Source organism: Trichomycterus rosablanca, chromosome 19, assembly GCF_030014385.1.
Source record: "Trichomycterus rosablanca isolate fTriRos1 chromosome 19, fTriRos1.hap1, whole genome shotgun sequence".
NCBI lineage: Eukaryota > Metazoa > Chordata > Actinopteri > Siluriformes > Trichomycteridae > Trichomycterus > Trichomycterus rosablanca.
Window position 1 is genome coordinate 13,007,788 of NC_086006.1, and position 72,089 is coordinate 13,079,876.

General features: G+C 39.9%; 1 protein-coding gene across 1 annotated transcript; it reads left to right on the plus strand.

Moving 5' to 3' along the window:
• The first annotated feature begins 8,933 nt into the window (after window positions 1-8,933).
• On the plus strand, window positions 8,934-47,872 carry edem2 (ER degradation enhancer, mannosidase alpha-like 2). The gene is made up of 11 exons (XM_063015266.1): window positions 8,934-9,031; window positions 29,089-29,199; window positions 38,116-38,155; window positions 38,263-38,368; window positions 39,055-39,180; window positions 43,921-44,132; window positions 44,495-44,636; window positions 44,755-44,879; window positions 45,048-45,192; window positions 46,724-46,845; window positions 47,332-47,872. The coding sequence occupies exons 1-11, from the start codon at window positions 8,937-8,939 to the stop codon at window positions 47,779-47,781; spliced, it is 1,674 nt and encodes a 557-aa protein (XP_062871336.1). The 5' UTR covers window positions 8,934-8,936; the 3' UTR covers window positions 47,782-47,872.
• The last annotated feature ends 24,217 nt before the right edge of the window (window positions 47,873-72,089 follow it).

Here is a 72,089-nt window from a genome sequence, read left to right on the forward strand (position 1 = left end):
GTTGATTTGATAGCAGAATGTCTCTCTAAATTTGAAATATATGCCTCTGACTAAGCCTTTGGTGGATCCTCCTTTTAGCATGATTCTTTTACCAGTTACCAACTCACCTTATTATTCACTTGCTTATTATGCTTTAAAAACACTAGCTTCAATATTCTATAAACTCATAAACGTATTTTACCAACTTTTTTGTAGTGTGTTGCAGGCATTAAATTCTAAAAGTATTTATATTTACAAAAAAAATGAAGTTGATAAGTGAAAACACTAAATCTTTTCTTTCTACTTTTGTTACTAATATAAATAATTAAGAGAACTAACAAATCACAGATTCTTCTAACTGTATTTTACAAAATGTCCTAACTTTTCTGGACATGGGGTTTGTATTTGCTTATTTGGTTATAATTTTCATCAATTATAGCAGCCCAAACAGGCAGAAAAAGTCCCGCAATAGACATGCCGCTGGCAGTTTAAGTGCTTTGGTCCGAAATGGTGTACGCTTTTGGCCACTTGGAAAAAATATTCCACACCAACAGAATGTACCGGTTTTCTCTTTCTATTTTGTAAAAGGGCCCAAGGGAGTCTACAGCCTCCGGACTGGAGCAATGCGTGGGACAGATCAGTGGAACCCTTCTTTGGCGTGCAAGTGTCGCAGCAATGCACAAACAGTTCGACATCTCAACTACACGGTCAGTACAAATACTGGCGCAAAAGGCGAAGGGTTTTGTTTATCCCAAAGTGCCCCATGGCCTTCAGGCCATGCACAAAGTTGAACACTCAAGCTTCTGGGGACCAACAGCTGCCATACCTTGGCATCTGGGACTGGGCTAGCCCATCTTACCACCTTGCTCCACTAAACAATCACGCTGGGACCAGTATGCCTTCACAGTAGGGGTGTGCTATATCGTATCGTTCACGATAATACCGGTATAATTTTACAAACGATACAAAAAGTACCATATCGTAATAATAGCGATATTCTGCGTACTTTACGTCACACAGCTACGCAAATGATGTACGTTCGTTACGTGGGTCATTTGGGTACAGTAACGAGTATGGCGGAACGCGGCTCTGCGGTGGAGGAGCTTGTTCCAAAAACTCCATGTCCACCATAAATTAATCTTTGGCAACCCAAACCCCAACCACCGATTGCCGGTGTTAAGGAGAATTCAGTTCCCCCTGTTTCCCCTTTAACGCGCATGTGCAAAAATCATGACGTTTTTTTCAGTTGCTTCGTTGAGCGTCGGTTTATTTGGAATATGTGTTTATAGCGGTATGTTCTTTTCAAATTTCATGTTGTATGTTAGGTAGTTTGTGATTAAATACATACTTTAAAGTACTGAGTGAACTACTGTCAGAGGTTTTATTGCTCCACCGCAAGTCAGAGGTTTTCACACTGCTGTCTTCAGCCTTGCTGTCAAACAACTAGAATTAACGTGTCAGATTTATTTGTAAATATATCCTAATACAGGACATGCTCTTATTGACACACTAGTTTGTTTCTTCTCGTTTTGTCACACAAGATAAAGTTTTGGTGCAGATACAAATAAACTATATTGTACAGGACAATAAGCAGTCTGTGTTATTATTTAAGGTTACTCATCTCAGCTGCACTACCATTTACTTTCAAAAATAGTTTCATTCATGGTGATCTCTCTTGTTCATTTAAACTTCACAAACTGCATCCATGTGATTTTAAAATTAACAAACAGTATGTAGAACAAGTTTAACCTATAGATCAGTCCATTACACTAACAACACATCGGGGGAACACATTTAACTGGAGACCTGGGGAATATGGTTCCCCACATGTATATCACTGTGTGTGTAATTATAAAACACTACAGTGATGCTGGTGATGTATTTAACTGTTGTCATTATGTAGAACAAGTTTAACCTATAGACCAGTCCAATACACTAACAACACAGTGGGGGAACAGATTTACCTGGAGGCCTGGGGAATATGGTTCCCCACATGTATATCACTGTGTGTGTAATTATAAAACACTACAGTGATGCTGGTGATGTATTTACCTGTTGTCATTATGTAGAACAAGTTTAACCTATAGATCAATCCATTATACTAACAACACAGTGGGGGAACAGATTTACCTGGAGACCTGGGGAATATGGTTCCCCACATGTATATCACTGTGTGTGTAATTATAAAACACTACAGTGATGCTGATGATGTATTTAACTGTTGTCATTATGTAGAACAAGTTTAACCTATAGACCAGTCCATTACACTAACAACACAGTTGGGGAACAGATTTACCTGGAGACCTGGGGAATATGGTTCCCTACATGTATATCACTGTGTGTGTAATTATAAAACACTACAGTGATGCTGGTGATGTATTTAACTGTTGTCATTATGTAGAACAAGTTTAACCTATAGACCAGTCCATTACACTAACAACACAGGGGGGAACAGATTTACCTGGAGACCATATGGTTCCCCACATGTATATTACTGTGTGATGATTCTTTTTTTTTTAATTTGCAAACTACAGGCACACACATTTTAAGAACAAAATATCTGTATTAGAAATTAGTGTTAAACTAAATTATGCATACATTACAATTATGCAAATATATAATAAAGAAATCCACCTCAATGCAAAGTAAAACTTAAATACTTGAAAAACTAACATATTTATAGCTTAATAAAAATATATTTTTTTAAAAACTAAATAAAATAAAATCTGAGATGTGCAAATTTATTTGGGGATGGTGCCCTGAGATTGACTAGCATCACATCCATAGTGCACTCCTGCCATACGTCCAGTTTCCCCAGGAACAGTTCTGGATCCTCCACGGCCATGACCAGGTTAAAGCAGTTACTAAACAGAAATGAATGATTAATTTACTATCTACTTTTTAAATAAACTAAAAGAGCAACATAAAATAAAATACAGCAACAAGCAAACTTTTTAGAAATAACGTCCCAGTTAACCTTGGTCTAATCTTCAGTACATGCCGGACAATTAAGATCTTCCTCTACTGGTGGGTTGCCAACACATGACTGGTGGTACCATCTGTCACATCCATCACAGGCAATCTCAATGATCACACAGTCCTTCAATTGATCAATAAAAAGTCACACAATAGTTTTATGGTTACATTAGACTTCTCAATTACAAGTGTAGCTATAATAGATAGATCACTTTATTAATCCCAGAGGGAAAGTCAAGGACATATATAATAGCATGGTGCAATGAAAAAGCCAATAAAATTAAGGCATTATTACTATTTCTTTGGTACCTCCAGTCATGTGTTGGCAACCCACCAGTAGAGGAAGATCTTAATTGTCCGGCATGTACTGAAGATTAGACCCAGGTTAACTGGGACGTTATTTCTAAAAAGTTTGCTTGTTGCTGTATTTTATTTTATGTTGCTCTTTTAGTTTATTTAAAAAGTAGATAGTAAATTAATCATTCATTTCTGTTTGGTAACTGCTTTAACCTGGTCATGGCCGTGGAGGATCCAGAACTGTTCCTGGGGAAACTGGATGTATGGCAGGAGTGCACTATGGATGTGATGCTAGTCAATCTCAGGGCACCATCCCCAAATAAATTTGCACATCTCAGATTTTATTTTATTTAGTTTAAAAAAAAAATATTTTTATTAAGCTATAAATATGTTAGTTTTTCAAGTATTTAAGTTTTACTTTGCATTGAGGTGGATTTCAATATTATATATTTGCATAATTGTAATATATGCATAATTTAGTTTAACACTAATTTTTAATACAGATATTTTGTTCTTAAAATGTGTGTGTGCCTGTAGTTTGCAATTAAAAAAAAAAAAGAATCATCACACAGTAATGTGGGGAACCATATGGTCTCCAGGTAAATCTGTTCCCCCCTGTGTTGTTAGTGTAATGGACTGGTCTATAGGTTAAACTTGTTTTACATATTGACAACAGTTAAATACATCACCAGCATCACTGTAGTGTTTTATAATTACACACACAGTGATATACATGTGGGGAACCATATTCCCCAGGTAAATCTGTTCCCACACTGTGTTGTTAGTGTATTGGACAGGTCTATAGGTTAAACTTGTTCTACATAATGACAACAGTTAAATACATCACCAGCATCACTGTAGTGTTTTATAATTACACACACAGTGATATACATGTGGGGAACCATATTCCCCAGGTCTCCAGGTAAATCTGTTCCCCCACTGTGTTGTTAGTGTATTGGACTGGTCTATAGGTTAAACTTGTTCTACATAATGACAACAGTTAAATACATCACCAGCATCACTGTAGTGTTTTATAATTACACACACAGTGATATACATGTGGGGAACCATATTCCCCAGGTCTCCAGGTAAATCTGTTCCCCCACTGTGTTGTTAGTGTAATGGACTGATCTATAGGTTAAACTTGTTCTACATACTGTTTGTTAATTTTAAAATCACATGAATGCAGTTTGTGAAGTTTAAATGAACAAGAGAGATCACCATGAATGAAACTATTTTTGAAAGTAAATGGTAGTGCAGCTGAGATGAGTAACCTTAAATAATAACACAGACTGCTTATTGTCCTGTACAATATAGTTTATTTGTATCTGCACCAAAACTTTATCTTGTGTGACAAAACGAGAAGAAACAAACTAGTGTGTCAATAAGAGCATGTCCTGTATTAGGATATATTTACAAATAAATCTGACACGTTAATTCTAGTTGTTTGACAGCAAGGCTGAAGACAGCAGTGTGAAAACCTCTGACTTGCGGTGGAGCAATAAAACCTCTGACAGTACTTTAAAGTATGTATTTAATCACAAACTACCTAACATACAACATGAAATTTGAAAAGAACATACCGCTATAAACACATATTCCAAATAAAGCGACGCTCAACGAAGCCACTGAAAAAACCGTCATGATTTTTGCACATGCGCGTTAAAGGGGAAACAGGGGGAAGCTTTTTTGCGGAAGTATTTCTGCACGCAGGTTTACACAGGGACGCAATTCAACAGAGCACCTCCACCAAACAGTGCAGGAATACTCTCAACATTAATGTCAACCACCAACACAGATGTAGTACTACTATTACTTAGTACTAATACTACTACTGTACTTAGTAGTAATTGTGGCGCGCTACGAGTAAAGGCCCACCGGGCTCTGCGTGTTCCAGTGTTGCCAGGTTGGGCGGTTATGCGCCAAACAATTTAATAGCAGTTAAATAACACTTCTATTTTAAAGAAAATATTCCGTTTTAAAAAGCTCCAGCATTGTAGAAGGTTATTAAAAGTAAAGTAAATTTTCAATGCTGATTTGGCTTAAGTGTTGGTCAGTCTGTATCATATTGTTGAAAGAAAATTATTTTTCCATGCATTCACACTGGCATGTTCTGGGGTTCAATTGAGTGCCATCATTACACACAAGTTGGCAGCCAAATGCCACTACATTATGTTACATTATTTTTACTGGAAAGACAAAATAAAGAAAAGTGTGTGTAATTCTTACATACTTCTTAAATTTTTTTACGTGTTAACTTATATTAATTCTAAATAAAACCTGAACATTATTTTTTTTTTGCAATAGTGTTTTCTCGAAATAAATAAAATATTTTTCAGTGTTTTGTTATATCGCCAAAAATATCGTTATCGCAAAAATAACCTGAAATATCGTGATATTATTTTAGGGCCATATCGCCCACCCCTACTTCACAGTCAGCCCATGAGGAGTCACAGCCGACCATTCAGGCACTGTTTGGGCCGTACCAGGTCTCGTAGTACAACTCCGGGTGAGACAACTATATATACACCAACCAGGGATAACATTATGACCACTGACAGGTGAAGTGAATAACACTGATTATCTCTTGGTCACGGCACCTGTTAGTGGGTGGGATATATCAGGCAGCAAGTGAACATTTTATTCTTAAAGTTGATGTGTTAGAAGCAGGAAAAATGGGCAAGCATAAGGATTTGAGCGAGTTTGACAAGGGCCAAATTGTAATAGCTAGACGACTGGGTACCTGGGGAACACATAGCACCAGGATGCACTATGGGAAGAAGGCAAGCCAGCTGAGGCAGTGTGATGCTTTGGGCCATCCATGTGGATGATACATTGACACGTACCACCTACCTAAGCATTGTTGCAGACCATGTTCACCCTTTCATGGAATTGGTATTCCCTGAATGCTGTGGCCTCTTTCAGCAGGATAATGCACCCTGCAACAAAGATGGTTCAGGAATGGTTTGAGGAGCACAACAAAGAGTTTGAGGTGTTGACTTAGCCTCCAAATTCCCCAGATCTCAATTCAATCAAGCATCTGTGGGATGTGCTGGACAAACAAGTCCGATCTATGGAGGCCCCACCTCGCAACTTACAGGGGGGTATTCCAGAAAGCGGGTTTAACAAACCTCAAACTTAAACCTTAACTCCGAGTTGACTTATCTCACCGTGTCATAGCCGGAGTTTTCGGTTCCAGAAAAGCGGATCAATGTTAGATTACTCAACTCTGAGTAGATTTAACCCTTCAGAAGCGCGTTCACGGTTACCTATAAACAGGCATTCTCAATGGAGTGGCGATAAATGGATTCACCATGGATGTGAATGAAACAAAAAGTAGCCCGTCACATTTTACACGAATAGAACTATTAAATTAAATGTTTGCGTATTCAGATCCTGAAAATGTTTTAGACGTAATAGTAAAAAAGACGTCGCAAATGGTAAAAAATGCTTACAGAGTTAATGCGTGAGTTTAAATTAATAAAAAAAAATTAACCATTATTCAACATTTAGCAGAAGGATAGGGCAAAATTGTTTAATATGTCAGTTGTAATATTTGTCTCGATTTTACACGTTTTTTCTTTCATTTATTCAATCTAGGTGTAATCCAAGTGGAATCAGATGTACATTGCAGCAGATAAAAATGAAACACAAAACTGTCTATGTTCAAGGCATGTTTATTACATGTAAATCATTAGTTTGCAGTGCATAAACTGTGGAATATTAAGAACTGCATTGGTACAGTCTGAACACTTTTTATTGCCATCTCTTCAGTGATTGGTGGAGTGGTTTTGAGCCTCCTGCAATTGTTAGTGATCTAAATGTCCCTATAGATCCTAATAAATATAAATAATGTTCTTTAATACAAAAAAAAAAAAAAACACTGTTGAAAGACGATAAAGAAGCCATCTCCGCTGCCTCAGAGTGGGATGATATTGGGAGGCCTACAGAGGAACAGTATATGTTGAACATAGAGCATGGCATTTCATTTGATCTACCATGGTAATGTGTGTGACTGTCCTCTAACAGAATGTGATGGGCAGTTCCGAATCAAATGAGGGACCATCCACCTCCAAAGCTCAGCTTAGAACAGTAAAAATGTCTTACCAAATATCTGAAATATTTAGAACACATTAAGCTATGTTTGATCATAACATGCTATTTTTGTCTCTTTCTTTCAAGTTGGGTGTAAATAAAATGGACTATACAAGGTCTATCTGGAGAAACAAACTGCAAAGTGTGATCCTCAGGTGGAGCATATAAAACAGACAAGGCTAGAAATTCAGTTGCTTGAATTTAAGATGGGTGTCGGTGCTAAGGGTGTATAAATATAAATGTTCTCACTAAAGAATAAGGACAAGGAAATGAACTTGTTGCATTGTTTTATTTTCAGTGATCATGCCCAGAGCCTGACCATTTGGCTTCAATATTTGTAATGTGGGTAGCATCACATAAGATCTTAATGAAAGCATCTCCATAAGATGGAGAACAGTAGGTTGCAGAACATGTATTAAATGTTACACTGTTTTATTTGACATTTGTTCATTTTTTAAGATAATGGTCACAACCTATACATGGAGGGATATTCTGTCTGCTGTTCAAATAATAAAAGACAACATTTTAATAAAATAAAATCCACATCTGTCAGCTACCCACCCACACACAACTGTAACATATATGCATATGATAATATGTGTAAAAAATAATACTTGAACAGACCCATAACAGGGCAGTTGCAACATTCATTGATATGTAGTAAAATCATGTTTTAAGTAACAACCATGTTTGGGGTTAATTACTACAATCAATTTAAACCACAAATGATTTTAGCTTACTAAACTGTGTGTTTAAGGTATTCTATATCAATCCATAACATTCCATCCATAATGTTATAATTAATGTTGTAACAAGCCTTTTTATTAATATTGTGATTATTGTGATTAATAATGTTGCAGCTGCCCCTTGTGGCAACCGTCCCCACTCTCCCCGAATTGACTGAGAATAAATCCATCCGGAAATGACTAAACTAAGTTTAATGACTCGTTCCCGACTAAGATCTCTTCGAATAATTTGCGCGTCGGTATCCACTGGATCCTGGATTAAAGGACACGCCGGGTTTGCATGAGAAAAGTGTGTGTAACCCCGGGTTAGGTTTAAGTTAACCTGCCAGCGAGCAGGTAACTGACACAGGCTCTCTTTAATCTCGGTTTCTGGAACGGAAAACCCCGAGTTTTCCTTAATTCTGAGTTAACTTACCCGGTTTAATCACTTAACCCGCTTTCTGGAATACCCCCCAGGAGTTAAAAGATCTGCTGCTAACATCTTGGTGCCAGATACCACAGCACACCCTTAGGGGTCCAGTGGAGTCCATGCCTTGACGGGTGGGTCAGGGCTGTTTTGGCAGCAAAAGGGGGACCAACACAATATTAGGAAGGTGGTCGTTATGCCTGACGGTATATATACTGTTTTTGTTTTTTTTGTTTGTTTGTTTTTTTACTATTTTGAAGTGATGCTGGTGTATGCAGTATATACTGTAACAGCAGGCGGCAGGGGATAGATAGTATGTTGTTCCGAATACGTAGAACATGCGCATGCGTGGTTAGTGTACTTCCTGTATCTGTCGAAGGAATTGCTTGGATGTAGTTGCTTATTTCGTTGCCTTTTTACCTACGCATTGTAGCTTAATGTTTTCTTTCCTTTTCAAAATTATTTTTAGTTTAATACACCTGTCTCCAATCATCAGCAATGACTTTAGTGAGCAGGAAATGTCTCATTACAGGTGCGTAATTAAAGTGTTGCTACTTAGCTAAAGAAACACCAATGTATTTGCAACAAAGCCAGTTAAAAGAACGCTGGTAACTGCCATAAATCAACAAAATATGCATATTGTAGAAGAGTCGAAATATGCTTTTGTACCAGTATCGGTGCATATATCTAATTTCCATTTGATATTCGGCATTTCTAAACGTGATTGTTTATGTCTACACTGTAATATAATCGAAACGAGACTGACGTCGCCTTCTGATTCGCAGCTGCTTATTTGAATGATCTGGCTAATGTGTTAACTACGTTTTAAAAATACAATGGTTGCAACTCTATGTTAATGTTATTTCTTTTAACAAAAAGGTTGGTTTGAATTATTGTAATTAGATATAGATTGTTTGGACACACCCGTGAATCATCAGTTCCATTGTCACAGATGTTTAAAAGCAAGCACATACATGCAACACACATTTTAACTTCACATCACCAAGCACAATGGGCTTGTTAAGTCTGACGTCACACGTGACGTTCGGACCATTTCCGGGTCCAAACGCAAACAACTATGATATGATAAGATAAGATAAGGCTGAACCTCTGAACCTTTTTATATATATTGTAAAAGCAATATTGCACTAATTGTAATTTTCTATGTTTATTGTCATAAATATTTCCTGTTTGGTTAAATAATACTTATTTGAAGTGGAGACTTGGTATTTTGACTATTGATAATTTTTCCTGGTAATCAATGTATGCTGTTATTCATTAGTCCTCTTTGGTTAGCCCTTAAGAGGGCAGAATTGTATTGGCTCTATATACGGAAAATATATATAAAATATACGGAAAGAAAGAGGACGCGGAGCAATAGATTTTTTACCGTAGTTTTGTTTGTTATACGCCAATTGCGAACATATTGAGTTTTTATTTTGTTTTTATAAGAAACTTGGATTAATGGATAAGCCAATTTAAGAAGAAAGTTAAAATAAATAATGTTTGTGGAAAACTTATGGAACTCTGTGTCGCTGTCATTGGAAATTGGGTTTACAAACACGAGTCATAAACTTCTAGTCCTTCTCAATAGCGATCTGGACGAGAAAAGGTCTTTTATATATATATATATATATATATATATATATATATATATATATATATATATATAGACAAGATGTGCAGTACACTAGTTCATGTCATTATTTAATTTCATGTCAACTCATCAAGAGGTAAGCGGTCATATTTTTAATTCATTACATGAAAACTGACATTTCTGACTCTTTGGTTTTACTTTTAATCAGTATAGCTTATAGCTTATAAAAATCAAAAATCCAGGATATCACATGTAAATTATATGAACATATTACATGTAAATTAAAAACAGCTTGAAACACGTGTAATGAATATACAATTTGACAGTTTACATTAAATTATGAACAAAAATATTACTTCATGATATCTAATTGCAAGAAAAGCGGTAGAAAGACAGTTGGGTAGTTTTTTTCCGACTCGGACACAGCACTGTGGTATATTGAAAATACGAGGGGTCTCAGCCAACTTGGACCCGGATGTGACGTTTCATAAGGTCGACACGTCACGACTTAACAAGCGGATAGCAAGTGTCAGATAACGTGGTGTGAAGCATGCCACCACTGGACTGGAAACAGTGGAGATGTGTCGTGATGAATCACCCTTTTCTAGCTGGCAGTCTGATAGACGAGTCTGGGTTTAGCAAATGTCAGGAAAGCACAGTGCCAAAAGTGGCCACGCTGTTAGTTGATTAATACATGAAGCTAAAGTAAAAGACAAACTAGCATATTCTGCACAGATACAGCATGGGCTAAATAAACAGTAAAATACTTATCAAACCTACAGTTTAACAGATGGTTGCATCATAGTGGTGTAAAAGGACAAGTTGCAGTCTGAACCAGTTCTCAGGAAGGTAGACATACAAACATTAAATAACTGAAAAAATAAATAAATGAATCAATGTTTTAAATTTCTGGCAGTAACAGGGTTAATCTACAAAAAACTGAAGATAGAGTTTTGCCTACCCTGGAGTTGGACATCTGCACTAAATCAAAAACACCCTGACAAGGGACATTTTGTAGAGACAAGTTATGCCCTTTGATTTAGATCTTTTTGGATGATGATTTAAAATCCAGGAGAATAATGACCCAAACACATTAAAACTTTAGATAAGTGTAGATGTAAATTGTAGATGGTTTTGTGTTGAAAAACACTGAATTAATTTTAATTATAGGTTAAAATTATAGGTGATTTTTGTAGTTTATTGTGTTTTAAATTGGATAGAAATGGATATACTCGTTATTTTTACACACCAATCTACACTTATTAAGCATCAAATTATTCAATCATCAGTTATTATTTGTTCAATTACATTAAAATTATTTAAAAATCATAAACTGAAATCTCTCATTCACAAAAAGCATTCAGCAAGTACAGCTAACTGCAAGTCTTTTTTATGTCTACAAGCTTTGCACAGCAGGATTTGCACGCAGGTTGATATTTCTTCTGGTGTGAAGTATTTTTTCCACAGTATTATTTACAGTAGATGGCCCTGCATTAAGAAATGTTCTTTTTGAATTGACAGTATTGTCACAAAGTTTTGCACAAAGTTGCAAGCCACCATCACTACCACCCATCTGTTGTATCTAATGAATCTTTTCTAGATAATTGATCAGGTCAACTCACTCATTTTATAATTAAGAGGTTTATTGAAAAGTTGCAAAGAAATCGGCTCTCCCCAGGCTCTCAGGCTGCAGCGTTCTGAGTCATCACCCCTAGCGGGAAGTTGAAGCACAGACCCCGTATTGTGCGTTCAATCAGTTTTTATACTTTTGGCAAAATGCCCTTTGCTCGCGAAGTGACACATACCTCTGGTCTCTGACTGATCTAATCAATTTTCCTGATTTTCGCTGAGCTGTCGTTTTGCCAAACTTTTTGGGGTGTGTGTGTGTTCAGCTGAGTGCATCAGTTTCAGAGAGCAGGATGTGCCGACAACAGAGAAGTTTTTAAGCTCTTACAACCCTTTATATGGAGTTGTTCTGTATCAAGTGTTGTTACAGTGTATTTTATTAAGCACAATTCCCCCTTTGGATGCAATCTATTGCATCCACACCAATTGTTTTAGGTGAAGAGCCAGAACTCAAAATGTTATACAATCACTAAGCAATACCTGAGGCCAAGGTTCGAGGCACAATCATAGGCCTATATGTAATAATATTGTGTGCAATGCCTAAATCCCTAAATTTAAATGAAGTTGGTAACATCTTTCTAATAGCAATTATAAAAAGTGACTTCATAGTGAAAAAACAAGCCGCAGTTTCAGTCTTTTTTTTTCTTTTTTTTTTTTCTCTCTGATGCAGGGTTATTACAATCAGTCCTTCTGTTTAGTTATTATCTTCTTCAGGTTGCCCATCCCGGTTTCGTCTTCCCAGGATTCTCCAACCCTAGGCTTAGGTCCCCATTGATGCAACACCTGGAAGTCATTTCGTCATCAGCTTATGCGACTGTGCCTGCCTTAGGTTGTCCTGGATTCAGTCAGGATCTTACCCGTCTTTGGCTAACCAGTCCTCTCTAGCTGGAAATTGATGGACGAATGATTTTGCTGATACCCTTGCATCATGTTGCTGGTAGTTTTACTGGCTTGTAATTATTATTTGAAGCATCGTTGCAGCGGAAATAATATAAAATTCATATCAAACACACATTCCAGTGTAACTTAAACCAAATCATACTAAACTATGCTACATGTGCCTATGTGTATGTAATTACTTCTACTTTATCATAATTCTATCAAGTGGACCTATATGTACAGGGGTTGGACAAAATAACTGAAACACCTGGTTTTAGACCACAATAATTTATTAGTATGGTGTAGGGCCTCCTTTTGCGGCCAATACAGCGTCAATTCGTCTTGGAAATGACATATACAAGTCCTGCACAGTGGTCAGAGGGATTTTAAGCCATTCTTCTTGCAGGATAGTGGCCAGGTCACTACGTGATGCTGGTGGAGGAAAACGTTTCCTGACTCGCTTCTCCAAAACACCCCAAAGTGGCTCAATAATATTTAGATCTGGTGACTGTGCAGGCCATGGGAGATGTTCAACTTCACTTTCATGTTCATCAAACCAATCTTTCACCAGTCTTGCTGTGTGTATTGGTGCATTGTCATCCTGATACACGGCACCGCCATTGGATGCACATGGTCCTCCAGAATGGTTCGGTAGTCCTTGGCAGTGACGCGCCCATCTAGCACAAGTATTGGGCCAAGGGAATGCCATGATATGGCAGCCCAAACCATCAGTGATCCACCCCCATGCTTCACTCTGGGCATGCAACAGTCTGGGTGGTACGCTTCTTTGGGGCTTCTCCACACCGTAACTCTCCCGGATGTGGGGAAAACAGTAAAGGTGGACTCATCAGAGAACAATACATGTTTCACATTGTCCACAGCCCAAGATTTGCGCTCCTTGCACCATTGAAACGACGTTTGGCATTGGCACGAGTGACCAAAGGTTTGGCTATAGCAGCCCGGCCGTGTATATTGACCCTGTGGAGCTCCCGACGGACAGTTCTGGTGGAAACAGGAGAGTTGAGGTGCACATTTAATTCTGCCGTGATTTGGGCAGCCGTGGTTTTATGTTTTTTGGATACAATCCGGGTTAGCACCCGAACATCCCTTTCAGACAGCTTCCTCTTGCGTCCACAGTTAATCCTGTTGGATGTGCTTTGTCCTTCTTGGTGGTATGCTGACATTACCCTGGATACCGTGGCTCTTGATACATCACAAAGACTTGCTGTCTTGGTCACAGATGCGCCAGCAAGACGTGCACCAACAATTTGTCCTCTTTTGAACTCTGGTATGTCACCCATAATGTTGTGTGCATTGCAATATTTTGAGCAAAACTGTGCTCTTACCCTGCTAATTGAACCTTCACACTCTGCTCTTACTGGTGCAATGTGCAATTAATGAAGATTGGCCACCAGACTGGTCCAATTTAGCCATGAAACCTCCCACACTAAAATGACAGGTGTTTCAGTTTCATTGTCCAACCCCTGTATATGTATTGTTGTTATGCAAGCTAAATGTATGGAATAACACACAACAAATTGTTAAGCTCAGACATTCAATAATTTCAGTCATTCTTGAATTTGGCGGTTCCTTGTCCCCCTTTAGATGGTATCAGTCCTCCTTACTTGTTCTAACCTGCAATCATAACACAGTACAGTACACACAAGAAACACACAGACATACAACACTCAAGCCCAGTACTCCTCATCTTCTTTCTTGTCATCTGGACTGTTGGGTCCAGTTTTGTCAGACTGAACAAGAAGGATGGTTTCCTTAGCATTCCCTTCTCCACCTGCACCTTTTTGAATCCCAGTATTTATGAATTTTACCATCAGTGCCTTGATACATGGCACACAACAACAACCACAAACTATTGGTAATGCCAATCCTACACACACTGCCATGGCCAATTGAGTAATTACACCCTTCCAGGACCCAAATAATTGTTCTATCCATTTTGTGAATGGGTTATCTATTCCAGAGTTCTCCTTCCATTCCTTGGATAGGGTCTTCTACCCCTCCAAGGCTCTGGACACAGTTCCGTCTGGTGCAGTGTTGTTAGGTATAAAGGTACAACAGGTGGCCCCAATCATGTGGCAGACACCTCCTTTGTCTGCTAGTAGCATATCCAATGCCATTCTATTTTGGATAGTCATTAATGAGGTTTTGTCCAATTGATCCCTAAGTCCTTCCACTGCTTGAACAGTGAAGTTTACAAAACGTTGTTGGTTGTAGTAAAGATAATTTATCCAATCTACATTCTTATTGATAGTTGTCCACCAAAAGAATACACTTTCAAACCCTGCTGCAATTTGATGTATGGCCTTAAACTCGTCTGGAACTCCTCTAGGAACGCCAATACCGTCAATCCAGACTGTTTTATTAAAAGAACCGCCAGGCTTCACTTCTCTAGTCACACGATGGTTTGCCATCACTTCAGCAGGATTGTTCACACCTCTTTGTCTGAAAGTCTTTATCAAATACACCAAGGTACAATGTCCCGTCCAATCACCCCCTTTTAGCATTCTCCTAATTTTCATATCTCCACACAACCATAATAAATCCACTCTAGCATATGATTGGTTTGTGAAGTCATCCTTATTAAATTCAATATCATTTATGGTTAACGTTTCCTGACACCAACCCTCAGGAAAGGTTCCTCTGTCCATGCCACCACTAGAGTTTGATGAAAAACAGGTGTATTTGCTCTTGTATACTCTAATATTAGTAGGTGTGGGTTGCGAGGTTACTGGATGTGCATTAGACACTTCACTACAATCGCCTTTTGGATCATTGAACAGATTGATTAGGCATGCCCAATTCTGATTGTCATTAGCTTGCACTGGATGAGTGGCTAAATTTGGTTTGGCTGCTGCGCAAACAAAGCAGTTATCTGTCTTTACTGAAGATACTGCGTACCTGACCCATTCCAGCCAGGTGTTTGTGTCATCATAACCTGTTTCTATGGCCAATTGGTCCCTCCATGTCATCTCTGATTTGACTATTACCATCACCTTTTCCCTTCCTCTCACTTTCACTTCTCTTTATACCATCTTTTCTCTTCCCTATTTGCACATGCTTTCTATTCTAACTTACTTTTAACTCTTTTAGTTGTCTTTTACTAAAACCACCGTTGTTCTTAACACCCACTCTTCTCTACCCACATTGCAACATGTAAAACAGCATTTTTTCCATAGTTTCCAAAATAAATATAACACTAATGTGTGTACTAGTGCTGGACAATAATTCGATATTGATATATATATATAACGCGATAGAAAATGTTTCAATAACGGTGATATGATTTTTAAACAAATTCGATCGATATGCATACGTCAGTGCGTGATGACGTACGCCACAGGCACGAGGCCAGTGATCAGCGTTACCGCTCAGCACTCCGCTACAACACGGTGGATATCAGCGGCAAAATGAGTTCAACAGCTGTGAGTGAACAAGCATCCACAGTTAAAAAGAAGCAGTAGAAATAGTTGATAAGAGAGGAAAGACTAGACTCTTTTTTCTGTATTCTTTTAGCACAACATCTGCTGCAGAAAATTCTGCAGCAACTCTTAAGCACTTTTTATATTCCTTATCCTGGTTGAGCACTTCTGTTCGAAAATGTTTACATACAAATAATAATCAGTCCATGTTGTGGATTAAAGTTAGTTAAGACCAGAGGTGGAAAGTAACGAATTACATTTACTCGCGTTACTGTAATTGAGTGTACTTTCTTGTTTTTGTTTTTTGTTTTTTCTTTTTGTGTACTTATACTTTTTAAAGTAGATTTCACAGCCTGTAATTTTACTTTTACTTAAGTATGTTTTGTATTACGAATTGTAATTCGCTACATTTTAAATAAGATCCGTTACTGAGTAAAATAATAAACGCTAAAGAAATCGCGGCTGGGAAACTGCTGCAGTGAATTCTGCGATGGGGAATCTCGATTCCTTTTAAAGAGCCGTATATATATATAACGACTCCCAGAAGCACGAATCGATTCCTTTATTTCAGGTTAAAGGGCCGTTCAATAGATTCAAATAATTCTACGACACATCACTAGTGGTTATACAGTTTAAAAAAGTTTTATGGGACTAAAATGACACATTACACATCCCTAAATGTTTTAAATGTTGTATCAACATGTTTCTTCTATTATATTTAAATTAAAAACAACTATTGTGAGATTTATATCCACTTGTCCTGTTTGCATTACACAGAAGAGACCCCCCTCCTGTTAATAAAGTAACTAAGTGACGTTTACTCTGAGTACATTTTAAATGAGTTACCTTTTACTTGAGTAGATTTTTAGACTAGTAATTTTACTCGTACTTAAGTAAAAATTCATTAAAGTAATAGTACTTTTACTTGAGTACAATATTTTAGTACTCTTTCCACCTCTGGTTAAGACATATGTTAATATATTATATTATATATTGTCAAAGCTTATGTTTATTTGAGAATGATGTGTTTTTGTCTGTATACAAATGCTGAATACAAGTAAAAGGTGAAAGCTAATTTATTTGTATTATTATTAATATTATTATTATTTCTAAAATATTATGTAGTTTTAAAGGGTGAGATTTTATAGACTTTGCAAATAAATTTTTCAGAGGTTCGCAGGTACAGCCTTTCAATGTTGGTGTTCCTGGCAGTTTTTCTGACATTTGTATTATTCATATCGATATCGGAATTATATCGTATCGACCGAAATTAGGAGTTATATCGTGATATAAATTTTAGCCATATCGTCCAGCCCTAGTGTGTACATATAATCTCAATTTTAACATGTAATTGTTTTTCAACAAACTTCCCCTTACTTTTACCCATTGTACTGCTTAAGTTCACCTGGACAGTTTATTTAAAAATTTTATGTGTAACATAACAAAACATTTCCGTGCAAGCAGCAGCACTGAGAGACACTACGAATTGTTACAAATCCCTTTTCTCTAAACAGGAGGTAAGGCTGAAGATTACCTTCACCAGGCGTCCCTGAATCTGCATGCATATCCGTAGGTCTGCCAGTCGAGCTGCCCCAGCGCAATGTAACACAGGATTTAATACACAAAGCAGCATATTACTAAACTTTAAGTAATATTAAACGTAAAATCGTATTCCTGCTATTATAATCCCCCCTGTTTTTCATATTTAACACTCAAATCTTGATAATAAAACATTTGTGATAGTGAGTATTGCCCCAAAATAAACCTAAATGAGATCAGTGTGGAGACCCCGCATATGCGGAGACCGACCCCCCTTAACATCCTCCACCAAATGTGGGCAACTGGAACAAAATAAAAAATAAATAAAGACGTTTCTCGGCTGATTTTGTTAAAGCATCCATCACTTGTGAACAGAATGCAGAATAGAAGACAAAGTGACAGCAACCAAGCATTAAATCTGCATTTTTGCCTGTGTCCAATTAGAATTTTGTCCATTAAATATTTTTGATCCCATGTCTTTGCAGGGTCGTCCAGACAGAATTTCAAAAGGCCTAAAGGCTATTTTTGATGTTTATCTCATGCTCATCTGTATGAGAATTATTGAAAGGGCCTTATTTTTAGCGCTTAGTCAATTTGTTCTTTTACGGTGCCAATTTCCCTCTCCACAGCTCCTCCAATAGCTGGGTGATAAACACAATGTTGTCTCAGTTCAAAAGATTATTAAAGACAGGATGCCCTTGTTGCATTTGGCAGTTTTTTTCCTAGATTTGCATAGATTGTTTTATTATGTCCCCCCTGTTTGACACATGGATATACACATGGGTCAATTTGGTATGGTATAGTATTTTAGGAAGGCATGGTTCGCCCACTGGACATCTCCAAACATCAGGAGACACACAGTCAGAACCATCTAAACGTCTTATCCTGTTGGAAAGCACAGAATTTAACGTTAGTTAAATCAAAGTCTGGTGTTGGCTAGACCTGTAAACAAATAATGTCGTCAGTGAGCAGTGAAAGGTGTACAACGGCTTTGTCAGCAGTGTCAGCTCTGGCATTGTCCTGTAAAATTGGAACAAAACTTTTAGAATATGCATAATTTACAACCGGCTCCCTGTTTGGGCAGCAGAATTGCACCCACAAGTTGTGCAACAAGGTATGGTGGGCGATTTTCAAATTTAAATTAGTCAAAAAAACCCTCTCCCACCAAATACAACCAAATTGTTCAATTCCATATGTGAAAGGTTACTTCATAAACATGTAAGCAGTTTTGCTTTCAGTTAGTCTAGAAGCTGTTATTACAGCATGTAGTTCAACAGCTTAAGCAAATAAAATGAATAGGAGGGACAATTATATAAAAGTATCATGTGCTAAAATTTTTACTAAGCCCACTTGTTTCCTGTCTGTTGCAGCATCTCTGGATGCAAATCCCTTCACAAACACTTCCAATTCAGCATTCCTATCAGGCCTCGGAAAAATATAATTAGATAAAGTAATACAGTCATGATGTTCACCATCTCCTGCAATTAGTAAAAAGTGGTAGGATTAAGCACATTACAGCATTTGATAATAATGTTCATTTTTAGGAGTACACTGTAGTATTTATTTAATCATTAAGTTGATATGTGAGATGTTTTCCTTTCAGTTATAAAACATAATTTGGCACTGACAGGGTTAGATAAGCGTAACCCCAAGATCACATAGTATAACTACGGATATTTCTGTAGTAGACAAAGACAAAAAGAAAATCCTGCAGAAACAGGATCAAGTTAATACAAAAATCAAGCTATCAAATGATCACCATAAAAAAATAAAAAAAGGACAAATACCATAGTCATCTTTTGTCAAAGTCAATGTTTAAGTCAGTCAAAACCCAAGTCAGATATATTTTGTATGTCTCCACAAAGACTTTTCAGCTTCAGGTTTCTTTTGAATATGACTATGGGCTTTTAGGTTCTGTCTGTGAGCAATGTCAAATAATAGTCTCAGAAAAAAAAATATATGGCACCATATATATATATATATATTTTTTTTTTTTTTTTTTTTTTTTTTTTTTTAAACTTTCTTTTCTTTTTCCTTTTTTTCTATTTTTTTTTCCATGTAAACAAACTTTATTGAAAGGAATGATGCAGAGAACAAACCAGATGGTCCCAGATCAGTGCTTGAACCCCCAGTGAGCAGCCTAAGCCTACAGTGGCAAGGAAAAACTCCCTCAGAGCTTAGAGGAAGAAACCTTGAGAGGAACCGAGGCTCAGTAGGGGAAGCCTTTCCTCCTCTGGCTGGCACTGTGAGATGAAACAGCTGGAACAACTGGGCGCTTGGTCCTGGCTTGTAGATAAAATTATATTAACAACCTCAGCTAGATCGTCGTCTCCATTGCAATGCCTTGGTGAGGAGCTGGCCTGATGTCTTCATAATTCTTAAGCCATGAAGTTCTGTTCTGCCCACTAGTGAAAATAATTTACTCTTCCAGATGTACAGAAGTGCCACAGATTAGAACAATGCTGAGTAGGTACATGTCACAGATACATTGGTGCTGAGGTAACTAATTATGCTCTGCTTTAGAATCCTGGTATGGGAGGAGCTCAACATCTAGAAGCTCAGCTCACACAATCACAGTATTCATTCTGTAATCCAACACTTAAGGTGTTGAAGTGAGAATCCTGGTATGGGAGGAGCTTAACATCTATAAAGATGAAGCTCAGCTCACCACAATCACAGTATGCTTGTCTTTGCTCTTCATCTAGGGTTAATCTTTTAATTTATTAGCGGCATCAAATTCCATCTGTACCTTTTCCATGTTTTGTTTTGCAATTTTCACCAATTTCAAACGTGCACTGGTATCTGGGCTGGATTCACCATCAGTTGGGTATAAGTCACACTTTGTCCACTCATCAAACAATTTACCAGCGCGTTTTAAAAGTTGTGCCCGACTGGATTTCACAGTAGTTTCTTCTAGTCTATCAAGGATCTTTTTTTTCAATGGGCCAGAATTTAGTTTTACTCATTTTGATAGTTTTTTTAGAGTACTTCTTAATATAACTCAAAATTCAGCACAATAAGAAATAACAAAGCAAATAGTAAATATATACATATATTGCAAATCACTTATTTAACGTAACACCACTATATATTTCACCCATGTAAAAATTATGTTCCCCAGAATCTCACTCCTAACCTATTTAGTTTGGAATTTGATGTACTAATCGTGGTAAGGACTCCACAATAGCAGGCAACGATGTTATCACACAAACTATCGTTCCTACGGGGTTCGAGAAAATACAATGCAGTTCTCAGGCGTCTCTGACCGTACTTTTCAACCAAAGAATTACTATATCACCATCACTATTCACCTGGACGAGGAATTATACAGGGTGCACGATCTGTAACCTCCAGTACCACCTGGACGAGAAATTATACAGGGTGCACGATCTGTAACCTCCAGTACCACCTGGACGAGGAATTATACAGGGTGCATGATCTGTAACCTCCAGTACCACCTGGACGAGGAATTATACAGGGTGCACGATCTGCAACCTCCAGTACCAGCGTGAAGTTGGCTTTACATATATGAACTATGGACGATTTCGGGACCGACTGCTCTAAGTTCCGACACGTACACTTCTCATTCCCCGTTTGCCAATCCTGCCCTACGCGAATTCAACAACAAGGATCACAAAAAGAGACCTTTTCATCTCTACAGGCGTGGATCTTCCACCCTGAACACAACACACGTCCTTGTTGGACCAGATTTATAATTCTAAACTAACTAAACTAGGTGGAGATACCGCTCCACTCACCACACGCCGGTGGTCAGAGTGTGTCCTTACAAAAATCACACAAGCTGGAGATACCGCTCCACTTTACCACACGCCGGTGGCTCTTATACACTCTGTCGTTGGCCAACTTTCCCTAAGTGAGATTCTACCAAAACACCATTTGAAATATAAACAGTAAATGAGAGTAAAGGAGAGCCGATTCATCAAATAAATTTCTACTATAATCAATTTAATAGCACTTACGGTGAATATCGGACCAACCACACTCGCTTCTAAATAATAAAAACAGCTAAAGAAGGACTAAGCGCCCTTACCTTTCAGATCGGTACCCAAGCGAGTGTAGAAGGTTCTTTATTCACCAGGCGTAGCCTTTTTTTGACTCCTCTTCAATACGGATGAAAACACCGGAGAAATGACAAATAATGGAAAAAATAAAAATACCAATTCAGTGATTGCTGATCAATTTCTAATCATCCTCTGCTACCATTTGTTGTATCTAATGAATCTTTTCTAGATAATTGATCAGGTCAACTCACTCATTTTATAATTAAGAGGTTTATTGAAAAGTTGCAAAGAAATCGGCTCTCCCCAGGCTCTCAGGCTGCAGCGTTCTGAGTCTTCACCCCTAGCGGGAAGTTGAAGCACAGACCCCGTATTGTGCGTTCAATCAGTTTTTATACTTTTGGCAAAATGCCCTTTGCTCGCGAAGTGACACATACCTCTGGTCTCTGACTGATCTAATCAATTTTCCTGATTTTCGCTGAGCTGTCGTTTTGCCAAACTTTTTGGGGTGTGTGTGTGTTCAGCTGAGTGCATCAGTTTCAGAGAGCAGGATGTGCCGACAACAGAGAAGTTTTTAAGCTCTTACAACCCTTTATATGGAGTTGTTCTGTATCAAGTGTTGTTACAGTGTATTTTATTAAGCACACATCTTTGTTTCTTGCAGTGTTCCTTAATGCAGTGTTCCTTACATTTACTTTTATTTGATTGCAGACAGTTTGAACCCAAGATATTTCATGTTTTGTCTGCTCAACTTCATTTCATTTGTTAATATACCTCCATGCCTGCATTTCAGGTCTGCAACACATTCCAAAAAAAAGTTGGGACGGGGCAATTTAGGGCTAGTAAAGAGGTGGAAAAACTAAATAATGATGTGATTCCAAACAGGTGATGTCAACAGGTAATTGTAATCATGGTTTGGTACAAAAGCAGCATCGTAAGGAGTCTTTGATGAGCAAAGAGGATCTCCAGTTTGTCAACAAATGTGTGAGAAAATTATTGAAATTAGAGATGTCCCGATCGGAATCGGGGCCGATCAAGGCATTTTTTAACTGATCGGTATCGGCTTTATTAAGGCCGATCCTAATTCCGATCCTTCGTTTCACGTCAGCATGTCCGCTGTGTGGAAATACTTTGAATTGGAAAGTGAAACAAGTCCAACAGCGAAGTGTAATGTCTGCAATGCGAGCGTTTCACGAGGCGGTAGGAGCAGAGCTGCGTTCATTACTGTAGAATTTTACTATTTATATGGTGTGTGAGTCAAGGATCACTCCGGTTTATAAAACAATAACTTTTAATCCGAGTATGAAAACTTAAGGACCATAACATTCAGAGTTGCCATGTTACAAGACTGAACGACATCTCAGTATCAAGCACTCTGATTGGCTTAGTTATGTAACCGAGCGTCGTAGTGATGCACTTGCTTAATTAAGAAATAAATAAACGGTATATTCACAAATTGTCAGGAGCATAACACTTTATTAACTAATTCTGTTACGGTACTGAATAGCGGACAGCTAGAGTCATCGCGTTAGCCAAGCACGCTATTCCACGCACTATGGAAGCCCCAAATGGTCAAAACACACTCACATCGCGTAGAAACGTCCATCAAACCATTGAGATGCTGATTTCCTCAAAAAGAACCGTCACTTCATTTTGAGTGTTCTAGTTGTACTACTACAATGCTACAAGTTTGTTTACTTTTATTTTGTAAACATAAAAGAACATTAAGCAATAGCTTGGATGCAGGCAATTTTTTTCCTACAGCACTGCAGAGCTGTTCAGTTGTTAAACATATACATTGGATTAATTTGAATAACTAATGTACTTGAAGTGTGCACTATGTGAACAGTATTATCTAGTTCTTATCTAGACAATATTTAGAAAATACAAGTATCGGTTTGAGACTTGGTATCGGATCGGGATCAAAATTAAAGATCGGGATTGGGAATGAAAAAACTTGATCGGGACATCCCTAATTGAAATGTTTTAAAACAATGTACCTTGAAAAAATTGGAGGGGATTTGCATATTTCTTTCTCTACAGTGCATAATATCATTAAACGATTCAAGGAATTGGGAGGAATTTCAGTGCCAAGTTAAGGCCAAGGGCACAAGCTTAAGCTGAACGCCCGTGATCTTCGTCCCTCAGACAACATTACATCAAGTACCGCCACTCAACAATAGCTGATATAACCACATGGGCAAGGGATTACTTTGGCAAACCTTTGTCAAGCACTACAATACAGTTACATGAACAAATGTCACTTAAAACTTTACTGTGCAAAAAAGAAGCCTTATGTTAACCATGTCCAGAAGCGGCGTTAACTTCTCTGGGCTCGAAGGCATCTAGGATGGACCATCACACAGTGGAAATGTGTATTGTGGTCAGATGAATCAGCATTCCAGGTCTTTTTTGGAAAAAATAGACGCTGTGTGTTCCCGGTCAAAGACGAAAAAGAACCATCCAGACTGTTATCAGCCACAAGTCCAAAAGCCAGGGTCTGTCATGATATGGGACTGTGTCCGTGCCCTTGGCAAAGGTAATTTACACATCTGTGATGGCAGCATTATTGCTGAAAAGTACATTGAGATCTTTGAGCAACATATGCTGCCTTTAAGACGTCATCTTTTCCAGGGATGTCCATGTATTTTTCAACAAGACAATGCAAAACCACATGCTGCACACATTACAAAGGCATGGCTGTGGAAGAAGAGGGTACGGGTACTGGACTGGCCTGCCTGCAGTCCTGACCTGTCCCCAATAGAGAATGTGTGGAGAATTTTGAAACGAAAAATGCGACAACAACGACCCTGTACTGTTGCACAGTACAAGACATGTTTGCAGGAAGAATGGAACAAAATAAAACCTGAAACACTAAATCGCTTGGTATTCTCGGTGCCAAAATGTCTTTTCAGTGTAGTGAAAAGGAATGGCAACATTACAAAGTGGTAAATGCTGTACTGTCCCAATTTTTTTAGAATGTGTTGCAGGCCTGAAATGCAGCAATGGATGTTAATTAATAAATTAAATGAAGTTAACTAGACAAAACATGAAATATCTCATGTTCATACTGTCTGCAATGAAATACAAGTCAAAGTAAATGTAAGAAACTCTGTGGTTTTTTTTATTATTTGCATTTTCCATACCGTCCCAACATTTTCTGATTTGGGGTTGTAAATTTAATAGCTTAATTGAGAATCTGAAAAGTGAATGAAACTTATTAGCTTAGTGCTTCAGTAGAGGGGCTAAGACTCAAAAGAAATCTGACCGTTTGTACAAAGTAATTGACATGGTGAACTTACACAGATATACTGTATATGATTGATGTCATCATCTGACCTCCGTGAAGCTGGCCCCCCATGTGGTCAGAAATGGAATATAAATATTATTATTCGTTTGTGCTGGTTTGTGCCGTAGGAATCATCGTTTGTGCTGGCACCGTTTTAGAGAAATTAAGTATTATATTTTATTACCCGTGACGTCACTCAGCCCCCCATCAGAGCCCAAATTGCACCAAAACCATCTCATTCGTTTGTGCTACGTTTGTGCTGGTTTGTGCTGCTAAAAGAAACATTTGTGCTGTTTTAATTCTCAAGTTATTACGCTATAAATATTACACCCGTGACGTCACCAGCCCCCCATTAACGTCCAAATTGCACCAAAACCCTTTAATTCGTTTGTGCTACGTTTGTGCTGGTTTGTGCTGCTAAAAGAAACATTTGTGCTCTTTTAATTCTCAAGTTATTACGCTATAAATATTACACCCGTGACGTCACCAGCCCCCCATTAACGTCCAAATTGCACCAAAAGCATCTCATTCGTTTGTGCTACGTTTGTGCTGGTTTGTGCTGCTAAAAGAAACATTTGTGCTCTTTTAATTCTCAAGTTATAGGCTAAATAATATATTTTTTTATAAAGTGAGGACACCTGGCCCCTAAAATGTCCAAATTGCACCAAAACCCTTTAATTCGTTTGTGCTACGTTTGTGCTGGTTTGTGCTGCTAAAAGGAACATTTGTGCTGTTTTAATTCTCAAGTTATAGGCTAAATAATATTTTTTTTTTTATAAATTGAGGACATTTAGCCCAATAAAATGTTCAAATTGCATCAAAACCATCTCATTTGTTTGACATCATTTTGTTTGACGTCATCTCATCTGGATGATGTCATTGGATGTGGATTCCACTTTGCACAGATATGTCAAAGCACTCAGCCATACTGCGTATCCTCTTCAATATCCTCTTGAAACTAAACACGCAGTTTTAATTGGTTTTCATGTTTTAATTGATATTCCTGCAATATACACAACTTATGGCAGAACATAACTTACCACACGTTTGTAAACTGTGAATCACTTAACACTACAGAAATATACACTACAAAAGTATAGGTTTTACATGGCATTCTCTCTATTCATTCTTATTTAGTCGCATCAATAATTTTAATGTCAAAAGTCCTTTGATAAATAAACCAATTGTCCTTATGTGACTTCTTAACAGTGGGGCCAAAGTCTGAGATACAGGGTGGGGACCTGTTTGACTGTAAGCAGTCATTTTCAGACAGCGTAACTTAAACTTAAACCCCTAAAATTTCTTTTCCAGGTAAAAACGTGACTAAAATAACAGTAAGATGACTTATTTTCAATATTTTGTACTTTATTGTCACTTTATGAAGAGAAAAGTGTCTCAGTAGACTCAACATCAGTAATAAAATACTGAGGCAGAGTTGGAGTGTTTGTTGTATGAATACAAGTATTTTATGAAGAATGCAATGCATGTCTAATTTGACATGCAGTTTACTGGTGATCAGGATTCCCATATGTGTATCACTGTAATGACACTGTAAAGAAGTAACCCCAAAGCTTCCTCGGCTCATTAACGTTGTTTGCAAGAATCTACTGCAGCATCCACTTACAAAACACACAAATATATAACCCTCAGCATATAACGTCATATTAGTCATTAAGGTTATACTTGTTTATCCATCTCCCTGTGCAACTTGCTGTCAGTTCTGTTAGGTCTTCACAAATCTGCATACTTTACACATTTATACTTTCCATCATGCTGCCCTGCATATTTATTGTATTAAGATGCACTGCCTTGTCTAATTACACTGCACTCATTCATTTTGTTTGTACTTTCCCTTTCACTAGATAGCATGCTGCACCAAAACCTTGGCAGAATGTCATTCTGCTCCACTATACACCACATTACCACGTTATTATAAAGACCTACCTTTAAATTACGCTCACTGGCCAGTAAATTGGGCTTCAACAACCCAAGGCATGGCATGAAAAAACATTATTTTTATGCAAGTTTTATAAAAGAAAAAAACACATATGAGAAAGACCATTGTCCTAGCAACAAAAAGTTGGTAGTCACGTTTGACTAAGGTCTGAGCATACTTTTCTTTTGTCCTCTCCTCAGGCAACTGTTGGAAGAGACATTCCAGGAAAGAGCTTTCATAGCACATAAACACATAATTCTCATTTTAAGGTCATTTATTGCTTCTAATAAAACCCTGTAATAGTCCTCTGAGAATTTTAATCATATTAATGACATTTAGAACAAGATTGGACAGTTCTGTGAAAAATATAAAACAAACATATGCTGTACATACACATTAAAAGGCAAGTGAAAGACAAATCAACTGAAATTGAAAATGGTTGCATCAAAAATATAGATGAAGGTAAAGGCAGATGAAGACAGTGACAGCTCTAATTCTGGCACATGGTCTCATGTCCTAAATGAAGAGATCTGGAACATGACCAGATTAGCCTGCATACTTAGTTTCAAGAGAGCAAAAGTGTACCCACACAGTGCATTTAAGTGCATTGACATCACTGGCCACTGTACTGCAAAATTGTCCATTTCCAGTGAGAGTCTACCAGAGGTGAGCACACCAGCAGTGCTAAAATGCAGAATTGATTACATTGATGACAGTCTTCATACTGGAAAGGCAAAGCACATGCTATCTGGAGAGAAAAGACTGCCGGTCTCTGAAGAACTCTGGCAGGGTAAAAAACTGCTACATGTGTGGCGAGCCACAGAGGCTTACAAGATAATGCCACTAGGTAACCCAGAGCTACCCACCTACCAAGCCTGAGTACATTAAGAAAAGCCAAACAAGAGAGAGGGGATAGGGAGGTAGAACACAAACACCCCATCCTTTCCCCCTCATCTAATAAAATACAGTGTGCCTCATAGGGGCAGTATTCATGACATCGGCCTTGACAAATTTTTTATGCCACTATTGGACCCCCTCTCAACTACTAGTCAAAATACTAGTAAAGACTCCAGTGTAAGTTTTAATGCTACAGGTACAGTAGTCAAAAGGCTCACTAGACCAACAGAAACATCAGGACATATATTTCCATATCAAGGAGTTCTGTCCTCACATGGAGATACTTCTATTCACATCCCAGTGGTGCAAATGCTGTCTGAGCGGCATGACATTAACGCCATATCAAACTGGGTCTCTGAATGGCTTAGAGGAGGAGCATCTGTACCAAAAGAAGTTGTTTCTGATTTCTCTCTTGCATTACTGGGTGGTCTTGTTAAAGCCTTTACTTCTTACTCTGGTTTGAAGACCTATATAAATAGAATAACAAAGACATCAGAGCTATAACACAAACCATGGAATTTTGCTGTGACTAAACTTTTTTAAGCTATGTTACATTTTGATTATTTGGTGAGTCTGTAGGTAGAATATACTTGTTGATGACCCACAAGCATTTAAAACCTTTGAAATAACATTAACATTTGGAATTCACAAATCAATTTAGCTGTGTAACATGTGTATGGATAATGTTATGGATAACATTTTAACATTTAAAATGTTAAAGGTTTTTAAAGGTAATTCGATTATAATAAATTTCACTCTGTGATGCAATTTTAACATTGTTAGGGGCTAAGTGTCCTCACTTAATAAAAAAAAAGAGAGAATTTAGCCTATAACTTGCAAATTAAAACAGCGCAAATGTTTCTTTTAGCAGCACAAACCAGCACAAACGTAGCACAAACGAAAGATGCTTTTGGAGCAATTTGGACGTTAATGGGGGGCTGGTGACGTCACGGGTGTAATATTTATAGCGTAATAACTTGCAAATTAAAACAGCACAAATGTTTCTTTTAGCAGCACAAACCAGCACAAACGTAGCACAAACGAATGAGAAGCTTTTGGTGCAATTTGGGCTCTGATGGGGGGGCTGAGTGACGTCACGGGTAATAAAATATAATACTTAATTTCTCTAAAACGGTGCCAGCACAAACGATGATTCCTACGGCACAAACCAGCACAAACGCAGCACAAACGAATAATAATATTTATATTCCATTTCTGACCACATGGGGGGCCAGCTTCACGGAGGTCATCATCTGGTATTATTCAGAATTTGTTGATGTTATTGGATCCAGTGTGCACAACAGAACAGCAGGTATTTTAAATGACATTTTTAACCATACACATTTTTGTGTTGTTTATCTCAACAGAGACAGAATAAAGTCTATGTTTTATCATGCCTACAACAACTACTTGGAGAATGCATATCCATATGATGAGCTCCGACCTTTGACATGCGATGGACAGGATACTTGGGGAAGGTATAAACATAAGGAAATTACCTATTAATTACTTAATCACGTTTTTACATGCAACTAATACAGCAAATATTTTTGCTACATGTAATTAACTTATTATTTATTGATTAAAATTATCGGAATAGTATACTTTTACCACTTTTTTGCTTTTTGCAAAAGTAATTGCTAGGGATGTCCCGATCTGATCTCAAAGATCGGGATCGGGGCCGATCAAAGCATTTTTTAACTGATCGGAATCGGCTTTACTAAACCCAATCGTAATCCCGATCTTTTGTTTTACATCAGCATGTCTGCTGTGTGGAAATAGTTTGAATTGGAAAGTGAAACAAGTCCAACAGTGAAGTGTAATATCTGTACTGTGAGCGTTTCACGAGGCGGTAGGAGCAGAGCTGCGTTCATTATTGTAGAATTTTACTATTTATATCAGGGCTGTCAAACTCATTTGTGGAGGGCCACATCAGCATTATGGTGGCCCTCAAAGGGCCAATTGTAACGTATTCTGCTGAGATTGCAGTCTGTTTTTCTTGTAGGCTAAATTCTGCATTTATATTGTCCTCCTTTACCACAGACACAGCCTCATAACACAAGAGACAAACTTGTTTTCATTTTCATTAAATTTCCTCCTTCTGCTTAATTTTCTTACTTATCTTCTTGTACATTTTGGGATTGTGTAAATATTTCTTAACATCATCTATTGGCGGGATGTGTCACTTTGCAGGTCAAAAAATCAGCATGCATTTTGAAAGATGCAGTTAATGTAGGATTTTACAGTGTATTTTAAGACAGTTGTTCTGCCCTCACTAAGAGTTTATCCCCCTTTCTCAGACAGACAGACAGCTCCCTTCAGAACACAGTCAGTTTTATTTGCTTCCCAGCTGTGTGATACACTATAGATAGATAGATAGATAGAAAGATAGATCTAGATAGATAGATAGATAGATAGATAGATAGATAGATAGATAGATAGATAGATAGATAGATAGATACTTTATTGATCCCGAAGGAAATTAAAGTGTGTGCATCAAAATAAACATACAAACAATAAAAACAATAAAGAACTTACATCTGGTACAATATGAGATTTAACCAAACGTAAAATAGCGCTAAGTAGTTGCTATAGTAACGGTAACAACTGTATTTAATTACGGTAAATTTGTAACTAAAATGCTGTGATATACTCACTAAACATTTACAAACAACTGAGAATATAAACGCCACTACTTACAGACGATGCTTTGGTAATATATTACAAGATAATTATATTTGTTATTATTGTTTACATTATTACCCGCGTTCTTTTGCCGTAAAAGTCACATGGCTTCTCAGCGAAGGTCAAAGTTAGTTGCCATGACTACGATGTCAACAGTTGCCGGTTAAAGGCGCAGGTGTCCCATTAAATTATAAGTGCGTCTCTGTAACGACTCGAACATCACAACAATTGTCGTTTAAGCTCTCGCGGGCCACATAAAATGATGTGTCGGGCCGGATCTGGCCCGCGGGCCGTGAGTTTGACACCCCTGATTTATATGGTGTGTGAGTCAAGGATCACACTGGTTTACAAAACAACGTAGTGATGCACTTGTTTAATAAAGAAAGAAATACACGGTATATTCACATATTGTCGGGAGCAGAACACTTTATTAACTTCTTCTGTTACGGTACCGAATAGCGGACAGCTAGAGTCAAGCACGCTATTCCATGCACTATGGAAGCCCCAAAGGGTCAAAACACACTCACTTCGCATAGAAACGTCCATCAAACCATTGTCACAATACAAGCACTTTAAAAACTGTAAACTGTAAAATGTACTTGAAGTGTGCACTGTGTGAACAGTATTATCCAGTTCTTATCTAGACAATATCTAGAAAATACAAGTATCGGTTTGAGACTCGGTATCGGATCGGGATCAAAATTAATAATCGGGATTGGGAACAAAAAAACGTGATCGGGACATCCCTAGTAATTGCCCCTCTTGGTGAAACAAAACAACATTTCTTCGGGACCATGTTGCACCACAGTGTTTCCGCTACATGTACTTTGCGGTGGCGGCCCGCCGCTGCTTAATTATTGCCGCCGCTCCAACAGAATTTCTATAATTACATGAAACCGCAATTACCCCCGTCCCAAAGCACTCACAGGCGGTCAGTCTTACAACCCGCGTTTCCACCAGTTTTTTTGGGAACTAAGCGCGTGTGCATCACGTGAGAATCGTTTTGCGCTTCGCTCTCACCGCGACCCTCTGCTCAAACAGCCAATTTGCTCAGCTCTCGGCTTGAGCGATAAAACATCACAAAAGTTCATGACACGAACATCCATTTGTGTGAAATAACCATTAAATCCAGTCCAAAAGCTCCATATACATCTGTGTTTAGCTGTATTAACTCCTTGTGTGGTGGTTCTGCAGCTCGGGGTTTTGAAAATCGGCTTCTCGAGAGAATCGAAAAAGCTTTACGTAAAAAAAGCGTAACTTGGAGTACTAAAAGTACCACACAGGAACACTAAATTTCTCTCCGTTATTACTGGTTATAAGTGCTCTGTAGTGGTTATAAGTGCTCTGTACTGCCCAAATTCATCGGTCATTATTTCAGTACAATGAGTCATGTTAAGCTTTATTTTTCACGTTAAGCCTCATATCACACAGTTTATCGCTTTGAAAATATCAAAATTTAATCAGATGAACTTTTAAAATACGAAAGAACAGCGCAATAGCGGTTTCACAGCCTCTACACTGTGACACGCCCACAGATGACGTCACGGTCCGTGCTGATTGCTTATGCAAATTAGGCGATGATGTCATTTAGCCAATAGCTACTTTCCTTACTGAGGAGTTGGCAACACTGCTGACAAGCGAGCGAGAGAGGGAGAAAAAGAGGAGAGGGGAGAAATAGAGGAGAGGAAAGAAAGAAAGGTAGATTAAACTAGCTAACATTAAGTTTTTACAGTTAATAAACATTATGTTACTTTCGGTTTGGCACATACTGCCTAATGAATCAGATTCTAAGCTTTAAAACAGTGAGGTCAAGGCTAATGTGTTCATTTTTAACACAAACGCTGCACCGGATGGGGGCCGTGGGTGTGTGGGGGGTTGAGGGTGCCTGCCACCGCTGCTAAAAAAAATTCTAGAGGAAGCACTGACAGAGCACGAGTGCAAACATTTCAGAACAGTGAAAACAAAACCAGTGCAATAAATACAAAAACTTGCAAGTAAAAAAATTTGACTTAAAATAAGTTTTGGGACAGGACTAAAGGACAGTTTAATACATGCTAATGTGTAAAGTTTAATAGCAGCAGACATTACAGTGTGTGCAAAAATGCATATCATAAATACAATCACTGAGTCTGAGATAATGTTAATTTAAGCAAGATTGTGTCGGGCGTGTGTGTATACATGGGCTGTCCATCAGTTCAGACTGTGTCTAAGTCTAATGGCTTGTGAAAACACAAACTGTTGCACAATCTAGCAGTGGGGAATCGAATGCTACCGCATCTTCTAAAGCATTCTTAAGAGTTTGTCAGTCGGAGACAATGCAATTCCCAAATGAGGTAGTGTGATGTAGCTGCTCAGGATTCTCTCTATACTACCTCTGTAGAACACATTGAAGGTAGTGAGAAGAAGCTGAGCGGTTCCGAGTGATTGTCCTCTCAAGTCCACATATTTATGGAATTTGGGGAGCACTGAATTGTGATTTGCATGATTAAAATCTCCATTGACAAGAAATGAATCTTCTGCAGTTTGCTGATAGCGCCATACAGTTCACACCGTGCCCTTTATGTGTTTGTGCACAGGGGCGTACCAGGGGGTCAGGGGGGCAGGTGCCATTGCGGGGGAGGGGGGCCACCACGACATGAACTCAACCCCCCACAGCACTGCCCACCCATTGGCTGCACTCGCCAGGTCGTTATTATTATACTACAATATTGTAGCGGTGATATGTGAGTGACATTCAGCTCAGCCAATCAGAATGCAGCACCTGGTTAATACATGTGCATTTGGACGTTCTTCAGTTAGTTAGTTTTGTATATGAGACTCGCTGTATGGCCCCAGCATTGAGGTAGTTCGGGTGCTGGAGCAGTCTAAAGTGTTGTAACGCTCATTGAAGTCCTGACTAAACAGTTAAAGTGAACTCTACCTTGTTGTGTGCCTTTATTCCCACACCCCCACCACCGCACGCAGCAAAAGACCTGTAGCACCCCCGCCGGACGATCAGCACTCGCAGCAGCTAGGTGAGCCGACCCTCTACAGTTGCAAGTGGCTAATGCTAGCGATAAAGTGCGTTGATAACGACAGTAAAAACAAGACAATATTTTCATTAAGTAAAATATTACAATAACTAAAAGACAATGAAATATCAGAATACATGTAATCAAAATATACAGTGATTGCACAGCAAGGGATTTTGGGAATCTGTGTAACTAACTAAAAAATTTTGGGCCCCCTCAACAAATTTCATATATAATATATTGCCCTCTGCTGAGCAGATCGGAAGAAGCTTGAGCAGTTCCACCAACAGAAGCTGTGAGCCATTCTCAACATCAACTGGGATGACTATGTGACCAATAATTCCATGCTGGAAAGAGCTTCTTCTGTCAGCATTGAAGCATCCATCATGAAATATCAACTCCGGTGGATAGGCCACGTAACTCGCATGTCAGGAGATCGACTCCTACGACGGATCCTGTTTGTTGAAGTTGCATCGGGGAAGCGACCCCTCGGTGCCCCACTGAAACGCTACAAAGATCAATTAAAGCGGACCCTAAAATCCACAGGCATTGACCCCAAGACCTGGGAAGCATTGACTCAAGAAAGACCTCTGTGGAGAAGAGCTGTCAAACAAGGAATTACACTCTTTGAAGCCAACAGAAGAGCGGATGTGGAAGCGAGACGAGCACGGCAACCTAAAGCTCTTACAATCCCTTGTGAAAAATGTCCAAGAATGTTTGGCTCAAGAACTGGCCTCATCAGCAATCAGAGAGCCAAACACTGACGGAGAACCAAGCATCGCACTGAAGATCTATCCTCGGACTACGAGGGGACGCCATCATCATCATATTGCCAAAAGTATTCGCTCGTCTGCCTTCACACGCATATGAACTTAAGTGACATCCCATTCTTAATCCATAGGGTTTCATATGATGTTGACCCACCCTTTGCAGCTATAACAGCTTCAATTCTCTGGGAAGGCTTCCCACAAGGTTTAGGAGTGTATTTATGGGAATTTTTTTTTTCAGTTGCACCAGTTATGAGGACCTATGATCCGACTTTCTTACCCTCTAACCCTGAACAAAAGCCAATCGTTGTTTATGCTGCCACCCAGCCCAGTCGGAAAGGCAGAGCTGAGATTCGATACGATGTATTCGAAACCCCGACTCTGGTGCGCTAGCGTACTTTACCGCTGCGCCACCTGAGTGGCTCGTTTATTAGAATTTTTGACCATTCTTACAGAGGCGCATTTGTGAGGTCAGACACTGATGTTGGATGAGGAGGCCTGGCTCGCAGTCTCCGCATACCAAAGGTGTTCTATCGGGTTGAGGTGCAGGTCAGTCAAGTTCTTCCACACCAAACTTGCTCATCCATGTCTTTATGGACCTTGCTTTGTGCACTGGTGCGCAGTCATGTTGGTACAGAAAGGGGCCATCCCCAAACTGTTCCCACAAAGTTGGGAGCGTGAAATTGTACAAAATCTCTTGGTATGATGAAGCATTAAGAGTTCCTTTCACTGGAACTAAGGGGCCGCTCCTGAAAAACAACCCTACACCATAATCCCCCCTCCACCAAACTTTACACTTGTCACAATGCAGTCAGACAAGTATCGTTCTCCTGGCAACCGCCAAACCCAGACTCGTCCATCAGATTGCCAGACGGAGAGTGATTCATCACTCCAGAGAACACGTCTCCACTGCCCTAGAGTCCAGTGGCGGTGTGCTGTACACCACTGCATCCAACGCTTTGCATTGCGCTTGGTGATGTGAGGCTTGGATGCAGCTGCTCGGCCGCGGAAACCCATTCCATGAAGCTCTCTACGCACTGTTGACTCTGCAGACAGTTGGCGACCACTGCGCACTATACGCCTCAGCATCCGCTGACCCTGCTGCCATTTTACGTGGCCTACCACTACAAAGCCTACCACTACAAAGTCATATTTTCAACTGAGTTGCTGTCATTCCCAATCGCTTCCACTTTGTTATAATACCACTGACAGTTGACTGTAGAATATTTAGTAGCGAGGAAATTTCATGACTGGACTTGATGCACAGGTGGCATCTTATCACGGTACCATGCTGGAATTCACTGAGCTCCTGAGAGCGACCCATTATTTCACAAATGTTTGTAGAGGCAGTCTGCATGCCTAGGTACTTGGTTTTATACACCTGTGGCCATGGAAGTGATTGGAACACCTGAATTCAATGATTTGGATGGGTGAGTGAATACTTTTGGCAATATAGTGTGTGTATTTATATATGGATGCACTATGACTTTGAGCATGTTGGTCAGTACCCATAGTAAATAAAAAGGTCTGCATTTGACAATAACAATTCTCAACAAGGATCTTTCTGTTTTAATGTATTAACACATGCCTCATGCCTATATTATAAAAATATAATTATTAGATGTACCTCGAAAGTAGCTTACAAACCCCATTTCCAGGATGTATTTTAAGACACAATAAAATAAAAAAAATTTGTGATTTGTTAATTCTCTTATTTATTAAGCTATGATCTGGGGGTACTTCAGCAAAGCTGGCATTAGGCAGATTTGAATTAAACTCTTATTTTGCTCTCTGTTAACGTAGGGTTAATAGTCTAAGTAACTGGTGAACTGTTACAACTCTAATGTGCTAATTACTTATTCAACCATGTTTTTATTATTATATTGTAATTTATTAGATTTTAAAGTGTTATTTTCATTTTGATGATAATGTATGCATACAGTTTAGTTCATTAATTAAATGAAGTTAACCAGACTAAACATGAAATATCACAGGTTCATACTGTCTGCAATGAAATAAAAGTCAAAATAAATGTGCATTTTCCATGCTGTCCCAGCTTTTTTCCTATTTGGGATTCTATCCATCCATTCATCCATCCATCTAAATTACCTCTCAAAACTTTGACTGGAAATGGGTTTTGTAGATTCATGGCTAAAAATGGCAATTCTATCCTTTCACAATCAAATACACCAAACAATATGAGTGTGCAAAAGGTCAAGAGGTCTCAATACTGTTTGAAATCACTGTACATCTTACAGTTACTGTCTGTAACATTAAATTAATTTATTACAGTGGTAGCTCAACTGTTAAGTTACTGGATTATTGATCAGAGAGTGGTTCAAGCCTCTAATGTTACCACAGCCACTGTTGGGCTTCTGAATTAGGCAATGTAACCTCACCTGATTGTATTATTTTTTTCACAATTGTAAGTCACTTTGAATAAATGCATCTGCTTAAAGCTGTACATGTAAATAAATGAACACTTTATGTCCAACCAAAAATGCTTGATGAGGTGGTAGTACTTTGTCAGGGTGAAGTTGATTTTGTGCAGGTGCTTGACTTTGGAGTAGTTGAAACTACTAATATAACAAATATTTCAACCACCATGCTTCATCCTTTTGTTCTTCTCTTTACACAAACCTGTTGCTGCTCTGTTACTGTCATAATGAAATGTGGAACAATAAACTGGATTTTTAAAAAGTCATCTGCTGTAAATCGTTTCTATGTCTTAGCCCATGCTGAGCACCTTGTCTTTTTTACCTTCATGAGAAGTGGTGTAGGGAATGCTACCTGATTTTTCAAATCACTTTTACTTAACTTTTTTGACCATATTTTTACTAAATTACTATACTCAGTTTTAATTAGGGCATCACACCGACGAGGCACAACATTATGACCACTGACAGGTGAAGTAAATAACACTGATTATCTCTTCATCACGGCACCTGTTAGTGGGTGGGATATATTAGGCAGCAAGTGAACATTTTATTCTCAAAGTTGATGTGTTAGAAGCAGGAAAAATGGGCAAGCGTAAGGATTTGAGCACGTTTGACAAGTTCCAAATTGTGATGGCTAGACAACTGGGTCAGAGCATCTTCAAAATTGCAGCTCTTGTGGGGTGTTCAGGGTCTGCAGTGGTCAGTATCTGTCAAAAGTGGTCCAAGGAAGGAACAGTGGTAAACTGGCAACAGGGTCATGAGTGGCCAAGGCTCATTGATGCACGTGGGGAGCGAAAGCTAGCCTGTGTGGTCTGGTCCAACAGACGAGCTACTGTAGCTCAAATTGCTGAAGAAATTAATGCTGGGTCTGATAGAAAGGTGTCACAATACACGTTGTATCACAGTTTGTTGCGTATGGGGCTGCATAGCCGCAGACCAGTCAGGGTGCCCATGCTGACCCCTGTCCAACAATGGGCATGTGAGCATCAGAACTGGACCATGGAGCAATGGAAGAAGGTGGCCTGGTCTGATGAAGCACATTTTCTTTTACATCACGTGAATGCCGGGTGCGTGCGTTGCTTACCTGGGGAACATGTGGCACCAGGATGCACTGGGGCTGTTTTGGCAGCAAAAGGGGGACCAACACAATATTAGGAAGGTGGTCGTAATGTTATGCCTAATAGGTGTATCTATCTGTGCAGTATTTGCTTTTTTGTGAACAAAGCTTTATGTATTGGTCTTCTGATTGTGTGGGAATACAAGATTGTGTTTGGGATACAAGCAAACCACTGTCAATGCTACATAGTATACAATTTTCTGCAGAAAACGTGCCATATTTCCATTAACCCAGAAATTAATGCCAGCAAATCAAAGTGGAGGAAATGAATTGTACCAAATGCAGTCATGACAAAGCACTGTTGCTGTTTATTTTTTCCATTGTGGCAAATGTTGACATAAATATAATTCAACTTTTCTCTCATCTGTGTCTTTAGTTTTTCACTTACTCTTATTGATGCCTTGGACACATTACTGGTATGAATTTGTGTTGCTGTTTTATTTATTAATTAATTATTTATTTATTTATTGTTTTGTTTAATAACCTTATTAACTAGGTACAATTTTCTCTGCAATATTTGTAGATATTGGGGAATCACACAGAGTTTCAGCGTGTGGCTGCTCTAATTCAGGACACTGTGGATTTTGATATTGATGTAAATGCATCAGTGTTTGAGACAAACATACGAGGTGAGAAGCCAGTACGTTACAGTACAAAATCAGTTTTATAAAACGGGTAGTTCCGGTCCTAAAATCAGATTGGCTGAGCCGCGTTCGAAGCCATTGTAAAATCCCCGATAAACGCACACCTATGACCATCTCACATCATTCCATATTAATACGCCACTGAAAAGAAAAAGTGAATGTTATGTTCGCCCTCATGTTGCCTAGCAACACTGTTAACGGACTACGTGATTTCACGGAAGAATGCTTTTTGTAAGTGTTTTTGTAAATAAAAACATTTATTTATTGAACATTGTTGTATTTTATTATATTTTATGTTGACCGCCGTTTTATAAAAGCAATAAGCCACTCGAGACCATGCATTACTGCTATGATTTTATCACGGGGAAGGATGTTTTAGGCACTCCGCTTCGCGTCGTGCCAAAACAGCCTTACCCGTGATAAAATCGCAGTAACGCACGGCCTCTCGTGGCTTATTGCTTTAATGTATTCTGGTTCTCAGACCAGCTCTGTTAGGTAACTGTCATAAATTTTTGGTAACCTTGTTGGTTTGTTTAGGCCAGATTTTGTGACGTGAAATGCCTGTGTAATTAGGACACCATTACTTGTTTTGCAGAGTTTTTGTTCAATTGAATGTCTAAACAGTATGTGGTTGCTCATGCTTATCTTAATCTCTCTTTGGGTTTCTGCAGTGGTTGGGGGGCTTTTATCAGCTCATCTGTTGTCCAGGCAGGCTGGGATCAAAGTAGAGGTGGGTTGGCCTTGTTCTGGTCCGCTACTTCGCTTGGCTGAGGATGCAGCTCGCAAACTTCTTCCAGGTGAGAAATATGGATAAATGAAATGTGATTTTATTTTTTGGTTCCTGTATTTACATGAACAAATGCAAACCTGATAAACTACAAAATCCGCCAAGCCAAAGCAAGGACAACAATAAATGAAGTCAAAAGACAAAGAACATCTCTACAAGGACCTCTCATTCTAAACCCTGATCCACAAAATAAAAAAAGAAACCACAATTTAAATCCAGCACAGGAAGCATCAAGTCAAGTCAAGTCAACTTTATTTATATAGCACTTTTTACAATAGACATTGTCTCAAAGCAACTTTACAAAATCCAGGACCAACAGATACAAAAAACCCCTGTTGAGCAAGCCGAGGGCGACTGTGGCAATGAAAAACTCCCTGAAAATTACAGGAAGAAACCTTGAGAGGAACCAGACTCAGCAGGGCCCATCCTTCTTGGGTGGCCAGGAGGATACTTTAAATAAATACACGATTTACACAGAGCATACGAACACAGAATTAAATGATCTAAAAGTTATAACTGGTAATAAATAGATAAATAATAATAGAGTTGTTCTTCGGTGTAGTCTTCAATAATGTCTGTAGTGATTTCTTGTCATTCTTGGTGCAGAAGAGAGTGAAACAGTAAACAAACTTGCAGAAACTTTTAATGAACTTACAAAATCCCATCAGAAAACAAAAAGAACAAATCCTATCAGATAGCTCTGAACCTTAGAATCTAACATTTTTACTAAAATAACTTAAAATGCTCTAAAAAGACACCAAGTCACTGTAAGGACTACCAAAATATTTATCACAAATTTACAATCCACACATAAAATCCATAAAAAAATAATTGCCTTAAAACACTAGACATCATCGAAGTACTAGCAAACACCAAATGGGGAGCGGACTAAGATCACCTCCCTAAATTCTTATCTCCAGTCCCCGCCCTGACTAAACCAAAATAATCTGTGAAGCTGCTCGGAAATCCTGAATTTAAAAGCTGGAACTCATTTATTACCTAGGTTTTCATCTAGCCCTGTGAGCCCTAATGCACATCCTCTAATGTTAAAGTGCGTAGCCTCTAATGTTAAAATTACTAATACAATCACAAATTTAAAAAAGTTGGAAAGTATGAAAAATGCAAATTAACAAAACAGTGTTTCTTGCATTTACTTTGACTTTTATTTCATTGCAGATAGTATTAACCCAGGATATTTCATGTTTTGTCTGGTCAGCTTTATTTTATTTGTTAATATACATTCATTCCTGCATTCAAGGCCTTTAACATATCACAACAACAATGCACACAATTACCTGACTGAGCAAAAATATTCACACCTCCACCAACTATGTGCTTGCACACACTGTGATCTGCCGGAGCAAAAGTATTTACACCCCCACCAACTGCATGCATGCATACACACAGACTAGCAACCCCTTAGCATCTTAGATATTTACACTGTTCCAACTCTAAAACGTTAGTCCTGTTGATGACACCATGCTTGTATACAGCTTTTGGATATGCACACTTGTTCCCCTGCCATCCGGCCTTTAACCTCTTTCTTGTCCCATTCACTCCCATTCATTTTTAAATGGCATATTAAGGTAAAAGTATTCATACTTCCCCCCACATACATACTTGCATACATCTTAGTGACCACCTAGCTACATTTAGCACCCGCTTAACTACAGCTTAGCAATTAACCCATACTTTCATCACTTATGACAGTCTGTGAAATAAGGACAAGTAAGGAGTTCACTAGAGGCTTTTCTCAGATATCTGAGCTTCTCTCAGATATACCAAAACAAAATAAAAAAAACATTTTTTGTGATCAGATGAATTCATATTTTAGAGTTTGATAGTCTAGGTCATTATGTCAACGATAAAATGAACTTTTATTAGTAAAAGCTGCAAAAGCCAACATCTGTCATGGTATAGGGGTGCATCGGTGCCAACGGCATAGGTGCCTTACATATGTGTAAAGATTTCATTGATGTGGAGACTAATGTTAGGATTATTATATTAGTATATTTGGACAGAGACATATGCTGCCATCAAGATATCTTTTCTCTGAAAGTCCATGGTAATTTTTAGCAAGACAATGCCAGACCATTTTTTGGAATTGGGTTTATATTAAACAAGTTGATTGTGTTTATGTAATACTTAAATTAAGAAAGACAGAGAGAAAGTTTGTATTTAAGATGCTGTTCTAACTGTGTGCTAATGTTACCTACAATAAATTGCAATTACGAGGGTTCTTTAAAAAAAATTCTGCACTTTTTTGTAAACAAATTACATCACTTTTCTACATAGTCACCCTTCTTTGCGATGCACTTTTCCCAGCGTCATACCATTTTAATGGCAGCAGCAAAAAAATGTTTTTGGTTGAGCGCGTAGCCACTGATGCTTTGCTGCTTTCACATCATCATCACATGAAAATCATGTTCCCCTTAAAGCTTCTTTAAGCGATCCAAAAAGGTGGAAATCAGATGGCGCTAAATCCGGACTATAAGCTCTCTTAGACACGACCAATTACTACTTCTCCCGCCCTCACCATCTCCAACGGAAATATAAAAGTGTGGAAACTTGCCACTCAGGTGGCGCAGTGGTAAAAACACACACTAGCGCACCAGAGCTGGGATATATATATACAGTGTATCACAAAAGTGAGTACACCCCTCACATTTCTGCAAATATTTCATTATATCTTTTCACGGGACAACACTGACAAAATGACACTTTGACACAATGAAAAGTAGTCTGTGTGCAGCTTATATAACAGTGTAAATTTATTCTTCCCTCAAAATAACTCAATATACAGCCATTAATGTCTAAACCACCGGCAACAAAAGTGAGTACACCCCTAAGAGACTACACCCCTAAATGTCCAAATTGAGCACTGCTTGTCATTTTCCCTCCAAAATGTCATGTGACTCGTTAGTGTTACTAGGTCTCAGGTGTGCATAGGGAGCAGGTGTGTTCAATTTAGTAGTACAGCTCTCACACTCTCTCATACTGGTCACTGAAAGCTCCAACATGGCACCTCATGGCAAAGAACTCTCTGAGGATCTTAAAAGACGAATTGTTGCGCTACATGAAGATGGCCAAGGCTACAAGAAGATTGCCAACACCCTGAAACTGAGCTGCAGCACAGTGGCCAAGATCATCCAGCGTTTTAAAAGAGCAGGGTCCACTCAGAAAAGACCTCGCGTTGGTCGTCCAAAGAAGCTGAGTGCACGTGCTCAGCGTCACATCCAACTGCTGTCTTTGAAAGATAGGTGCAGGAGTGCTGTCAGCATTGCTGCAGAGATTGAAAAGGTGGGGGGTCAGCCTGTCAGTGCTCAGACCATACGCCGCACACTACATCAAATTGGTCTGCATGGCTGTCACCCCAGAAGGAAGCCTCTTCTGAAGTCTCTACACAAGAAAGCCCGCAAACAGTTTGCTGAAGACATGTCAACAAAGGACATGGATTACTGGAACCATGTCCTATGGTCTGATGAGACCAAGATTAATTTGTTTGGTTCAAATGGTCTCAAGCATGTGTGGCGGCAATCAGGTGAGGAGTACAAAGATAAGTGTGTCATGCCTACAGTCAAGCATGGTGGTGGGAATGCCATGGTCTGGGGCTGCATGAGTGCAGCAGGTGTTGGGGAGTTACATTTCATTGAGGGACACATGAACTCCAATATGTACTGTGAAATACTGAAGCAGAGCATGATCCCCTCCCTCCGGAAACTGGGTCGCAGGGCAGTGTTCCAGCATGATAATGACCCCAAACACACCTCTAAGACGACCACTGCTTTATTGAAGAGGCTGAGGGTAAAGGTGATGGACTGGCCAAGCATGTCTCCAGACCTAAACCCAATAGAACATCTTTGGGGCATCCTCAAGCGGAAGGTGGAGGAGCGCAAAGTCTCGAATATCCGCCAGCTCCGTGATGTCGTCATGGAGGAGTGGAAAAGCATTCCAGTGGCAACCTGTGAAGCTCTGGTAAACTCCATGCCCAGGAGAGTTAAGGCAGTTCTGGGAAATAATGGTGGCCACACAAAATATTGACACTTCAGGAACTTTCACTAAGGGGTGTACTCACTTTTGTTGCCGGTGGTTTAGACATTAATGGCTGTATATTGAGTTATTTTGAGGGAAGAATAAATTTACACTGTTATATAAGCTGCACACAGACTACTTTTCATTGTGTCAAAGTGTCATTTTGTCAGTGTTGTCCCATGAAAAGATATACTTAAATATCTGCAGAAATGTGAGGGGTGTACTCACTTTTGTGATACACTGTATATATATATATATATATATATATATATATATATATATATATATATATATATATATACAGTATATATATATATATTTATATATATATATATATATATATATATATATATATATATATATATATATATATATACACAGTATATATATATATATATATATTATTGTCCTATTATTGTGAGTACTATTATATACATTGTTATAATTTGCTCTTCAATATTAAAATTTAATTATTTACAGTTATTTAGTATGCCTGTGCTTAACAAAAACAATTTATTACAGCTAATTACCCCATCGGGTAATATAAAGTTATTTTATTTATTTATTTATAAATTGATTGCACAGTGACAAACAGGATTTTATATCATTGTATTTAAGCTTTTCTTTTATTGACCTTTCACTGTTTATTTTTGAATGTAGATTCACTTAAAAGAGATTATACTTCATACAAAGCTAATGCTGAGTTTAAAATTTCTAGCATTTCAAACACCCACTGGTATGCCTTATGGAACGGTGAATCTGCTGAAAGGAGTCAACCCAAGTGAGACATCTGTTACTTGCACTGCAGGCGTGGGCACATTTATTTTGGAGTTCTCCACTCTTAGTCGTCTCACTGGAGACCCTGTGTTTGAAGATGTTGCACGTAAGGCCCTCAGTGCCCTCTGGAACACCCGCTCAGGCATTGGCCTGGTAAGATAAAGCAGTGCACAACAACAAACATTGACACACTTAAAAATAATAATTGTATGGCAGTTAATCCCATTTATTTATCAAAATAATACATACAGGAAAACACATAGATGTTATTCAAAGTGAGCTTTTTAATATGATTCATGACAATGGTGAAAGTGAGAAATTTCTCATCAAATAAATCCCTACACCTATTTTCTGGATTTAAGTATTTATCAAACATGGGCAATTTTCTTTAATTACATACATTTGTATTGCATGCCTTTTTTGATATTTGCTAGTTCGCTTTCAGTGTTTTTAAGTTATTTACGTCTGGTAACAGATAATGTAAAAAAAAACAAAGAGAACTGCCTGTTTTTCAGGTTGGGAACCATATTGACATCATTACCTCCAAATGGATTGCTCAGGATGCAGGTATTGGAGCAGGAATTGATTCGTACTTTGAGTACTTGCTAAAGGGTGGCATTATGCTTCAAGATGATAATCTTCTGACAATGTTTCATGGTATGAAAGACATGGTACTGGTTCCATAGAAAAAGATATAGAGAAAAAAATAGAAATAATTTAAAAGCATATTTATGACTTAATTTATCTGTGCCCTAAAGTGTTTTTTTTTTTGCAGAGTTTAATACGGCCATAAAGAATTACACTAAGTTTGATGACTGGTACTTGTGGGTACAGATGCATAAGGGCACAGTTTCCATGCCTGTCTTTCAATCTTTGGAGGCATTTTGGCCAGGTCTGCAGGTAGGAGGACAGACAACACAGGCCTGTGTTAAACAGACTATTTTGACCCATCATTAACTTTAGTATATGTTAGAATGTACAGCTTAAATTAGATCTCTTTTGCTTATAACCATTGGTTGGTTGGTCTTACTCTAATGTGCATATCTGGTATTAATAAAAATGTTTCAGAGTCTAATAGGGGACATTGACAGTGCCACAAGGACCTTTCATAACTACTTTACGGTGTGGAGACAGTTTGGTGGCCTTCCAGAGTTTTACAACATTCCTCAGGGTTATGCTGTGGACAAGCGAGAGGGATATCCTTTAAGACCAGGTACATGCAAATTACACTACACCCAGTTTCCACCAGAAAAAGCCAAAATGTGTCAAATGTTAAAAATCTGGGAAGTGGCCGCTCAGGTAGCGCAGCGGTAAAGTACGCTAGCGCACCAGAGTTGGGGTTTTGAATACATCGTATCGAATCTCAGCTCTGCCTTTCCGACTGGGCTGGGCGGCAGCATGAACAACAATTGGCTGTTGTTCAGGGTTAGAGCGTAAAAAAGTCGGATCATAGGTCCTCATAACTGGTGAAACTGCGGCCCCTGCTGGCTGACTGATGGCGCCTGCACAGGGCTGAGGAATAATGCTGATGGGGGTGTGGCCCTCCATACACGGTGCCTGTCAGTGTATGAACTCGACTCGTGCAGGTGAAAAATGCAGTCTGTACTGACTGTATGTGCCGGAGGGGGCGTATGTCAGTTGAGAGGTGTCCTCAGTCAGCGGTGAAGGGTCGAATCAGTATAGAGGACGCAATCAGGGTAATTGGACACGACTAGATTAGGGAAGAAAAATTGGGGGGGGGGGGGGGGGGGAGTGGGGAAAAAGTGGGAAAAAAATATAAAAAAAATAAATAAATTAAAAAAAGCCACTGTTAATGCGTTTTTGTCACACTTAATAGTATCAGTTAATTAAAGTTTAGTTTTATTGAATGTTTAAAGGAACTCCTTTTAGATTGGATGACTTTAAACAAAAGAATTTCCATAGATGAATTTCTCATGGATTTGGTTGAAACGCTGAGCAGTTATTTTTAGTAATTTGAGCGATCCGGGTCGTAACTGTGTGGAGTTTGCATTTTTTTCAACATTTCTGTGTGGGTTTCCACCCGTAGCACCAGTTTTTTTAAGTTTTAAGATTTAGAGATGCAAAATTGCATGTGACAGCATTTGACATTGAACTTGAACTGATGAATCATGTGTAACTTGCCTGTCCGGACATGAATGTGACTGATTGTCAATTTGGTCATTGTCATTTGTTCTGTTATTCAATTTATGTATGTATTTTAATGACTTCAGTGAAATGTGACACTTTTCTATAAAAAATCATAAAATCTGTGATTTAAAAAAAAAACAAGGTCCATAAAATTAAGCAAATTAAGCGAAAAGTTAATAGGGCCTTACCTATCCATGGTACCTTTATTTTTCACCACTTCACCTGGATATTGTGGAATGTTTAAAAAGGTGCACATTGAAGTTTTATAAACTTTTCTTTTTTAGCCCCAAACATGTTTTAAATTTATTTCAGGCATTAAATTCAGCCAAAACTAAATTAATTGTATGTACTTTCATTATCAGTTAAATAAACGTTTATTAGACAATTTACAAAAATTACTGATACTTGTTTTTACTGCATTTTACTATATGCCTTAACTTTTCTGGCAGTCGGGTTTGTCTTAGATTGTGTTATACCTGGGCAGAGGACCTGAATTGTATAGGGTCAAGTTATCTTTTTTAAACACTGCCAGTGCTTACACTAGATAATCCATGTGCCAAATAAACAAATAACTATTTTCTAATTTATCGTTTCAGAGCTAATCGAGAGTGCCATGTACCTGTATAAGGCCACTAGTGATCCATCATTTTTGCAGTTGGGCCGGAATGCTATTGAGTCCATAGAGAAAATAAGCCGTGTCAAATGTGGCTTTGCTAGTGTGAGTATTAAATATGACATTGTACAGCATGGCTTCTTCACACTTTAAACCTAGACAAATAGTTAATTTTTTCTTTTATTTTTACGAATAACTTAATTGTGGTCAGGGTTGCAGTGGGTTCTGTGCCACCTGACAACACTGGATGCAAGGTGGGAATATTTCAGACAGGGGGAAACGCTCACTCAAAAACATAGGGCAATTTAGTGCAGCCACTTTACTCTCTGCATTTTTGAGGGAATTGGGAGGACACTGGAGTACCCAGAGGAAACCCAAACAGACGTGGAAGAACATGGGAAACTCTTTGCAAACAGTGACCAGCGTCAGGAATTTTGCCTATGACCTTATGAACCGTGTTGCTCTACAGCACCCACTCTACCAGCTGCCCCCTTCCCCAACCCATATGTAAATTATGTAAGTACATTTTCAGTGTGGTAAATGATTGACATTTGTCTTATGCTGTTGTTTTATGTCTGACTTTTTGCAAAGGTAAAGGATGTGAGAGACCACAAGCTGGACAATCGCATGGAGTCTTTTTTCCTAGCTGAGACTATTAAGTACCTCTATCTGCTGTTTGACCCTGAAAACTTTCTTCACAGCAGCGGCACAACATTTCATCTGGGCGGTTCACATGGGGAATGCATTCTTGGGGCAGGGGGTTATATCTTTAATACAGAGGCCCATCCACTTGATCCAGCTGCTCTTCACTGCTGCAGCAAGGACCAGGATGAACACTGGGAGCTAAAGGACATCCTTCTTAGTTTATCAGAGCCTCTTAAGCCATTCATGGACAAGGCAAAAGAGGTATTAAAAGACAGAAATTTAGAAAGCATGGTGTTGAATTCTCACGAAAGACGCAAAGCACCTGTCCTCTCTTGCCCTACACAGCCTTTGAGTGCTCGATTTGCAGTTATGGGCCAAGTTGCCTCAAGACAGTAAATGGGCATAGATTGATCCTACATTATAATGTAGAATAACAATGTAACTGAATATTAAAATGTTTTATATTAAAAATAATTAAAATTTGAAAGTTTAAAAAAGTGAGTTTTAAATGTTTGTCCTTTTAGGATATGAAGTTCATAAGAAAAAAAAATCTTTTGACATATCTTTGAAAATATTGTTTTTGTTTTCAAATCTTTGTGCACCATTGATGGCACACCTGCGAATTCTTATGGAGCTGTTCTGTTCCTGAACACTTTTTTCGGATACATGGCATTCAGCATTTCATCATTAAGAACCAGCAGATATTAAATCAAAACTTGATTGCCTGAGCCAGAAAGCCTAAACTAGGCTATGGTTGGATTTTCCAGCTGGTCACTTATCCATAGCACCCCTGAAAATCAATGAAATCTACATTTTTTTGCCATGGCCAATCCCAGATCCCTGACCAGAAAATTCATTAATATGAGCTGAAGACAAAAGTCTCCAAGGACTCCATCTCTGAAGTATCTCGTGTGTGGAGAAATACATTTGGGGGAAAAATTACATTGATGTTGAAACTCAGCGTCAGTTGGTTCTGGGACTGGCGTCGAGTTTTAAAGGCATAGAGTTTTAACATATTTTTACCATAAGGATGTATCGGAAACCTGTTAATGCGTTCAGTGGTCCCGTGGGACTACATAAATTGTAGGCTAATTAAAAATAATGAGGTTGTTTTTGACACTTATACACTGAAAATAACACAAGTATTATATAAAAACACTGAAATACAATCAGAAAAAACAGTTACAAATCAATATAAAAATACAATATAACCTGCACTTTACCTTTACTTCTTTATTGTTTCCTTACGCTTCTTAATCGTGGAGATGCTTGATCTTGGAATACCGTATCACTTAGCGAGCTCAGTAATTCACATGAGAAGTGACAAAAGCATTTTTGCGCTGGCTGTCGTTGTTTCCTATGGAGTGTGGCGGTGCACAAAGCTTAACGTGACATTGTACTAAAACAGCGAGCGAGGAATTTCATTAGTGGAGAGAACTTATGGGCAGTAATAATTAGTAGAGGTTTAGTGTTCCTATGCCATTCTTTTAATACATTAGGTCACATCAAGGTGTTTTTTATTTATTTATTTATTTATTTTTTTACTATAAGCTTTGTAGACTTTTAGATTTCTCAGAACCCCGAGCTATAACAGAAGTTTAAAAGTGAAACGGGAGGAAAATACAGCTATAAACACAGATACATGTGGACGCTTTTAGAGTGGATTTGACGGTTATTTCACACAAATGCAGATTCATCTCATATTTACACTTTGATGATGTTTTACCACACTGATCAAACCAAGTGCTAAACAGAGTGGCTGTTCATTGTAAATTTAGAATAAATAAGTAAATAAATTTAAAAAAGACGAAAACATCGAGTTTCCGCGAAACGTGGAGTTTAAGGGTACATATTTCTCTATGAAGTGCGTCGAGTTTCAAAGATTTGAGGACTGAGTTACAAGGTAACACTGTTATAATTTTTATAGTTAGTGTAATGTTAATGTACTTTAGTTAATGTACTTTTTAATATATCTGAAGTGTGTTCATGTTTTAAACAAACTTATAAAATGGTTCATGTTTTTTTTGTACCACTAGATTTGCCTTTCTCCCGCCTTTCTCTTTAATATATAATTTAATATAATAAGGATTTCTGAGCTAAAGTTAAATAATTTGTAGACATTTGTTGTGTGTTAATCTCCCTCTAGTTTTTATCTAATAAAGACTCTTAGTTAACTTTTAGCTGTTTAAAAATCCCAATGGCCCACCACCCAAACAACATCTAGTGTGTCAAGGTAAGTATCAGTCTTTGGAATTCTGAAACCTTCCAAAAGTTTCTTCTACCTCTGCTAATTGTACTAAAAAAACAAAAACTTAAGAGTTTAATGCAAATAACTTATAAAATATAAAATGTCCAGTCACACAGTGCATGTCAAAGCAAACTCCAGGCCATGGGGTCAAAGGAATTTTCTGCAGACCTCAGAAACAGGATTGTGTCAAGGCATAAATCTGGAGAAGGATACAGAAAAATGGCTGCAGCTTTACAGGTCCCAAGGAGCACAGTGGCCACCATCAATTGTAAATGGAAGAAGTTTGAAACTACCAAAAATCTTCCTAGATCTGGCCACCTGGCCAAACTGTGTGATCGGGGAAGATGGGCCTTGGCCAGGGAGGTCAGCAGGAACCCGAGGGTCACTCTGACAGAGCTTCAGCGTATCCTTGTGGAAATGGGAGAACCTATCAGAAGATCAACCATCCAGGCAGCACTTCACAAATCCCGCCTTTATGATAGAGTGGCCAGATGGAAGCCACTCCTTAGTAAAAGGCACATGACAGCCCGCTTGGAGTTTGCCAAAAGGCACCTAGATGACAAACCATGAGAAACAAGATTCTCTGATCTGATGAAACCAAAACTGAACTCTCTGGCCTGAATACCAAGCGTCATGTCTGGAGGAGCCAGGCACCGCTCATCACCTGGCTAATGCCATCCCTACAGTGAAGCATGGCGGTGGCAGCATCATAATGTGGGGATGTTTTTCAGGAGCGGGATTGGGGCGACTAGTCCTGACAGAGGGAAAAATGAATGCAGCTAAGTACACAGAGATCCTTGAAGAAAACCTGCTCCAGAGCGCTGGACTTTAGATTGGGGCAAAGGTTTACCTTCCAACATGACAACGGCCCGAAGCACACAGCCAAGAGAACAAAGGAGTGGCTTAGCAGAAAGTCTGTAAATGTCCCGGAGTGGCCCAGCCAGAGCCCAGACCTAAATCCAATCGAACATCTGTGGAAGGAGCTGAAAATTGCTGTGTACCGACAGTCCCCATCCAACCCGAGGAAGCTTGCAAGGATATGCCAAGAGGAATGGGCAAAAATGTGCAGAAACAAGTGTGCCAAGCTCGTGGCTTTTTTCCCAAGACACCTTGAAGCTGTAATTGCTGCCAAGGGTGCAACAACCAAGTATTAGGCTAAGGGTGTGTACAGATCAGTGGAAATAATATTATGGAGTGAAGAATCCAAGTTCAAAATGCGTGGGTCAAATCATCGACAACATGTGAGCGAAAGAGTTGAAGCGGTATAGAGGATTGAGTGCTTGTGGCCTTCAGTGAAACAAGGTGGAGGGTTTGTCCTGGTTTGGGGCTGCATTTCTGCCCGTGGTGTTGGTGATATTGTCCAGATTGATGGGACCATGAATGCTAAAAAGCACAGACAGTTCCTTGTGGAAAGCACCTGATTAAGAACGGTTTTATTTTTCAGCATTATAATGATCCCAAGTACACTGCTAATGTAGTAAAATCATATTTGAAAAAAACAGCTGATAAAACACCGACAGATGTGGACTGGCAGACCTGAATATTATAGAGGCAGTATATAATCACTGAAAAATAATTAAAAACAGCCTAAATCAACAGAAGAAGTGTCACAGTATAATATATCACAAGATTACTTCAGAAAACTTTAGAACAGTCTTCCCAAAAGAGCTCAAGATGTGTTTAGTGCCAAGAGAGGTCACACTACATACTGACTTTTGTCTTTATGTTGAAGTGAGCGGCTTTGCCACTAGGGACAGTATTAGCCTAGGAGTGAGCATAAAAAGCCGCAAAGAATAAATGACAGCATTTTTTTTCTGCAGGTTTCAGATTGTGTGAAACAAACACATAGACTGAATGATTTAGGATTACAGTTGATACCTTCAGTTTTTTCTTTTTTTGAACATTCTTTTTTATTGAGGTTTTGTATTACAGGTGACAAAGCAAGATAAGTCAAAATACAATCAAAATGGTGCATTTACGTATTGTTATAAATTGCCACACCGCAAAAACCCCTTGCCCCCCTCCCTGAATCCCAATTGGACCCACCTCGGCAACGCCCTCTCCACTCCACTATATATATACAACACTGCTCAGCCATAACATTAAAACCACCTCATTGTTTCTACACTCACTGTCCATTTTATCAGCTCCACTTACCATAGAGAAGCACTTTGAAGTTCTACAATTAGAAGAAGAAGGCCTTTATTTGTCATATATACATACAGTATTTAGACGTACAGTACAATGAAATTCTTTCTTCGCATATCCCAGCTTCTTTGGAAGTTGGGGTCAGAGCGCAGGGTCAGCCATCGTACGACGCCCCTGGAGCAGGGAGGGTTAAGGGCCTTGCTCAAGGACCCAACAGTGGCTGCATGGCAGAGCTGGGATTCAACTCTCAACCTTTCAGTTGATAGCCCAAAGCTCTACCCACTAGGCTACCACTGTCAATTACTGACTGTAGTCCATCTGTTTCTCTACATAACTTTTTAGCCTGCTTTCACCCTGTTCTTCAATGGTCAGGACTTCCACAGGACCACCACAGAGTAGGTATTTTTTGGGTGGTGAATCATTCTCAGCCCTGCAGTGACACTGACATGGTGGTGGTGAGTTTTTAAATACCGTGTCCACTCACTGTCCACTCTATTAGACACTCCTACCTCGTTGGTCCGCCTTGTAGATGTAAAGTCAGAGACGATCGCTAATCTATTGCTGCTGTTTGAGTTGGTCATCTTCTAAACCTTCATCAGTGGTCACAGGACGCTGCCCACAGGGCGCTGTTGGCTGGATATTTTTGGTTGGTGGACTATTCTCAGTCCAGCAGTGAGAGTGAGGTGTCACTAACACACCACCACCATGTCAGTGTCACTGCAGTGCTGAGAATGACCCACCACCCAAATGATACCTACTCTGTATTGGTCCTGAGAGAGTCCCATATATACAGTGTATCACAAAAGTGAGTACACCCCTCACATTTCTGCAGATATTTAAGTATATCTTTTCATGGGACAACACTGACAAAATGACACTTTGACACAATGAAAAGTAGTCTGTGTGCAGCTTATATAACAGTGTAAATTTATTCTTCCCTCAAAATAACTCAATATACAGCCATTAATGTCTAAACCACCGGCAACAAAAGTGAGTACACCCCTAAGAGACTACACCCCTAAATGTCCAAATTGAGCACTGCTTGTCATTTTCCCTCCAAAATGTCATGTGATTTGTTAGTGTTACTAGGTCTCAGGTGTGCATAGGGAGCAGGTGTGTTTAATTTAGTAGTACAGCTCTCACACTCTCTCATACTGGTCACTGAAAGTTCCAACATGGCACCTCATGGCAAAGAACTCTCTGAGGATCTTAAAAGACGAATTGTTGCGCTACATGAAGATGGCCAAGGCTACAAGAAGATTGCCAACACCCTGAAACTGAGCTGCAGCACAGTGGCTAAGATCATCCAGCATTTTAAAAGAGCAGGGTCCACTCAGAACAGACCTCGCGTTGGTCGTCCAAAGAAGCTGAGTGCACGTGCTCAGCGTCACATCCAACTGCTGTCTTTGAAAGATAGGCGCAGGAGTGCTGTCAGCATTGCTGCAGAGATTGAAAAGGTGGGGGGTCAGCCTGTCAGTGCTCAGACCATACGCCGCACACTACATCAAATTGGTCTGCATGGCTGTCACCCCAGAAGGAAGCCTCTTCTGAAGTCTCTACACAAGAAAGCCCGCAAACAGTTTGCTGAAGACATGTCAACAAAGGACATGGATTACTGGAACCATGTCCTATGGTCTGATGAGACCAAGATTAATTTGTTTGGTTCAGATGGTCTCAAGCATGTGTGGCGGCAATCAGGTGAGGAGTACAAAGATAAGTGTGTCATGCCTACAGTCAAGCATGGTGGTGGGAATGCCATGGTCTGGGGCTGCATGAGTGCGGCAGGTGTTGGGGAGTTACATTTCATTGAGGGACACATGAACTCCAATATGTACTGTGAAATACTAAGCAGAGCATGATCCCCTCCCTCCGGAAACTGGGTCACAGGGCAGTGTTCCAGCATGATAATGACCCCAAACACACCTCTAAGATGACCACTGCTTTATTGAAGAGGCTGAGGGTAAAGGTGATGGACTGGCCAAGCATGTCTCCAGACCTAAACCCAATAGAACATCTTTGGGGCATCCTCAAGCGGAAGGTGGAGGAGCGCAAAGTCTCGAATATCCGCCAGCTCCGTGATGTCGTCATGGAGGAGTGGAAAAGCATTCCAGTGGCAACCTGTGAAGCTCTGGTAAACTCCATGCCCAGGAGAGTTAAGGCAGTTCTGGGAAATAATGGTGGCCACACAAAATATTGACACTTCAGGAACTTTCACTAAGGGGTGTACTCACTTTTGTTGCCGGTGGTTTAGACATTAATGGCTGTATATTGAGTTATTTTGAGGGAAGAATAAATTTACACTGTTATATAAGCTGCACACAGACTACTTTTCATTGTGTCAAAGTGTCATTTTGTCAGTGTTGTCCCATGAAAAGATATACTTAAATATCTGCAGAAATGTGAGGGGTGTACTCACTTTTGTGATACACTGTATATATATATATATATATATATACAGTGCCTTGCAAAAGTATTCAGCCCCCTTGAACTTTTCAACCTTTTGCCACATTTCAGGCTTCAAACATAACGATATGAAATTGTAATTTTTTGTGAAGAATCAACAACAAGTGGGACACAATCGTGAAGTGGAACGAAATTTATTGGATATTTTAAACTTTTTTTAGAAATAAAAAACTGAAAAGTGGGGCGTGCAATATTATTCAGCCCCCTTGCGTTAATACTTTGTAGCGCCACCTTTTGCTGCGATTACAGCTGCAAGTCGCTTGGGGTATGTCTCTATTAGTTTTGCACATCGAGAGACAGAAATTTTTGCCCATTCTTCCTTGCAAAACAGCTCGAGCTCAGTGAGGTTGGATGGAGAGCGTTTGTGAACAGCAGTTTTCAGCTCTTTCCACAGATTCTCGATGGGATTCAGGTCTGGACTTTGACTTGGCCATTCTAACACCTGGATATGTTTATTTGTGAACCATTCCATTGTAGATTTTGCTTTATGTTTTGGATCATTGTCTTGTTGGAAGATAAATCTCCGTCCCAGTCTCAGGTCTTTTGCAGACTGCAACAGGTTTTCTTCCAGAATGGTCCTGTATTTGGCTCCATCCATCTTCCCATCAATTTTAACCATCTTCCCTGTCCCTGCTGAAGAAAAGCAGGCCCAAACCATGATGCTGCCACCACCATGTTTGACAGTGGGGATGGTGTGTTCAGGGTGATGAGCTGTGTTGCTTTTACGCCAAACATAACGTTTTGCATTGTGGCCAAAAAGTTCGATTTTGGTTTCATCTGACCAGAGCACCTTCTTCCACATGTTTGGTGTGTCTCCCAGGTGACTTTTTATAGATATCTTTGAGAAATGGCTTTCTTCTTGCCACTCTTCCATAAAGGCCAGATTTGTGCAGTGTACGACTGATTGTGTCCTATGGACAGAGTCTCCCACCTCAGCTGTAGATCTCTGCAGCTCATTCAGAGTGATCATGGGCCTCTTGGCTGCATCTCTGATCAGTCTTCTCCTTGTTTGAGCTGAAAGTTTAGAGGGACGGCCGGGTCTTGGTAGATTTGCAGTGGTCTGATACTCCTTCCATTTCAATATGATCGCTTGCACAGTGCTCCTTGAGATGTTTAAAGCTTGGGAAATCTTTCTGTATCCAAATCCGGCTTTAAACTTCTCCACAACAGTATCTCGGACCTGCCTGGTGTGTTCCTTGGTCTTCATGATGCTCTCTGCGCTTTAAACAGAACTCTGAGACTATCACAGAGCAGGTGCATTTATACGGAGACTTGATTACACACAGGTGGATTCTATTTATCACCATCAGTCATTTAGGTCAACATTGGATCATTCAGAGATCCTCACTGAACTTCTGGAGTGAGTTTGCTGCACTGAAAGTAAAGGGGCTGAATAATATTGCACGCCCCACTTTTTAGTTTTTTATTTCTAAAAAAAGTTTAAAATATCCAATAAATTTCGTTCCACTTCACGATTGTGTCCCACTTGTTGTTGATTCTTCACAAAAAATTACAATTTCATATCGTTATGTTTGAAGCCTGAAATGTGGCAAAAGGTTGAAAAGTTCAAGGGGGCTGAATACTTTTGCAAGGCACTGTATATACAGTTGTGTTCAAAATAATAGCAGTCCAACATCACTAACCAGATCAATCACTGTTTTTGGTAGAAATTATATTTATACATGGCAAAAAATTTAATAGTAGGTGTAGTAGAGTAATAAAACACCAGCAGACCCAACAATCATGACATGCATGCTGCTGATTCTGTGTAATTGAATAATTAACTAAAAGGGGCATGTTCAAAATAATAGCAGTGTGAAGTTCAATTAGTGAGGTCATTCATTCTGTAAAAAAATGGGTGTCAAACAAGTGGCCCTTATTAAAGTATAAAAGCAGCAGATGTTGTACATGCTGGTTATAGTGCATTTCTCTCTAAAAATTAGAGTAAAATGGGTCGTTCCAGACATTGTTCAGAAGAACAGCGTACTTTGATTAAAAAGTTGATTGTAGAGGGAAAAACATATAAAGAAGTGCAGAAAATTATAGTCTGCTCAGCTAAAATGATTTCAAATGCTTTAAAATGGCAACCAAAACCAGCAAGACGTGGAAGAAAATGGAAAACTACCATTCAAATGGTTCGAAGAATAGCCAAAATGGCAAAGTCTCAGCCAATGATCAGCTCCAGGGAGATCAAAGAAGGTCTAAAGGTAACTGTGAGTACTGTGACAGTTAAAAGACACCTATGTGAAGCCAAGCTATCGGCAAGAAGCCCCCGCAAAGTCCCATTGTTGCAAAAACGACATGTGCTGAAGAGGTTACAATTTGCCAAAGAACACATTGACTGGCCTAAAGAGAAATGGCGCAACATTTTGTGGACTGATTAAAGCAAGATTGTTCTTTTTGGGTCTAGGGGCCGCAGACAGTTTGTCAGACAACCCCCGAACACTGAATTCAAGCCACAGTACACTGTGAAGACAGTGAAGCATGGTGGCACAAGCATCATGATATGGGGATGTTTCCCATGCTATGGTGTCGGGCCTATTTATTGCATACGAGGGATCATGGATCAGTCTGAATACATCAAAATACTTGAAGAGGTCATGTTGCCTCATGCCGAAGAGGAAATGCCCTTGAAATGGGTGTTTCAACAAGACAATGACCCCAAACACACCAGTAAGCGTGCGACATCTTGGTTCCAGACCAACAAGATTAACGTTATGGAGTGGCCAGCCCAATCTCCGGACCTTAATCCAATAGAACACTTATGGGGTGACATCAAAAATGCTGTTTCTGAGGCAAAACCAAGAAATGCAGAGGAATTGTGGAATGTGGTCCAATCGTCCTGGGCTGGAATACCTGTTGACAGGTGCCAGAAGTTGGTTAACTCCATGAAACACAGATGTGAAGCAATTCTCAGAAACAATGGTTATACAACTTAATATTAATTTAGTGATTTACAGGAAAGCTAAATACTGAAGCATTTTTTCAGTTTACACAGTAAATATTTGAGTTTGTAAAGAAAAATGCAGACTGCTATTTTTTTGAACAGCCTAATATTCCCTTTTCTTTACTTTCTGTAAAGTAATAACAAATTTGATCAATTTTAATTCATGTTTTGATTTGGAAAAGAATGTGCAGTGTTCTCAATGCATTTGAGTGTATGAAAATAAAAGCTATTATAAGAATTCTGAGCTTTATTCACTTTTTTAAACACACTGCTATTATTTTGAACACAACTGTATATATACTGGTGCTGGTCATAAAATTAGAATATCATGAAAAAGTTGATTTATTTCAGTAACTCCATTCAAAAAGTGAAACTTGTATATTATATCCATTCATTACTCACAGACTGATATATTTCAAATGTTTATTTCTTTTAATGTTGATGATTATAACTGACAACTAATGAAAACCCCAAATTCAGTATCTCAGAAAATTTGAATATTACAAAAAAAGGATTTTTAGAAATGTTGGCCAACTGAAAAGTATGAACATGAAAAGTGTGAGCATGTACAGTAGTGTTCAAAAAAATAGCAGTGATTTTAAAAAAGCGAATCATTATAATAACTTTTATTTCCATAAATGCAAATGCACTGAAAATACTACACTTTCAATTCTAAATCAAAACATTAACAAAATTTAGCCAGTTTGTGTTTATCCTTTACAGAAAGTTAAGAAAAATGAATTTTAGGCTGTTAAAAAAAATAGCAGTGCCAGCATTTTTCTTTAAAAACTCAAAAAAAAGTATCTATAAACTGAAAAAAATGTTTGAGGTTTTACTTTACTTTAAATTACTGAACTAATATTTAGTGGCATAACGATTGTTTCCGAGATCTGTGTTGCATGGAGTTGACCAACTTCTGGCACCTCTGAACAGGTATTCCAGTCCAGGATGATTAGACTACATTCCACAGTTCTTCTGCAATTTTGGGTTTTGCCTCAAAAAAATGTGCTTCAGATGTCAGCCCACAAGTTCTCTATGAGATTGAAGTCAGGGGATTGGGCTGTCCACTCTATTACCTCAACCTTGTTTGTCTGTAACCAAGATGTTTTGGGTCATTGTCATGTTGAAACACCCATTGTAAGGACATTTCTTCTTCGACATAGGGCAACATGATCTCCTCAAGTATTTTTATATATATTTAAACTGATCCATGATCCCTCGTATGCCATAAATAGGTGTAACACCATGGTATGAAAAACATCCCCATATCATAATTTTGTACCACCATGCTTTACTGTCTTCACAGTGAACTTTGGCTTGAATTCAGTGCTCGAGGGTCATCTGACATACTGTCTACGATCACTAGACCCAAAAAGAACAATTTTGCCTTTACCAGTCCACAAAATGTTGAGCCATTTCTCTTTGGACCAGTCAATGTGTTCCTTGGCAAATTTGAACCCATTCAGGACACGTCTTTTTCTTAACAACGGGACTTTGCAAGGAGTTCTTGCTGGTAAATTGGCTTTACTTAATCATCTTCTGTACTCACTGGTAACTTCAGATGTTCCTTGATCTTTCTGGAGGTGATTATTGGCTGAACCTTTGCCATTTTGGCTATTCTTTGATCCATTCGAACAGTAGTTCCATGCTTCCTTCTGCGTCTTTCAGGTTTTGGTTTTCACTTCAAGGCATTTGAGATCATTTTAGATGAGCAGCCAATAATTTGCTGCACTTCTCTGTATGTTTTTTTCCCTCTACAATCAACTTTTTAATCAAAGTACGCTGTTCAACAGAACAATGTCTGGAACAACCCATTTTACCCAGTATATCAGAAGGAAATGTGCTATGACCAACCTGTGCAACATTTGCCACCCTCCTACATTAAATAAGGGCCAAAATTTACACCAGTTCTTCTGCAGAATGAATGACTTCAACAATTGAACTCCTCACTGCTATTATTTTGAACAACCCCCTTTAATCAATGCTTCGATTACTCAGAATGAGCGGCATGCATGTCCTTACTGTTGAGTTTGTTTTGTTTTCATTACTCTACTACACTTTCAAGTAAATTATTTGCTATGTAGAAATAGCATTTCTACTAAAACAGTGATTTATCAGGTTAATGGTGTTGGACTGCTATTTTTTTGAACACCACTGTACAGCACTCAATACTTAGTTGGGGCTCCTTTTGCCTGGATTACTGCAGCAATGCAGCGTGGCATGGAGTCGATCAGTCTGTGGCACTACTCAGGTGTTATGAGAGCCCAGGTTGCTCTGATAGTGGCCTTCAGCTCTTCTGAAATGTTGGGTCTGGCGTATCGCATCTTCCTCTTCACAATACCCCATAGATTTTCTATGGGGTTAAGGTCAGGCGAGTTTGCTGGCCAATTAAGAACAGGGATACCATGGTCCTTAAACCAGGTACTGGTAGCTTTGGCACTGTGTGCAGGTGCCTAGTCCTGTTGAAAAATGAAATATGCATCTCCATAAAGTTGGTCAGCAGCAGGAAGCATGAAGTGCTCTAAAACTTCCTGGTAGACGGCTGCGTTGACCTTGGACCTCAGAAAACACAGTGGACCAACACCAGCAGATGACATGGCACTCCAAACCATCACTGACTGTGGAAACTTTACACTGGACCTCAAGCAACGTGGATTCTGTGCCTCTCCTCTCTTCCTCCAGACTCTGGGACCTTGATTTCCAAAGGTAATGCAAAATTTATTTTCATCAGAGAACATAACTTTGGACCACTCAGCAGTCCTTTTTGTCTTTAGCCCAGGCGAGACGCTTCTGACGCTGTCTCTTGTTCAAGAGTGGCTTGACACAAGGAATGCGACGGCTGAAACCCATGTCTTGCATACGTCTGTGCGTGGTGGTTCTTGAAGCACTGACTCCAGCTGCAGTCCACTCTTTGTGAATCTCCTCCACATTTTTGAATGGGTTTTGTTTCACAATCCTCTCCAGGGTGCGGTTATCCCTATTGCTTGTACACTTTTTTCTACCACATCTTTTCCTTCCCTTTGCCTCTCTATTAATGTGCTTGGACACAGAGCTCTGTGAACAGCCAGCCTCTTTAGCAATGACCTTTTGTGTCTTGCCCTCCTTGTGCAAGGTGTCAATGGTCGTCTTTTGGACAACTGTCAAGTCAGCAGTCTTCCCCATGATTGTGTAGCCTACAGAACTAGACTGAGAGACCATTTAAAGGCCTTTGCAGGTGTTTTGAGTTAATTAGCTGATTAGAGTGTGGCACCAGGTGTCTTCAATATTGTACCTTGTCACAATATTCTAATTTTCTGAGATAGTGAATTTGGGGTTTTCATTAGTTGTCAGTTATAATCATCAACATTAAAAGAAATAAACATTTGAAATATATCAGTTAATGTGTAATGAATGAATATAATATACAAGTTACCTGAAGCAGGTGACCGGGGGAGGGGGCGCCGCAAGCGGTGCTCGAGGAAGCAGAAGCGTGGAAAGCGAGCCGGGGTCCGTGCTAGGCTAAAAGCTAACCCAAGCCGGCCGGCTCTACCATCGTTATTCCTCGCAAATGCATGCTCTCTGGAGAATAAACTGGACTGTCTCAGACTTCAGCGAACTACCCAATGTGAGTACAGGGACTGTTGTGTTTTAATTTTCACTGAAACATGGCTTAGCGACAACATTCCAGACAGTGCCATTCAGCTAGACGGGCTAGCATCGTATCGCGCCGATAGAAATGCAGCTCAGTCCGGTAAAACACGAGGAGGAGGCGTTTGTGTTTACATTAACACCGAATGGTGCAAGGACTCTGTGCTTGTTGTGGCGTACTGTTCTCCGATGGTGGAATTTGCTATTGTTAGATGCAGACCTTTTTATTTACCACGGGAATTCACCAGCGTGCTTATTGTCGCGGTGTATCTTCCGCCCAGCGCGAACGCGAAGGAAGCATTGAGCGAACTTTACAGAGCCATCAGCGACCTGCAGAACACTCATCCAGACGGACAGTTTATTATCGCTGGGGATTTTAATCATGCAAATCTCAAGTCTGTTCTCCCTAAATTCCATCAGCATGTGGACTTTGCTACGAGAGAAGCGAACACGCTGGATAATGTTTACACGAACATTGCCGGTGCGTACCGGGCGGAGCCCCGCCCCCACCTCGGATACTCGGACCACATCTCTGTAATGCTAATTCCAGCATACAGAGCACTCGTCAGGCGCTCCAGACCTGTACAGAAACAGGTGAAAACCTGGCCAGAAGGATCCATCTCTGCTCTTCAGGACTGTTTTGAGTGCACTGACTGGGACATGTTTAGGGAGGCTGCAACATACGGCGATTACACTGATCTAGAGGACTACACGACTTCAGTGACCTGCTACATCAGCAAATGCATTGAGGACGTCACTACCACTAGAACCATCACTTCCAGACCCAACCAGAAGCCGTGGATGACTCCAGAGGTGCGTGCACTGCTGAGGGCCCGAGACTCCGCTTTTAAAGCAGGTGACCAGCCGGCTCTGAGAACAGCGAGAGCCAGACTGTCCCGGGCAATCCGAGAAGCAAAGCGCGCACATGGCCAGAACATCCACAGCCACTTCCAGAACAGCGGTGACACACGGCGCTTGTGGCAGGGCATCCAGGCCATCACCAACTACAGGACGACTCCACCCGTCTGTGACAGTGATGCCTCCCTTCCAGATGCGCTGAATGACTTCTACGCTCGGTTCGAGGCGCAGAACAACATGTTGGCGAGGAAGATGATCCCACCTTGTGACGACCAGGTGCTTCGTCTCACCACAGCGGACGTGAGGAGAACTCTGCACAGAGTCAACCCACGGAAAGCTTCTGGACCAGACAACATTCCTGGCAGATGTATTCACTGACATCTTCAACATCTCCCTGAGCAGCGCCATCGTTCCAACGTGCCTCAAGACGACCACCATCGTACCCGTGCCAAAGAAGTAATCTGTGTCATGCTTCAATGACTATCGTCCCGTAGCACTCACGCCTATCATCATGAAGTGCTTCGAGAAACTAGTCATGAGGCATATTAAGACCCTACTGCCTCCCACCATGGACCCACTGCAGTTTGCGTACCGTCCTAACCGCTCAACGGACGACGCCATATCCACTACACTTCACCTGGCTTCTACACACCTGGACAGAAAGAACACTTACGTCAGGATGCTGTTCATAGACTTTAGCTCAGCATTCAACACCATCATTACTCAGCATCTAATTGGAAAGCTGAGCACGCTGGGCCTGAACACCTCTCTCTGCAACTGGATCCTGGATTTCTTGACTGAGAGACCTCAGTCCGTCCGGATCGGTAAGAATACCTCCAGCACCACCACACTGAGCACCGGCGCTCCCCAAGGCTGTGTGCTCAGTCCACTGCTGTTTACTCTGCTTACGCACGACTGTACAGCAATGCACAGCTCGAATTCCATCGTTAAGTTTGCAGACGACACAACTGTGGTGGGACTCATCAGCAACAACGATGAGTCAGCGTACAGAGAGGAGATACAACATCTAACGGACTGGTGCCAAGTCAACAACCTGTCTCTGAACGTGGATAAAACCAAAGAGATGGTCATTGACTTTAGAAAGACACTAAGGGACCACTCCCCACTGCACATCGACGGCTCATCTGTTGAGATCGTCAAGAGCACCAAATTTCTCGGTGTTCATCTGGAGGAGAATCTCACCTGGACCCTCAACACCAGTTCCATCAGCAAGAAAGCCCAGCAGCGTCTCTACTTTTTGAGAAGACTGAGGAAAGCTCATCTGCCACCCCCCATTCTCACCACGTTCTACAGAGGAACAATCGAGAGCATCCTGAGCGGCTGCATCACTGTCTGGTTCGGAAATTGTACTGCGTCGGACTGCAGGACTCTACAGCGAGTAGTGAGGACAGCTGAAAAGATCATCGGGGTCGCTCTTCCATCTCTCACGGACATTTTTAACACCCGCTGCATCCGCAAAGCTCTCAGCATTGTAGACGATCCAACCCATCCATCACATGGACTTTTTACTCTGCTCCCGTCTGGGAGACGATACCGCAGCATCCGGACCAACACAACCAGACTGTGTAACAATTTTATCCCTCAGGCAATCAGACTCCTCAACTCAGTACTGTAACAATTTCAATTTTCTGCTGCCACACACTGAACTGTATTGACTATGTTACTTGCATTTTTTGCACACCTCCTGGAACTGCACAAGTAATTTCTGCACCTTACTTGTATTTTTGCACCTTATTTACTTTTTAGGCACCTTATCGGCATTGCCAATTTTTACGCTGCTAATGTACATGTCACTACCTCATGAACCATTGTACCATCTATTCACCATCATGTACTAACACTTTAGTCTTTAGTCCTGTCTTCTAATTACTTGTTTATATTAGGGATAATTAGGAATATCTTTTGTAGTTATTTATTATAGGATTTTTTGTATTTATTGTTGTATTTACAGTGTTTTGTATTGTCTTGCACTTTTTGTACCGTGTTACACCGTGATCCTAGAGGAACGCTGTTTCGTTTCAATATGTACTTGTATGTAGCTGAAATGACAATAAAACCTCTCTGACTCTGACTGAAGTTTCACTTTTTGAATGGAAATAAATCAACATGTGCTGCAGCTCAGTTTCAGGGTGTTGGCAATCTTCTTGTAGCCTTGGCCATCTTCATGTAGCGCAACAATTCGTCTTTTAAGATCCTCAGAGAGTTCTTTGCCATGAGGTGCCATGTTGGAACTTTCAGTGACCAGTATGAGAGAGTGTGAGAGCTTTACTACTAAATTGAACACACCTGCTCCCTATGCACACCTGAGACCTAGTAACACTAACAAATCACATGACATTTTGGAGGGAAAATGACAAGCAGTGCTCAATTTGGACATTTAGGGGTGTAGTCTCTTAGGGGTGTACTCACTTTTGCTGCCGGTGGTTTAGACATTAATGGCTGTATATTGAGTTATTTTGAGGGAAGAATAAATTTACCCTGTTATATAAGCTGCACACAGACTACTTTTCATTGTGTCAAAGTGTCATTTTGTCAGTGTTGTCCCATGAAAAGATATACTTAAATATCTGCAGAAATGTGAGGGGTGTACTCACTTTTGTGATACACTGTATATATATATATACAGGGGTTGGACAAAATAACTGAAACACCTGTCATTTTAGTGTGGTAGGTTTCATGGCTAAATTGGACCAGTCTGGTGGCCAATCTTCATTAATTGCACATTGCACCAGTAAGAGCAGAGTGTGAAGGTTCAATTAGCAGGGTAAGAGCACAGTTTTGCTCAAAATATTGCAATGCACACAACATTATGGGTGACATACCAGAGTTCAAAAGAGGACAAATTGTTGGTGCACGTCTTGCTGGCGCATCTGTGACCAAGACAGCAAGTCTTTGTGATGTATCAAGAGCCACGGTATCCAGGGTAATGTCAGCATACCACCAAGAAGGACAAACCACATCCAACAGGATTAACTGTGGACGCAAGAGGAAGCTGTCTGAAAGGGATGTTCGGGTGCTAACCCGGATTGTATCCAAAAAACATAAAACCACGGCTGCCCAAATCACGGCAGAATTAAATGTGCACCTCAACTCTCCTGTTTCCACCAGAACTGTCCGTCGGGAGCTCCACAGGGTCGATATACACGGCCGGGCTGCTATAGCCAAACCTTTGGTCACTCGTGCCGATGCCAAACGTCGGTTTCAATGGTGCAAGGAGCGCAAATCTTGGGCTGTGGACAATGTGAAACATGTATTGTTCTCTGATGAGTCCACCTTTACTGTTTTCCCCACATCCGGGAGAGTTACGGTGTGGAGAAGCCCCAAAGAAGCGTACCACCCAGACTGTTGCATGCCCAGAGTGAAGCATGGGGGTGGATCAGTGATGGTTTGGGCTGCCATATCATGGCATTCCCTTGGCCCAATACTTGTGCTAGATGGGCGCGTCACTGCCAAGGACTACCGAACCATTCTGGAGGACCATGTGCATCCAATGGCGGTGCCGTGTATCAGGATGACAATGCACCAATACACACAGCAAGACTGGTGAAAGATTGGTTTGATGAACATGAAAGTGAAGTTGAACATCTCCCATGGCCTGCACAGTCACCAGATCTAAATATTATTGAGCCACTTTGGGGTGTTTTGGAGAAGCGAGTCAGGAAACGTTTTCCTCCACCAGCATCACGTAGTGACCTGGCCACTATCCTGCAAGAAGAATGTCTTAAAATCCCTCTGACCACTGTGCAGGACTTGTATATGTCATTTCCAAGACGAATTGACGCTGTATTGGCCTCAAAAGGAGGCCCTACACCATACTAATAAATTATTGTGGTCTAAAACCAGGTGTTTCAGTTATTTTGTCCAACCCCTGTATATACACAGTGTATCACAAAAGTGAGTACACCCCTCACATTTCTGCAAATATTTTATTATATCTTTTCATGGGACAACACTATAGAAATAAAACTTGGATATAACTTAGAGTAGTCAGTGTACAACTTGTATAGCAGTGTAGATTTACTGTCTTCTGAAAATAACTCAACACACAGCCATTAATGTCTAAATGGCTGGCAACATAAGTGAGTACACCCCACAGTGAACATGTCCAAATTGTGCCCAAAGTGTCAATATTTTGTGTGACCACCATTATTATCCAGCACTGCCTTAACCCTCCTGGTCATGGAATTCACCAGAGCTGCACAGGTTGCTACTGGAATCCTCTTCCACTCCTCCATGATGACATCACGGAGCTGGTGGATGTTAGACACCTTGAACTCCTCCACCTTTCACTTGAGGATGCGCCACAGGTGCTCAATTGGGTTTAGTCCATCACCTTTACCTTCAGCTTCCTCAGCAAGGCAGTTGTCATCTTGGAGGTTGTGTTTGGGGTCGTTATCCTGTTGGAAAAGACAGTTTTCGAAGGGAGGGAATCATGCTCTGTTTCAGAATGTCACAGTACATGTTGGAATTCATGTTTCCCTCAATGAACTGCAGCTCCCCAGTGCCAGCAACACTCATGCAGCCCAAGACCATGATGCTACCACCACCATGCTTGACTGTAGGCAAGATACAGTTGTCTTGGTACTTCTCACCAGGGCGCCGCCACACATGCTGGACACCATCTGAGCCAAACAAGTTTATCTTGGTCTCGTCAGACCACAGGGCATTCCAGTAATCCATGTTCTTGGACTGCTTGTCTTCAGCAAACTGTTTGCGGGCTTTCTTGTGCGTCAGCTTCCTTCTGGGATGACGACCATGCAGACCGAGTTGATGCAGTGTGCGGCGTATGGTCTGAGCACTGACACGCTGACCTCCCACGTCTTTAACCTCTGCAGCAATGCTGGCAGCACTCATGTGTCTATTTTTTAAAGCCAACCTCTGGATATGACGCTGAACACGTGGACTCAACTTCTTTGGTCGACCCTGGCGAAGCCTGTTCCGAGTGGAACCTATCCTGGAAAACCGCTGTATGACCTTGGCCACCATGCTGTAGCTCAGTTTCAGGGTGTTAGCAATCTTCTTATAGCCCAGGCCATCTTTGTGGAGAGCAACAATTCTATTTCTCACATCCTCAGAGAGTTCTTTGCCATGAGGTGCCATGTTGAATATCCAGTGGCCAGTATGAGAGAATTGTACCCAAAACACCAAATTTAACAGCCCTGCTCCCCATTTACACCTGGGACCTTGACACATGACACCAGGGAGGGACAACGACACATTTGGGCACAATTTGGACATGTTCACTGTGGGGTGTACTCACTTATGTTGCCAGCTATTTAGACATTAATGGCTGTGTGTTGAGTTATTTTCAGAAGACAGTAAATCTACACTGCTATACAAGCTGTACACTGACTACTCTAAGTTATATCCAAGTTTCATGTCTATAGTGTTGTCCCATAAAAAGATATAATGAAATATTTGCAGAAATGTGAGGGGTGTACTCACTTTTGTGATACACTGTATATATACAGTATATACTGTATATATATATATATATATATATATATATATACTGTATATATATATATATATATATAGTCTTAGAGAAATCGCCACTGATATATATACAGTATAAATGTACTGTATGTATCAGTGGCGATTTCTCTAAGACTGCAAGGGAAGCTCAGCTTCCCCTAAAATGTCAAAAATTAAATGGTCAAATATGTACAGTTGTGTTAACATTTTATTGACTACAAATGCGTTAGAACACATTCATCTCGAAGACGAGTTCGTTCAGAATCAGCTACTTATCACAAATCGACTGACTCGAACTTCTCATACATTCCCGGAGCGTCAATGCATTTGCCCACAGAAGCTGAGTGTCTATTCACTTCTATGGGACTGCATGGAGTTTTTTTTTTCATTGCTTCGAAACTCGCCGGTCATTGGATAAATGCCACGATTTTGTCCCGCCCCTGGGGGTTTCTGGGGGTGAATGGAGCTGTGGGCGGGTCTGGACGCTGAGCTTCTGCAAGATGATTGGAGGATCAGTCGAAAGGCTGAATCCTGTTTTGATTGACAGCTATTTTGAGATCTACACCTTCACTAAATCACTGGTGGGAGCTTCAGTCCCATTGCGGATTTTGCGAGTGAAGTCCTTCTGCAGTAATATCAGATTCGTCGGGTAGGTATGTTATCGTGTCAGGGGTTTTGTTTAATACTCCTGTTATCTTAGCTAATATCTATGCACCAAATTACGATAATCCAGAGTTCATGAACAAAATTTTTCCCTCCCAAGTGGGGGAGAAACTTCCTGCCCTGGTCTTTATTGTGCACCGTATTTTCTTTAAATAAAGGAATTGTGCAACGTCTCTTAAACATTGGTTGTACGTGGATGAAATGGCGTGTGTCCAACTAAGCAGGATTAGGCGTCTCGCCAGGAGTGTAGAAAAGGCTACCACATTGGATTGTGGAGCAGAGAGCAAAACATCTCTAGGCGATAACTCGAACAGAGCAACCAGAGGGCACCAGAGATGGGTTTGTCCAGAATGCTAGAAAAGCATTGGAAGATCAAACGCCAGAAGTTTGTAATAGCAGGACAAGACGTGAATTAGCGTGGCTGGGGCCAAATGGCATCTGTTGCAGGTGTGGTCAAGGTTTAGGTGAACTCTAGATAGTTTAGTCTTGGTCCAATACACCCGATGTACTAGTTTAAGCTGAAATAGATTGTGTCTAGCAGAAACTGAAGAAGAGTAAATTCTGTGGAGAATTTTATTCCAGTCTGTCATCGAGAGTAAGTTTCAGGTCAGTTTCCCACTGGTGCCTAACAGACAGTGGAGAGGAAAAGGTATTGGCCAGGATCATAGCGTACAGTCTAGCAATAATGCCCTTTCCAGTTGTATCTATGCCAAGGATCGAATCTAACATTGTTTCAGGGGGAAAATTGGGAAACTGTGGGAACACTTTTTTAACTTAATCTGTAAATAACAAAAGAAATGGGGCTTAAGAAGCTTAGCTGGGAGAAGGAGGCGAAAATCCCATCCACATATAGATCCTGAATGCTCTTGATGCCAGATCTTTGCCAACTATGAAAGGCTGAGTCTAGCAGAGATGGGGGAAACAATGGGTTACCATTGACTGGGATTAACCAAGAAGCGGATTGTAGGCCAAAATTAACTCTAAATTTATGCCATGTACGTAGAGTAGCTTTGACTACAACGTTACCCTCAACACAACCTTTCAGCAAAGGGAGAGGTAAAGAAAGCAGAGCCATAAGGGAGATGGGTCTGCAGGAGTCACTTTTCATTGCAACCTATGCTGGGACCCAATCGCTGAGCCCATAATGGCGCTCACACCAATAAAGCACTCACTCATTTGATATTAGTTGCCCAGTGGTAGAATTGGAAGTTTGGTAATGCCAGGCCACCCAAAAGTCTAGGCTTTTGCAGAATCGATTTACGAATCCTAGGAGATTTCTTGTTCCAAATGAAGCTAGAGATATAATAGTCTAAGTTTTTGAAAAATTATTTAGGGAGAAATAAGGGGATACTTTGAAAAAGATATAAAGATTTGGGTAAGACATTAATTTTTACAGCATTTACTTGGCCTGCTAATGATACTGGGAGCGAGTCCCATCTAGAGAAAGCATGCTTAGTCTGGTCTAACATTGGAAAAAAATTCACTTTCATTAGATACGAGATAGGGTAATTCCTTAATATTTAAAATTGTGGCGCGCACCGCTCAGGTGGCGCAGCGGTAAAAGAGACGCGCTGCAACCAGGGCTGGATTCTGAGAACGTGGTATCGAATCCAGCCTTGCTTTACCGGTTCGAAGCTGAGTGGCTATATGAGCAACGATTGGCCGGTTGCTCATAAGGGGGGTGGGACAAAGAACCGGATGTGGGTCTCTCTCTGTCAGAATGCGATTGCGTTCTCTGCCGGCTGATTGGAGGCGCTTACACAGAGATGGGAGAGGGTGCCCTTAGGGTGTGTCTCTCCGCATGCAACGCTGGGTGGCGCCAAACTCGTCAATGTGTGGGTGGCAAAGATGCATCTGGCTGCTGCTCGTGTTTCGGAGGGGATATGGGTTAGCTTCAATCACCTCCGTCAGGGCAGGGTTCGGCATAGACAGAGAGGAAGCACGATGCTAATTGAACAATTGGATGCGCTAAAAGGGGAGAAAAAGGGGTAAAAAAACAAAACAAATGTGGCACGCAAACTGATATTTCAGACCTCCCCTGTCTATGCCACCTATTTTAGGGCTAGTACGAATAGCAATGGCCAGTGGTTCCATGGCTATGGCAAAAAGTAGGGGGGAAAGAGGACAAGAAAATAAGCAGAACGTGATTCGTTAGTGCATACTGAGGCCAGAGGGGATGTATATAGTAGTTTAACCTACAAGATGAATTGTTTGCTGAACCCGAATTTGTGTAAAATATAAAATAAGTAAGACCATTCCACTCCACTCTATCAAAGGCCTTCTCCGCATCAAACAAGAGAAGAAGTTCTGGGGGGAATTCCTGCTAGCTGGAATAAATAATATTCATCACTCTTCTGATATTAAAAAATGATAATCAACCTTTAATAAAACTCGTTGAATTATTTTGGGCAAGACTCATTCAAGACGTAGGGCCAGGACTTTTGCAAAAATCTTCACATCAGTGTTTAGTAAACTGATGGGACGGTAAAAACTACACTCAAGTGGGTCTTTATCTTTTTTCAAAATCAATGAAATTGCTGCCTGATGGATGGGAATTGGGAAGAACGCCTAGGTTAAATGAGTCCTCATACTTCGCCAGAAGGGGGGTAGGAGTTTCTGGGAGAAATTCTTATAGACCTCGATTGGAAACCCATCTGGGCCAGGGGTTTTGCCACTCTGCATAGATTGAATAGCCATTAAAATCTCCTGGGTAGTAAGTGGAGAGTCTAGTTCCGTACTGGTGGTGTCATCAATTGTGGGAACGGGTAGGTCGTCTATTAGCGTTAGTTGTGGATCTGAATCTGAAGTATACAGGGCAGAATAAAAATCTTTAAAACAATCATGAATTTCTATAGGGTCTACCACTACCCATTGGGTGAGCGAACTCTAGAGATAAAGTTCTGGGAACATTGTTGTTTTAGCTGAAGAGCCAGAATTCTAGACGGTTTGTCCCCATGTTCAAAAAATTTGGAACGGAATTTGAGTAGCATTAGTTTGGCTTGTCTAGTGGACAGTAGATTTAATTTGGATTGCAGCCCTACTATCTTTTGGTAAATCTTTGGATCGGCAACAGTGACATAGAGTGCATCTAGCCATAAAAGTTCAGTTTGAATTTCGGTGAATTTCAGTTTTGAACCTTCGTTGGCGATTTGTAAAAAATAATATTTTCTTTATGCATTTTCTCCCCTTTTTCTCCCTTTTTAGCGTGTCCAATTGCCCGATTGTGTCATGCTTCCTCTCCACCAATGCCGATCCCTGCTCTGATTGAGGAGAACAAAGCTAACCCACGCCCCCTCCGACACATGGGCAGCATGCCGTATGCATCTTATCACCTACACTTTGACGAGTGCAGTGCAGCTCAGCGTTGTGTACGGAGACAAACCCCCTGAGAGCACTCTTTTCTCATCTTTGTGCAGGCGCCATCAATCAGCCAGCAGAGCTCGTAATTGTACCAGTCATGATAGAGCAGTGGTGGGCAAACTACGGCCCGTTAGGCTGTTTAATCCAGCCCGCTGAGTATTTACAAAATTGTCCTAAAAATGCATTAATTTTATCTTTTTCCTGCAATACTTTGTGTTTTAATTGATTCCACTAGATGGCGCACGCCAAACACTACCAACCTTTGCTATAGCCGAGTCTATCTGGTCTACACACGTGTATTCATTCGTCACACTGAGCCTTACTACCACTCTGGAGTGAGGTAAAGCCCTATTAACGGAACAATCTAGGTTGGGTTGGAGAACACACTTGATGTCATCACCCATAATGAAAGAGTAAAAATGTAAATCTGGGAGAAGGGATATTATTTTGTTCATGAACTCTGGATTATCGTGATTTGGTGCATATATATTAGCTAAGATAACAGGAGTATTAAACAAAACCCCTGACACGATAACATACCTACCCGACGAATCTGATATTAGGATATCAGATTCAGAAGGACAGAATTGGGTGTTTTTATTAATCAATATTGCAACTCCTCTAGCCGTGCAGTTATATTTAGAGTGAAATGCCTGACCCACCCAGCCAGCAGAAATTACTTTATGATCATTTTTAAATGCGTATCTTGTAAAAAAAAAAAGCAACGTGGACCTTCATGCTCGCCAGATGGGATAGAACTTTGGTCCTCTTCTGTAGACTATTTAAACCCTTGACATTCAAGCTTATGAAATCAACTATATTACCACATGACATTACTGAGGATAGAATAGAAAATCACAAAGGTACAGCATGATTCACAAATGTTCATGTTGT

What these genes read in the sequence shown, in the direction of transcription:
- edem2 (XM_063015266.1), top strand. Translation starts at nt 8,937, where the DNA reads ATGTTTTCTTTCCTTTTCAAAATTATTTTTAGTTTAATACACCTGTCT. An exon ending in GTTTGAGACAAACATACGAG is followed by an intron (nt 38,369 to 39,054) that starts GTGAGAAGCCAG and finishes GGGTTTCTGCAG; the next exon opens with TGGTTGGGGGGCTTTTATCA. An exon ending in CCCGCTCAGGCATTGGCCTG is followed by an intron (nt 44,133 to 44,494) that starts GTAAGATAAAGC and finishes CCTGTTTTTCAG; the next exon opens with GTTGGGAACCATATTGACAT.